The 72,089-nt window shown below is 41.9% G+C and overlaps 2 protein-coding genes and 1 pseudogene across 2 annotated transcripts; all 3 read right to left on the bottom strand.

Annotated features, from left to right (window-relative positions):
- Window positions 1-15,588: 15,588 nt before the first annotated feature.
- Window positions 15,589-23,701, bottom strand: LOC150012993 (spermatogenesis-associated protein 31D1-like). The gene is made up of 5 exons (XM_090275204.1): window positions 23,409-23,701; window positions 21,190-21,211; window positions 19,169-19,214; window positions 18,547-18,607; window positions 15,589-18,265 (listed from the first exon to the last, which is right to left on the bottom strand). Exons 1-5 carry the CDS (start codon window positions 23,699-23,701, stop codon window positions 15,589-15,591), a joined length of 3,099 nt encoding a protein of 1,032 aa, XP_090131330.1.
- A 6,302-nt stretch (window positions 23,702-30,003) lies between these two features.
- On the bottom strand, window positions 30,004-31,598 carry LOC150012992 (uncharacterized; annotated as a pseudogene).
- Window positions 31,599-35,813: 4,215 nt separating this feature from the next.
- Window positions 35,814-46,704, bottom strand: LOC150012991 (spermatogenesis-associated protein 31D1-like). Its single transcript, XM_090275203.1, has 6 exons — window positions 46,556-46,704; window positions 45,318-45,570; window positions 44,503-44,548; window positions 43,875-43,938; window positions 40,052-43,592; window positions 35,814-35,921 (listed from the first exon to the last, which is right to left on the bottom strand). Exons 1-6 carry the CDS (start codon window positions 46,702-46,704, stop codon window positions 35,814-35,816), a joined length of 4,161 nt encoding a protein of 1,386 aa, XP_090131329.1.
- Between the last annotated feature and the right edge of the window lie 25,385 nt (window positions 46,705-72,089).

Genomic DNA, 72,089 nt, shown 5'->3' with positions numbered 1-72,089 from the left:
CCTGTTGGGGTTCATCTTCATTGGGACCCTCTGTGCTTCCTGGACTTGCATGATTCTTTCTCTCTTCATGTTAGGGAAGTTTTCTGTCATTAGTTTTTCAAAGAGGTTTTCTATTCCTTGCTCTTCTTCTTCTCCTTCTGGAATTCCTATGATACGGATATTATTACGTCTTATGTTGTCCTGCAGTTGTCTTAGAGCCTCTTCAGTCTTGTTCAGTTTTTTTTCATTTCGTTGCACTGTCTGTGAGTTTTTGTCTACATTGTCCTCCAGCTCGCTGATCCGATCTTCTGCTTCCTCTAGTCTGTTTTTAATTCCTTCTACTGTGTTCTTCAATTCAGAGATCATATTCTTCATTTCCTCCTGGCTCTTATTGATAGCTTCCATGTCCTTTTTGATGCTGGTATGATTCTCAGTAAGTTCCTTATAGTTCTTCTTGAGTTCACTGTAGTTTTTCTGGAGTTCTTTGTAGTTTCTGCTGAGCTCATTGAGCTTCTCCATAATCCATGCTTTCAATTCCATATCTGATAGTTTGCTGCCCTCTATTTCATTTAGCACTCTTTCTGGGGGCTCTACCTTTCCTTTCGATGGGGGGTTGTTTCTCTGTCTCCCCATTTTTGTGACTCCTATTTTTTGTTGGTGTTTCTTAGAATGATCTGCACTTCTTGGATCTGCCTCTGGTGGCATCAGATCCTGTACCAATCTGGGCCTAGGCAGCCTGTTGGAGACTTCCAGGGATCTACTGCCTTTGTCTGACTCCTTTAGCTGTTAATCTATTCAATCTGTGATTAGCCGTCAGGCTTAAGGACCGTGGGTGTGGCAGCTTAATTCCTGTAGCTGGGCTTTTGCTTCCCCTCCGGCTGATGCCACTTGGTCAGGAATGGTCTGCCTGCAGTGTGGGGATGAGTCAGCACTGGGACCCGGCAGTCCGCTTCCCCAGCTCTCCCCTCAAAGCCACCACACCAAACTCTCCCCAAGCGTCTCCAGTCCTCTCTGTCTTCCCTCTGCTTGTGCCCAGGGTAAGTGGGGGTAGAATATTTTCGTATGTGATCTGCTTAAGAGCTCTTTTTCTCCAGCTGTTTCTCTCTGGCTAGCAAGAAACCCTGTGGCTTTTCGCTTTTCTCAGCTGGATACTATTTTACTTTCCACTCTATTGCTGTAGGCTGGGAAGCTCAGCTGGGGGTATAGACCCTGCCCTTCTCAGGGGGAATCCCTGGCTGCTGAGCTGTTTCTCAGTCCCTTCAGCTGCCACCTGTGTGAGCCCAGCCAGCCCTTCCGCGTCTCCGCACTCCCTACCGGTCACGTTGTGATGTAGCGGCCTTTTCTGTTTCTCCGTGGTTATAAGACTTCTCTCCAGCTGGTGTTCGGTTGGTTATTCCTGAATTTTGACTTTTTGACACTCAGGATTATCTAGCATATGTGCAACTCTTGCCCTTAACCATAAAGTCAGAAGAATCAAATAATCTGTAATCAGAACTAGGAGTTAATAAATTTTAACTTTTATTTGTTTACAGAAGTTAAGGTGATAGTATCGTACTAAGAAACCATTAGATATGATTCAGATGACAATACATAGATTTAAATGGGAATGCAAATCCATGTTCTTTCTGTTTTCTTTCATGTCTACAATATATTTATGTCCAGTGCTTGAGATTATTCCACAAATAAATATATATTTCACTGTCTTCAATATGCAATCACATTTCAATTTCTAGTCAATAGCGGAAATGAAAATTGAGTATAAACTCATGAGTTTCCTAAATTACATTAAAATTATTTTTAATAAATGAAAATAAAATAAAGACAAAAATATGAACAGTAATTACAAATATAATATGACCACAATTGTATTAATTTTAAATATTTCAAGTATCTAAACACAGCTTAATTGATAATTGTTCTTGAGCAATAATAGAATATTTATGCATAAACATAGGCACTTGTATCTGAAATGTGAAGATTTCAAATTCCATGAAGAGATGAGGCTGATATTGGGCACCAATTAATGGAGATGATGTCTTTCCAGACTAAATTGGTTAGACATGATGCATTATCCAGGCATAAATTTCAATAAAGACTAATAATGGACAAACAGCAATCATTAAAGTGATGAGTAACTAATTTCTATGTTTTACATAATCCTGTGAAGCAAAAGTATGTATGGTTGGAAGTCTTATGTAGTTCAATTTTATTTACTTTAAATATTGCAGTCAAAGGGGAGAGAGAGAGTAATTTATTTTAAAATACAATTATCTACTTCAAAAACAGTTATAAAACTTGTGAGGATGATGCAATGTTAGAATAGAATGGGTAAATGTAAACATTTTATGCTTATAGTAAACTATTAGTCAAAAGGATGGCTACAAAAGCAATATTCAAGTTTAATGTATAGGACAGATTTCCCCAGGCTTCAGCCAGTCTAACAGAATAAAGCATTCTCCATTAAGACCTATATATATAGAAAAAGTCTTACCCCAAATTTGAGTCCAGTCATTTAACTTACGCTACATAAGGTAGTTAGAGATACAATCAGCAAACACTGGCTAAAAAGTAAATAAATTTATCTTAGAAAAGTTGCTTCAACTAAGGAATTCTTTGATCCATGGCTTAACACCCTTCTCCTTCCTCTCTGTAGTCAGAGCACCTGGCTATTGTAAATTAAAAAATTGGGAAACCAGATGTGAATGCACTGAGATCATGTTAACTCACAATCTCAGGATTTTAAACCCCAAACCAGTGATTAATTGAAGTCATATTTATCCATGATGAATTAGGAATCAAGAACCTGCTCCTATTTTAAACTAACAATATTTTCAAAATAGAGATGAAAGCTTTAGAACAATTTGTTTCTTATACCACTACTTATAGTAGAAAAACTCAGAAATAACTGAATGGAAAATAATAAAGGAATCAGTAGTTATACAGTGTTATATCCACTCATGGTAGTGTCCTTCCAGAAGTGATGTCAAGCACCCAGCCTTGGACATGCAGGTAAAAGTTACTTAGATATAATCGTCAACATTACCTTTTCCCACACTAAACACTCATGCGGGTGTCAGGGTTGTTTGGCATGAGATAGTTGCCATATCTGAAAAGGCAGTGTTGCATAGTCTCCACTTTAATCAGGAATGAATGGGAGCCCAGACACACCCCTATAAGAGCACAAAAGGAGTACCACGTGCCCAGCAGACTCTCTGCCCTAACTACCATCATACACAGTTTACAAGTTCATGGGGTATCCTGGGTGAATTTGGAAGATCTTGCATTTTCTGGCAATACTGTGTTTTAGCTCCTGCATTATGAAGCCAAATACTCAACTTCTCTACCTTTGGTTATTATAGAAGCTTTGTCTGTGTCTGGAGTCTGACAACCTTTTTACAATCCTATTTGACATAATACAAATACAATGTCATTAAAATTTGTATTTATAAATACAAAAACATTACTTATTCCATAAGGCTACACAGAAAATGGTATAATGCAAACATGAATGTATACTATTAAAAAAAGAACAATTAACTTAAAAAAAAAAAAAGAAGATAGGAATTTCCAGCCAAGATGGAGGTGTAGACAGACACGCTGCATCTTCCTCCACAACTAAGAAGGAATACAACTACCTCAAACCTAGAAATAATCAGAAGTTCCAGACAACCAAACTACATGGAAGTCCAGCAAATAAAGATACAAAGAAGAAATACTCATTCAGACAGGTAGGAGGTGCAGAGCTGGGGCAGAGAGGATGCAGTGTGGTGGCGGCAGCAGCAGCAGCAGTGGTGGCAGGCTGGCACATTTTAAAAAGTCAGGAGTGACACCTGGGGAGCATTTCTAGCGTCTCACCAGACCTCGCAGCTCACGGTCCCAGCACCGGGGAAAATCAAGCCTCATTGTCTCTGACTGTACAGACCAGTGGGGGTTGGGGTGGAGGCAGAAACGGCTGGTCTCTTAGCAGAGTCCTTTGTTTAAAGGGCCCCCATGGTCCTAGAACATCCATAGACCCACCCACTCTGGGAACGATGGCCAGGGCAACAGCTAGAGAGGCGCCAGTCTGGTGCGGAAGTCGGAGAGGTGCCTGGAAAAGGGGAGCATGCTGGGCAGGTGGCATTGTTCCCTCTCGGACCCTTCCCCCACATACAGTGCCACAACATGGTGAAACAGGTCCCCTTGTACTGTCAAATCCCTAAGGCTCCGCCCCTTACAATGTAACATGAGCGACAGCTCTACCTGGGATGTGGAGGCAAACAAACACAGGAGCCTGTCAGAATGAGGAGACAGAGAAGTATGGCACAAAAGAGGAAACGGATCAAGGTTCCAGTGGGAGAACTAAGCGAGGAGGAGAGAGCCAACCTCACAGAGGAAGAGATAGACAACCTAACAGATGCAAAATTCAAAACACTGGTGATAAAGATGCTCACAGGCTTGACAGATATGCTTGAGTATGGCAAACGCATAAGAGAAGAAGTGAAGGCTATGCTAAGTGAAACAAAGGAAAATCCACACAAAACCAATGGTGAAGGGAAGGAAACCGGGGTTCAAATCAATGATTTGGAACATAAGGAAGGAAAAAACATTCAACCAGTGCAGAATGAGGAAGCAAGAATTGAAAAAAAATGAGGAAAACTTCCCAAATTTTGCAAAGGAGATGGACCTACAGGTCTGGGAAGCACAGCGGGTCCTGGGCGAGCTGGACCCAGAGGGGACCACACCAGGACGCATCATGATTGAGATGCCAAAGGTGAAAGATAAAGAGAAAGTCCTGGAAACAGCAAGAGAGAGGCAGAGAGTTACCTACAGGGGGCTGCCTATAGTACTATCAGCTGATTTCTCAGAGGACACTTTGCAGGCAGGAAGGGACTGGCAAGCAGTATTCAATGTGATGAAAGACAACCTGCAACCAGGATTACTCTATCCAGCAAGGCTATCATTTAGAATGGAAGGGCAAATGAAGTGCTTCCCAGAGAAGGTAAAGCTAAAGGAATTCATTATCACCAAGCTATTATTATATGAAATGTCAAAGAGACTTACTAAAGAAAAAGAAGATCAAAACTATGAACACTAAAATGACAACAAACTCACAACTATCAACAACTGAATCTAAAGAATAAAAACAAAGTCCATCTAAGCAAACCAGAATAAGAACAGAATCATAGGAATGGGGATCATTTGGAGGGTTATCAGCTGGGAGGGGGGAGGGGGAGAAATGGTGATATGGAGCAGGGACTAAGAAGCATGATTAGTTGGTACAAAATATACAGGGAAAGTTAAGAATCATATATGAAAGGGTGAAGCCAAAGAACTTATATGCATGATCCATGGACATGAACTAAGGGGGATGAAATTGCTGGAGGGAAGGGGTTACTGAGCAGAGGGGAGCAAAGGGGGAAAAAATTGGAACTACTGTTAACAACATAATCAATAAAATATACTTAAAAAAAAAAAGAAGAAGAAGACAGAGATCCCTAGACCCCAATATGCCAAGGTAGCGGGTTTGCTCTCCTGTCTAGGCACATACAAGGAGCAACCAATGAATGCATAAATAAATGGAAAAACAAATCTCTCTCTCTCCCCCCACCCCTGCCTCAAAGAAATAAATAAATAAGAGATGGAACATTATTTCCATATAATGTTTGTGTAAAAATAAGGGCACTTTTTCTTCCTCTTATTTAACATCTATAATGAACATCAACAACTTTATATAGAAATATAACAATTATTTATTTTTAATTATCTTGTCACAACTATCTCCTCCAATTAAAATTTAAAGGATGTAGTTTGCAGTATGTTAAATGCTTATGGATTTAAGAGTGAGATTGAGGGTGAAAATAACACCATAGCTGCAATAAACAGTTAGCTTTATTAAGCACATAATTATAAACTAATTATAACTTCAAAAATAATTGGTCATTTTTATAAAGTCATAAGTTATAAAATTTTCCAAAGTATGTGCTACTTTAATATCACTGACTTAGAGTAAACTTGTTGGAATAGTAGCAGAGGCAAAATTACAGCCCGCTGAGACATTATATCATTGGGTAGTTTCATTTTTCTGGAAAGATGGGTCATGTGGAAATGAGATAAGGCTTATTAATGGAGAAGGTATTCATTCAAAAGTAACATTTTATTTACTCAACAAATGTCCTAGGAAAATTGGGTGCCTATGTGTTAAAAACAAGAAACCTAGATAGAGACTTTAGACCATTTCACAAACTCAATGTGAATCTTAAGTCTAAATATAATTGCTAAAATATAAACATTCTAGAAGAAAATATCAGAAAAAAAACTCAGATTTTATGACAAGATTTTAGATACAACATTAAAAGCATGGCCTAGGGGGAGAACTTGTTATGTTGATGTATATTAGAATAAATAAATTATAACCTGCAATAGTTATTAGAGAGAAGAAGATGAACAGACAAGTCATAAAGTGGAAGAAAATGCTTGCAAAATACATATCTAATAAATAGCTAATATTCAAAATATGTAAATAACTCCTATAACTAAATAATTAAAATATACAGTCAAGCATAATAATGGGCAAAATATCTAAACAAACACCCCATCAAATGATGTTTGATGAGTAAACTTGTGAAAATATTGTCAACATCATTTGTCATTAAAAATTGCAAATTAAAATGATATATCCCTACACTTATGCTAAATTGGTTAAGGTTCAACCTGACAGTAGCAATCATGTACAAGAATGTACAACCCCAAGAACTCTCATTAAATGCTGGTGGAAATATTAATATAATATGATAAACAGTTGAAAACAGTCTCGCAGTTTCTTACAAAATTAAACAAAATATTATATAATTCAGCAATTGTGCTATTAGATGTTTACGCAACCAATCTGAAAACTTGTGCTCACACAAAAACCATTATGAAAATGTTTAAAGTAGCTTTTTAATCACTAATAACTTAAAGCAAATAAGATGGTTTTGATAGGTGAATGGTACAACCATTCAATGGAATATTATTTTGCAGAAAAAATAAATGTGCTACTACACAACACACAGGACCAAACTCATCTTGATTTTAGAGTGGGCTTTTCTTTAGCATAACTTCTCATTCATGAGCACAATTGTGATTATATTTAACAATTGATTTTTGGATTCTTTTTTTTATCACACTGATGGTTACTTCTTCTATGAGATGTTAATGGTTGTTTTCCTCATTTTACTCTCTAACTTCTCACCAAAATTCCTATTGGCATTTCTATACCTTTTGAAATAATGTAGTTTGTGTTGCTATTGTATACATATGTATTTCATGCCCCCATGCCAGCTAATTTTTTAACAGTTACCCACTACAGCTTCATTATGTAGGTTATAAACTGCTGAGATGAAGCCCCGTGTCATTTTCTTACCTTCCTTGCCTGCATTCCCTCGCTGCGTCTGATGAATAAGTCTTGGTCCCAGACCCCCTTCCTCTCCCTCCCATATGAAGATGTTTTACCTGTAATGAAGCTCCATTTTTTGCATTGTCTCCAACCAAAGCAAGGTGCACTTTCAGCCTGCCCCTCTCCCTCATCATCTCTTGATTGCCAGAGGTGTCTTTGTTCAGAAAAATCCCTCCACTTAGTTTGTACCTGTGGTTTGTTTTCTTATAGCAAGACTGCTCCTGACTGTTCCTAGGACTCACAGCTATAAAAACACCCTTTAAGATCCAAGCAAGATAAGCAAGCTACACCAAAAACTTTTCCAGGTGAGAAAGCATTATAAAAATGGCAAATTAAATATATTCTTCAAAAACTAGCCTTGTCATAAAAAGGAAAGGCTAAAAACCTGATACAGATTAAAGGAGACTAAAGGCACATGACAACTCAATGCAGTATGTGCTTCTACACTGAATGTTCTAATGGATTTTTTTTAAAGCCACAAAGAACATTACTTTGGTAGATTGACAAAAATAGAATATGAATGAGAGATTAAAAGTAATATGCCAAATGAAGGGAATAACTGTACTGTAAGAAAATATTTTTCTTAAAAATATACAATAAAATATTGTAGGGAAAGTGCATGATATATGAACTCAAGTATGCAGGCATGTGTGCACATTTTTCACATATGTGTGTGCATTCATACATAAGAAGAGGGAAGGAAGGAAAGAGACAAAAAAGAGACACAAAGGGACAGAGAGGAGAGAAATCACAAATGTAGCAAAATGTTAGCAGGTAAATCTGAATAAAGTGTTTATGGTTTTACCCTTCAGGCACCTTTCCCACAACTTTAATTATTTTCAAATAAATCCATTTTAAAAATGGATTTTTTCCTGAATTTTACCTGACCTTTGAGACTTCTAGCTTTGAGTCCTGCAGCTACTACCACCGCCATGTCCAGACCCCAGCAGTGTGCAATTCAACTCTAAATACTGTCTGATTCTGCCCCAGGCAAGAAAGCTGGCATCCAGTGCACACCTGAAGCCTGCTCACTGTCCAAAAGGATCTTATCAACTACTGGAGAAGGTCTCAGCCCCCCAAAAAGAATAAAAGGTTTTAAAAATTATACATAATATAAAACAAAAACAATAAAAGAACAAAAACTCAAGATGTTGAGTGCATGGAACCCCTCATTTCTCATCTGGTGTCATTTGCCTTGTCGGGTTTTGTGGTGTGATTGGGTTTGCCAACACCTCCTCTGCTCTGTTGGTCACCTACCTCTCCTCACCTGCATTCCCACCTTCCTGAAATGCGAAATGAGTTGACATCTTTTGTCTTATCCTCTTCCCTATTTGTCCTTCTCAAGGACTTACTTTTAAAATCCTTTACTTATCCTAACTTTATTTCAATATAATTCACATGCCATACAATTCACCCATGTAAAGTGTGCAATTTTATGATTTTAGTATATTCACAGATATGTGCATTCCCAATCAATCTTAAAACATTTTCATGACCTCAAAAAGGAACCTTATAACTTTTAGTTATCATCTCTCTCTTCCCCTCCTGTCTCCCCCTCCAGCCCTAAACAACCACTGATGTATTTTCTGTTTTCCTAGTTTTCTCTGTTTTGGAATGGAATCATATATCATCATTTGTGACTGGCTTTATTCACTTAGCATAATGCTTTCAAGGTTCATCCATGTTGTAGCAGGTATTAATACTTTTCATTGCCAAATATATTATATTGTATGGATATACCATACTTTATTTACCCATTCATCAGTCGATGGACCTTTGGGTTGTTTGCACCTTTTGACTACTAAAAATACTGAATATTGCTGTGAACATTTGTTTACAAGTTTTGGTGTGGACAAGGAATTGCTGAATCATATGGTAACTCCATATTTGACATTTTGAGGAAGTGCTGGACTATTTGTCAAAGTGGCTGTACCCTTTCTCATTCCCACCAGCAACCCATGAGGGTTCCACTTGCTCCACATTCTCAGTGACACTTACCTGACTTTTTCATTCTAGCCATTTCTTTGTGTGTCTGTTGCTATATCATAGTGTTTTTGATTTGTATTTTTTCTGATGGCTAGTGATGCTGAGCATCTTTTCATCTCACCTTTTACTATTAATGGCATTTTGGGAAGAAACAGATCAGTGTGTCTGATCTACTGTGTTTAAGTCATTTCCATGTTTAACGGGAAAAAAATTTCTTCTTGACATTTGAAAACACATATAGTGATGCCAATTCTGTAGATTTCTACTTCTGTACATTTAGCATGTAGGCCTAGTTACTGTGTGACTAAGGGACAGCAATATTGTGCACTGGATTTACTCTATAAGATTACTTCTTGCATGAAATTGAGGGAAGAATTCACTCAAATGGCTCTTCGGGGCTGGCTAGAAGGCAGAGCAGAACTGATTGCCAAAGCCTTTAGAAGCTTAATGCTATTTATATCTGTGGTACATAAGTGTGTTCTACATGTGATAAATATGAAAGAAAAATGAAAATTCTGACATGGACACCTAGCATGTGTCTGAGAGCTGGATGGCAAGATGTTTCTATGGGCTTTTTCACTTTATCGTACTGTAAAAGTGGAATGTACTACACAGATGAAAGGTAATTGTGGAAGTTGGGTGAGAGTACATGGGAAGATACATTGTTCTAGCTGCTCTTAGGTTGTTTAAACATTTCTGTGTTAACAGGCTTAAAATAGAAGATGTTGGGTATCTCATAAGAAGAGGGAGGGGGCAAAAGTACACCTGGCAAGGGTGCATTAGTCCATCAAGATGGGCATTTAGCTGTCTCTCCACAAGATTATTTCAGGAAGTGTCATTCCTTTGATATTGAGAAGGAAACCTCTTCTCATATAACACGAAGGAACAAGGAAAGGAAGAATGTGAAAGTGGCTTTTTAAAGTGTATTGTCGGAAAGTTCCCATCTCATAGCATAGAGCTTCTCTATGAGCAGTGGCACAGCTCACCTGCTGGGCACATGGAGATGCCTCAGTGAGACCAGTGAGATTTGAAACAGATTTGAGTAGCTTTGGGGAGAGAATGGACTGAAGAAACAGGGAACTAAACTCCATTTGCGTTGTTCACAAGTTAGTAAGCATAGGATCATTATTTGTGGAATGAAAAAACAATTTCCAGTAGTTCAGGGGCACCAGTAAAATCGATTGTGAGATTTTATCCAATAGTAAGTCATTACCTATAGAAAGATATTTCTGGAAAAACACAGAGTTGAAATTCTGCCAGACAGGAAGGGTTAAAGGGAACTGGGGTGGGGGCCATTGTACAGGAGCTTTTTAAATGTTAGTTACCAGATAGACCATCAAGTCCACCTTGGTGAGGGATGAAGACAAGGGCTTTGTGGATTGACAGGGAGTAAGTGGAAAAATGTATGTCTTGGCATTGAAAAATTAACAAGGGGCACCTATGATGGGAGGATAGGGAACGAGGTCACAGGGTGGAAGGTCGGATTGCATTATTCCTGATAGCTGAGGTGTTCCTGGGAATAAGCCCTACAGTGCGGCATAACTGCACTGGAGGGGAGGCAAAGGGCCCTAAGATGACATGACATAGGAGCTGGGAGGCTGGGTCATTGGCTGCTTGATGCTCATGGATGTTAGAGCCCTCCCCTGCCTGCTCACCTCTTCAAGTTCCCTGCCCCGTGAGCCCTATTCCGCAATTTTTCCCCACTAGGACTTTCACAAAATCTGCATATTTTTTCTGTGACACCAAGTTTCCAACATTGTACAGTTAATGTCATAACTCTGGACAAGAAGCTACAAATGTGGTAGTGAGAGAGGCTATGCTGGACATCTGGTTTTTGTATTTTATTTTTCTTTACCCTCTGGATTCACAAGGCTTGCTAGGAAAACTACCTAAAGTGCTCACTAGGACATTCATTCCACTTTTGTGTTTCAGTGTGTGAAAGTGGAGATGGCCTTCCCTCCAGACTGCTATACTAAGGGTATGTTGTAGGTTTGGCAAAAAAAATAAAAAAGCATTCCATGCAGGTCTGTGTTGAGCCCTGAAATATCTGTAACCCCGGTGCATAGTCTAGAGCTCACTTCTGGTTTGTGAGCTGCTGGTGTTCTGGGATATTAAAGCACCACCAAAGTCATGAATAACCGAGGTGGCATCTCCACCCGGACAGGAGAGCTGTACACACTAAGGGCAAGCTCCTGTATATTTCCTTCAAGCACGGATGGAAGGCAGCACCAGCTCCCCTTTCCCAAAGGCAGGGATGCCGTGCAAATACTGCTTTACTTCTCAAGGACAGCCCACGTACTCTGGGTGAGAGGCATCAGTATGCTGTGCGGCGCTCTGCTCAGCCATGGCAGAAGGAGCTTGGGTCGGTGTGAGGAAGCCAGGAGCAAGACAGGGTCCCTGTGTGGGGCTGATGAAGCTTATAGACCTTTGTCCACCCACGAGGTCACTCTCCCCCTCTTCATTTGTTCTTACTTCCTCATTCGCTCTAGGTTATCTTGTCCTTACTCTCAGCTTTATTTTACCTTGGGAGGTAGGTGGCTGCCTGGTTAACATTCCTACCACTGATAGTTGAGTGGTGCTTTTGCTCAGGAAAAGAAATGTCATCAATCCTGCAGCCTGAAGAAATGTCCAGAGATGGGAACCACTTCCCCAAGGTGACCTCCAGTAGATATATATCAGTGTCAAGGTTAAAATATGCTTCCCCAACACATGAACATGACCCACCAGAAAGATATGGAAGCAACGTTTGTGCTGTTCCTAGACCCTACCCCAACCAGCCCAAGATCCACTGCAGCAATATCGCCCCAAACACTCCCATTCAGGGTTCACCCACTTGTGGCATTTTCTGATCATGGACTTCTGAATAATGATTAAGCCACTGTCTCGTCTTCACTAATATTTTCTAAAATATTCTGTCCTCGACCTTTTTCAGATACAGAAGGCCTGTTTTCCCTGCTCTTCTCAAGGATAGAAAACCTTCCCTGAGGGGAAGGTGTGGGCTTCTGCCCATGTTCATTAAGGCTAAGCTACGAGGTAGGAGACAGAGCCCATCTCCTCAAACTTCATCAGGGAGGAAGTGGGCTTTCGGGGAGGGTATGTGATATCTACTTCTCTACAAGTGCTTCAGGGACTGGTCACTTTGGAAGCCAAAGGAAGCAATCAGTAGGAGCCGAACAAACTCCTTTTCTCTAAGCACAAGCCCAGAGATATCCAAAACCCATGCCCCCAACACAGTATACAGGAAAGACAGCACTATTAGTAGGGAAACTTTATTAGGCAAATCAGTATTCTCTATAAGGAAGGAATTGCCTGGAAATTCTAGAAAAGCATTTTTTGTCTAAATCATAGGCACAGATCTCTACACACAGTGCCTTCCACAATTGGGAGAGCAGCAGGAGGCTCTGTGAGGCCTGCAGGTAGGGCTCGGATAGGTCACATCCCCCTGGAGGTCACAGATTGGGGCTGCTTCTGATATAATTGATGGTTTTAATGCCCCAACTTTCTGGGGGTGTCTGTCCTCATTTCTGCTCATAGAGCTCTGGCCAAGAAAGATGGCTGTTTGGCGGGAGGACTTATAGGAGGGGGTCCTGGAGTGGACAGGCTGCTCCTGGGCCCGCACTGCTGCCTTCTGCTGATCTGTCCCCAGCTTCACTGCCGAGGGAAGGGGCTCTGGAGGGCAGGCGGTAGCTCCTGTGGGCTGAGGTCCCACTTTCTCCTCGGGGAACTTCCCGATGTCTGACATGGTTCTCTTCGCTTCTGTCATCCAAGTGAAGATTGCTCTCCTAACTGGGCTTCTGCTCTGCACAAATGCTATGTGGCTGCCCTTTACCTGGGTGGTCTTCTTGTTTTGTGCTTTCTATCTCAGAATGAAGCCATTGAAAAAATCTTTTCATTTTATTTATGAAATGACTATCAGGAGGAGACTGTCTCTTCTGTGATAGGGTCTGGGGAGACTTGCTCCCAACCGTCTTCTGAGTAGAATATCTTATTCTTCCAGGTTTGGATGCTACCAAACCTGCATCCCCTGCACCAAGCTCTTCTGATTTGGGGCTTGTGGGACTCACTTTCTTTGTAGCTGGTGAGAAATTCTTTTCTGGCACAACCTTAAGCGCTGCTTAGGGACCCAAACGAACCTCCCCCCGCCTTCGCTGCCGCAGTGAGCACTGCCTGCACAAAATTTTATTTATTTTAAATACTGTAGTCAAAGGGGAGAGAGAGAGTAGTTTATATTAAAATACAGTAGTCTCCTTTAAAAACATTAGAAAAAATTTAAGGATAATGTAATATTAGAACAAAATGGGTAAATGTAAATATTTTTTGTTTATAGTAAATTGTGAGTCCAAAGGATGCTTAGATAAGTAATATTCAAGTTTAACAAATGTATTGGACAGATTTCCCCAACATTCAGCCAGTCTAAAACAATTAAGTATTCCCCATTAAGACTTATGTAAGAAAAAATTCTTAACCCAATATCGAATCCAGTCATTTACCTATGATACATAAGGTAGTTAGTCAGGCTCACAATCAGCAAACACTGGCTAAAAAAAAAACAAATTTATAGGAGAAAAGTCATTTCAACTAAGGAATTCTTTAGCACATGGCTTAACACCCCTGTCCTTCCCCTCTGTAGTCAGAGCGCCTGGCTACAGTAGATTTAAAAATTGGGAAACTGGATGTGAACTCACTAAGTAAGAGCATGTTAACTCACAATCTCATGATCTTTTAGCCATGATCAATTAAGAGTCAAGAACATGCTTCCTATTTTAAACTAAAGATGTTTTCAAAATAGAGATGAAGGCTTTAGCACAACTTATTTCTGATACTACTACTTGTTTCTACCCATGACATAAAGGGATTTCTTTTACTCAGAAAAAAGCACATGCTAGACAAGCAACGTGTCCTGCAAAGTGACCGGGAAGATGGAGAGTGTTGCCTTATCTGAGCAAAACCTTTTCTTTTGTTCATGAGGGTCCTAGTAGTTCTCGTCTGCAAGTGAAGATGGCCTCAGTTTGAAAAGTGAAATTGAGAAAGCACGAGAGAGCAGAGCAGCTGGTCCCAAAGAACAGAAAGCATCACAGAGGAGAGCGAGAAGAGGGCATGCCACCCCCATGCACCAATGGCAAACATCTCTAAAATCTTTAGTGACCCTTTTTCTGCCAAGATTCCTTTCGGCCCTAATAGCCCAAAGAGCCCCTAATTCTCAAATGTAGCCCCTTATACCCACACAGTGTCTAGGCCTGCTGCTCACTCTTCCTTCTCTCTGTCAAATCCCTTCTCTCCCCACAACATTTTAAATTATTTTACTTGGCCATTGTGCTAGTCCACAGCACAGGGGACCAAGCTCATCCTGATTATGGAGTGGCCTTCTCTTTTGCATAACTTCTAACGGGCGCAGCTATAATTATATTTAGCAATCCATTTTGGATTGTTCTGTTTTTTTTTAATCACACCGATGGTTACTTCTTCTATGAAACGTTAATGATTGTTTTCCTCATTTACTCTGTAACTTTTCACCAAAATTCCTATTGGTATCTCTATACCTTTTGAAAGAATGTAGTTTGTGTTGCTATTGTATATGTACGTATTTCATGTCCCCATGCCAGCTGATCCTCTAACAGTTACAATGTCTACAGCTTCATTATGTGGGTTATAAACTGCTGAGATGAAGCCCCGTGTCATTTTCTTACCTTCCTTGCCTGCATTCCCTCCCTGTGTCTGATGAATAAGTCTTGGTCCCAGACCCCTTCCTCTCCCTCCCATATGAAGATGTTTTACCTGTAATGAAGCTCCGTTCTTTGCATGTCTTCTGCTGTGTCACCGTAGTCTCCAACCAAAGCAAGCAGCACTTTCAGCCTCCCCATCTCCCTCACCCTCCCTTCATTGCCAGAAGTGTATCAGTTAAGAAAAACCATTTGATTTTATTAAGGAAATTAATATAAGGATGAGACTGTTTCTTCTCTGCTAGTCTCTGGGGAGACTTGCTCCCAACCATCTTTTGACAAGAATTACTCATTGTTCCAGGTTGGGATGCTACCAACCCTGCATCCCCTGCACCAAGCTCTTCTGGTTTGGGGTTTGTTGGACTCATTTTTTTTTGTACCTGGTGGATAGTTCTTTTTCAGGCACAACCTTTACATGTGCTTATGGAATTAAGGCTCCTGCTGCTGCTCCATACTGGCTCTTCTCTTCACCAAATGGACACGCAGCACCTAGGAAAGTCCCATGTCCACCCTGGGGACACTCTGAGCATGAGGCAGGGAGGCTTTGTTAGTCTCATGGGACATGTCAGTGGATTTGCCTTGGGCCTGTCTATTCTTTCTCTTCTTCAGCTTAAACTTTATCTCATCAATTACTTTCTTGTTTAAGTCTGAAGACGTAGGATCTTGGGGAGCTGGTATTTTTGGTGGAGGCACTTTAGTAGTCACCGCGGTTGTTTCTTTGCTCTCATTAACATTTATTCCTCGGGAGATTCCCGGCTTGTTGGTTGTGAAGGTGTCTCTGGTTTTGTATTGAACACCATTCAGCTCCTCAGCCTTGACTATCTCCCCGGACACGGTGGGCATGGAAGCAGGTTCTGCTGTCCCCTCCGTGCTTTTGCCCAGTTGCATTTCTGCTCTGCCACTGGAATTCACACTCTTACGCTCTGGCTCGTGGCTGGCCCCGGCTTGCCCTGCAGGCAGCTTTGGCGGGTGAGTGTTGTCTATTGGAAAATGTCTCTGCCTTGCTTTGCCAGTGATGTTGTTTGTGACAGGCAGAACATTTTGTCTGGTTCCGCAAATTTTCTGAACCTCCTGTACAACCTCATGTTTGATATCAGAGGGTGATTGTTTCAGGGTCCCCTGTCCTTCCTCGCCCACAAGTGAGGGGGCAGGGAGAGGAGTATTCAGGACAGTGGCTGACTTTTCTGTTCTCTTTCCTACTCCATGAAGGATTCTAGGGCTTCCTCTCATGGGCGTGAAGCCCCGAGGTTTGGAGTTCACCTTCGAAATCCAGTTGGTTAAGGAGGAGGAGTGGGAATCAAATGAGGAATGAGATGAAGTATCTCTCAGTTTAAAGATTTCCATGGATTCAAGGACCTTGGCAGGAAGGCCCTGTAATGTCTCTTCATGAAACTTAGTAATATGAGCTTCCAGCAACTGCTGTGCTCTGGACACCAGGAAGGAAAGCTCTTGGGATGTGTCCACACAGTAGTCCCTGCCCACTGGTGGTGGCAGACTCCTCTGTTCTATTTTGATGTGGGACGTTACAGAAGGAGTCTCCTCCATAGTGTGCCAGGAACCATGCACAGGCCCAGGGAGCTGACCCTCACTGATCTCCTCAAGCTTCTTCCTGAGATGTAGTTTCAGGTTATTTTCCAGTTGTTTCTGACTTTCACTCTGCCATGACATCACTGCATTTTCTTCTGATGGACTCATCATGGCTAGGCCTTTCTCAGAGCCATACCCCACGTCCTTACCTGAGGAGCTGTCTGAGTCACTCAACAAAACTTCTCGATCATTCTCTTGGCTCTGCTCCTCATCTGTCCCCGGCTCCTCTGGCCGAAGCATTTCTGAGCCACTCTCATGGAAGCTTTCTAGCTGGCTACTCTGGCCCTTATACTCAGAGATCCATGAGAGGCCATAACTGTTCTTTGACTCACATCTGTCTGAACACTTCTTTGGTCTCATCAGTGACAGAGACTCGTGGATCCTGCGGGGCAGGCCCCACCTGTGGTGGATGGTCCTCCTTTTAAGGTGTTTCTCAAGTTTCTGTTGAAGTTCACTGTTGAGTGGAATCTCTCCAGGATCAATGGAGGTTGAAATATAGTCCTTAGAGGACTGGTGGGAAAAATAGGTGGGAGCTGAAGGACAGAAGGCTTCCATAGACTTTTGGACCACAGGGGGTAAGCCCCACAAACTTTCCTGTGTCTTCTGTAATACATTCCATTCTAGGTGTTGAATTTCAGATGAGCTGATGTGTTGTAATGCATCCTGGGGTCCATGGAATTGCACTCCACAGACCTTGTTCTGGGGTACGGGACTGGTTGGAAGGATTGGGAGTGGGGGTTGAAAGTGGGCCTGTGGTTGGATCTGAGTGACAGGTTGGCGTTGGGATTGGGGCAGGGTTTGAGAAAAGGGTTGAGGTTGGGCCTTAAGCAAGGATGGAGGTAGGAAATAAGGAAGTACTGGAGATTCCTGGCCTGTAGGGGCATTGGAGATGCTATTAAAAATAAAGATTGAGGAACAGTCATGGGCAGCAGAGAGCAAGGACTCACTGTGCAGAGACGGAAGACCCCAGAAAAGCTTTTGCTTTAAATGGTCCTCCCCGATCTTAAGATATGAGTACTGCTGTGCCAAGTCATGCTCATCGGGGCTGAGAAACAGGTGGTGTCTAGGACCTATAAGTTTGGCAGCAGCGTCTCCTCCAGGAGAAGTCTTTGTAGAATAGATGTCAGGAGACTCTTTATGGAAATCCCGTTGTGCCAGGTTTGAAGAGAAAGAGTCTTTGGGTTGAGGTACGGAACTGTGCACTGGGAATCTGGGTTCCAGAGGAGGAAAAGGCTCTGGAGGCAGAGCTTGGCCTGGTGGTGAGGGTGACAAAACTTTACCCAAGGGAACCCTTTGGTCAGGAGAGAGAAGAGAGGGGGGTGGTGAGAAAGGCTCAGGCAGAGGAGGTGAGATTAGGTCTCCTGGAGGGACTGCTGAGAAGGCAGGGGACTGAGTGGATGATGACTCAGTCACTGGAGCTGTAGAAGCCAGAGGGGACACAGAGGGAGGAGGATCTTCCAGGGCCTCTGAGATTGGCAGCCGATCGAGCTCAGCAGCTGTGTGATTATACACCTCACAGGAGGGGTCTGGACATACATGTTGATGAACACTGATGGTATCATGATGCTGGCCCAGGGGGCTGCAGGAGACAGGAGGTACAAAGCTGCAGCCAGGACCAGCACAAGGAAAGAAGGACCTATTGGCCTGGTGGGGTGGGGCCACCTGAAACCTGCTGCCCCTTCACATTGCTCCACATCCATGATGTCACAATGTACTCAGCAGCACTCACCCCAAGGCATTCACTCACATTCCCGTTCCCATGGCAACCCCCTCCCATCACTATGGAAGGTTGCACTGAATCCCTGGAACTGCAAGAACATGCTAAAGAGAGACCAAGAAAAAGAGGGAAAGACTAGTCACCTTTTCAGGACAGAATTTAGCCTCTTATTCTTCTCTTTACCCCTGTGGTAATATCTTGAACCTGGGAAACCAAGAGAGTGGGTTACACATAATAAAGGTAGACACATAGGTATTACACAGGGGTCCCTTAATGGGAGACCATTGGGAGAGTAGACTCTGAAAGCCCCAAGAATTAGTATGAAGTCAAATGCTCAATGATACTACTAAAGTCCCCATGTCCACGTTGCTTCATTTATAAAGTACTTTTTATACACATCTCATTGGATGCTCAAAATCACTCTGTGAAGCAGAGAGGTCAATGGTTACAACAAAGAGGAATCTGATCAGCCCGAAGCCAAGATACCTTCACCGAGTCAGGAGACAGGAGTTCTGACTCTGGACATTTTCTGGGCAGCACCCATTGCCCCGGTCCATGATGCTTCCTACCCAAGGACAGCAGAGCAGAGAATCTGAGAAGTCTCAGGTTCTGACTGTCTTTGCATGAGCCTCCCCTCTGAGGGCTCTTTGTTCTGAGAGAGACTGTATCTACCAACTGCCAGAGATCATGGCCCTGGTACTTCATGGAAAAGAGAGAGAGAGAGAGTCACCCTTGGGAGCTTGGGCGGGACAGGCATAGCCTTACCTCTCAATGTCCCACCTTTCCTTCTCCTCTCTGCTCTGGTCTGATGCTGAGAACAGAAAGAAAAGAATGAGAGGTTGGGACTCACTTCTCTCAATCCTCTCCCTAAGAAACGCAGATATTTATTATTCAAGAATAATGTCTCTCTGAGCCAACAAGCTCATTTTAATTAATAGAACTTTTTTGGTTTTTTGTTTGTTTCTTTGGTTTTTGTTTTTGTTTTTACCAATATTTAAAGCTTTAAAATGTTTTTAATTTTTCCTTCTTTGAAAAGCTCAAGAAAGGCTTTTGTCTGTGAGGGCCACACTGGATAGTCTCAGAGGGCCTCTGCTCAATGCAGGCGTATAATCTGAGGCCTACAGTTGCCCATGTTCCCTCACATAGGACCGTGTAACCTGGGATGGAGCCCAGCCTCTCTTCTCAGGGGCTCTGAGAGGCTCAGCACTGCTCTCCTGATCAGCCCAACACAAAGGCTGGGGGCTCAGTGAAAGATGTGACTCGTGCTAAAGTGCTGATTAACTCTGATGTTCTGCAGGGATCCCAAAGTCTCTAAATAACTCGATCGAGAACTAGGGACTCACTGTGTTTGGAATCTTAGCCAGAAACCTGCCACCACACCCACATGGTGTGTGAGCTTCATGTGGCAACCTGAGTCCTCCCTGGACCCTAACCCTGCCCTGTCCCTTCCTCAGACATCTCATCTTTGGTGTCTCTCTGACTCAACCAAACTCACATAAAAGGGGGAACAACAGCAAAGAATCTCTGTTGGGGCTTGCTCAAGGTTCCTTACCTTTTCAGTGTGTTCACTTTCCCAGTCGGTGGGGGTTGATGGAATTCCCACCAGGCAGCAGAATATGAGGAGGAGCACCCACAGCACACAGATGTACACTAGGCTGTGGGTGCTTTCTCTGGTTTCTGAAAGCAGATATTTATAAAATTCTTTAATGATATTCAGAAATAAATTGAATCCCATTTTCTGAATGGCAAAGCTGCTCGATGTAACTGAGCTCTGAGAGGGCAGGCTCTTGTCTTTATTGCCAGGCCTGCATCACACAGCATTGAGGAGTCATAAAGGGTTTCTGGGGGTGAGGAGGGTGCACCTTCAAGAAGGTGTGTCCATAGCCCCTCCCCCCACCAGCCCAGCAGATTCCCTTCATCCCTCTTAGGCCTCCAGCTCCTTCTGCCCTACTCTGCTATCCTATTCTCCAATTTGCTTTTTAACATATTACCCATTTACCTTAATGAACGCTCTTCTTGTTTCATTGTAACCCAGATATTACCTGGGTCCCCTTTAATGTCTGGAGACCTTGACTTCGGTCTTTCCAGGTCCACTACCTTGCAAGTCTGAAATAGTGCCTGGAAATTTTGCTGGTACCTGGACATTTGCTGTCAGGGTCTTATCTGTCCTCAAATCCAACTTACATCAACCCAGGTACAGAACTTAAAGTTCTTTTAGACTTAGTTTTGTGAATGTTAAAGAGCAAACTTTAGTTTTTTCAGTAAGTTATAAATGAACAATGAAGTTTAAAATATCATCCATCCCAGGAATGCATCTCACATAGCTCACATGTATCTCACCCGCAAGTGTTGTAATAAAACCCTCCCCCGAGTGTCTCAGGCAGCCATGGAGGTGACCGAGGTGGTGGCTGGTAGAGTGAGGTCCCCATACAACCAACTGAGATGCATCACCGCTCAGAAGTCTGGTCCCAGAGTTCAGACTGCACTGCGCTGTATTGGCTCCAAGGAGGAGTATTTTCCAAAAGCTCTACTAGAACAATGTGCTGCTATTTGAGGAAGCTCATTGGAGAAACATCATTGGCTTAGGATTCTCATATATTTTCAGTTTTCTAGGGACATTCCCCAGTGCTCTCTCTCACTCCCACCCTGTTCACTGTCCGCGGGCTGGGCCACATGGGTGCAGCTGTTTTCAGGATCCCCAAAGCTGTCTGGTTTGAATGAAAATGATGTAGCCTCTCAGGGCTGCCAGACCCTCATTTACTTAGTTGCGGACATAACATGCATACCTTGTATTCATGTTGAGTCTCCCTGGGCTCTCACCATCATGGGTCCACTGGAATTCTGTGCCATGGGGCTCCCCAAATGCTGTATGTGAACAGGTCGGCAAGGATGGGCAGGTTCTCACATCGTGCGCATCCCCTCGGCTGATGCACATGCTCCATTGTCTCCTCGGACTTCTCTTACAAACCCTAGTTCAAGATAAAATTATAAGAGTCTCAAAATGGTGACAGTAGAGCATTAAACCCAGCGCCGAGGGCTCCTGAGTGTGTCCCCTGTGTGACAGCACAGGTGGTATTCCTGTGACCTGCTCTGCAGCTCGGTTCCCCACCTGGGTTCACATCCTGGTCTTACCACACTTTGTGTGAACTTGAGGGTGATAGCTAATCTCTTGGAAGCTTGGTTTTCTCGTTGGTCAAATAGAAATGCACATACTGCTTATTTTCAGAACCGTTATAAAGCATTTTTATCAGTGTCTATCATAGTACTGGGCAATAGAAATATGAGTCAAAAAGCCAGCCCCACATGTACTTTTACACTTTCTACAAGTCACCTTTATAGAGCTCAGGCTCTGATGTTTTTTTTCCAGGTCTTAGCTCAGACGTAACCAATATGTAAAGCCCTTTCCTGACCATTCTCTCTGTAGGAGATAAAATTCTAAGGTTGTCCCATGACGTCCTCCCCCCTGCTGTACTGTCCTTGTGCAGGTGGAACCTGTGATTCAGTCGGATCTAACTCCCATGACCAGGTCACCGTCCTTGACTCTGAGTGGCGATTACCCTGGGTGGGCAGTTGCAGACACTCGCTCTGCTTCCATGAGTCCTGCAGATGCAGGAACTGAATTCTGCCAACAGCACATGAGTTTGAGAGAGGACCCCAAGCCTCAGATTCAACCCAATCCTGGCTGACTCTTTGACTACAACCTTGTGAGACTTAAGGCTTAAGGTTCACTGGGTTCTCTGCTTGATTCCTGGCCATGGATGACGTGAGAGAATGCACTTGTGCTGCTTTAGGCCACGAAGTTTGCGGTGATTTGTTATGCATCAATAGAAACCTAATGTAATGTCTAAAACACACCCTCTACCAGCATTCTCTGTTCCTCTCTCCTGTATTATTTTTCTTCAGAGCACTTCTGCTACCTGAAATCATACCATGCAATTATTTACTATTTTAGTCTGGCTGTCCCACTGCATCATGATCTCCACAAGGGAAGGGACTCCGGCTTGTTTACTACTGAATCCCCAGCTCTTTCACGTAGTGTTTGCCACACAACACATATCAATAAATATTTGTTGAATGAATGCATAAACAATTATACATGTGTTCAGTGTTTACATAATTTTAAAAATTCTTATAGGTATACCTCATTTCAAGCAAACTTGGCATGGGGAGTCTCAATTCATGTATAAAAAGGATTTTAGTGTTGATTTTTATTTTCTAAAAGAATATAAAATACGAAACAATTTACCAAAAATGCTACTTAAGTGCAACTTTTTAGGAGTGTATGTATTTCACGAAGCAAGGTAAACCTGGTTGTTTAACAGCCTCATTATAGTTTCTTTTAACAAATGTTATTGTATTTTAACTTCATATCGGAAGAGAACAGGGGACAGATATCCTTGACTATATGCAGTTACTTGTTGAAAGACAACTCAGTTAGAAAAGCCTATTGAATGGATGGAATGATCAAAGTGCTACCAATGCCATTTAATGGCTCTCACTAATGAAATTACTTTAAAAAATATTTCAGTGATGGCAGTGCCCAGAACAACTTAATGGATTATTTAAAGTAGTGATAATGGTGAACTTTTATGAGTTAAAAATTCATATCAAATGAAAATGAACAAAATAAACTTGCTAACGCCCAATGTGGTCCTCTATTTGTTCATTTGTGATGCTTGATGACATACTGCGACGCTCATTTTCACTTACTTTTTGAGGGGAGAATGCCACAGGTAAAACCACAAACAGGAGAAAGCAGAGACGTTTACTGCACTAAGAAGATGAGCCCATTGCAGTGGAGCCCAAGAGTGCTTGTCTGTGCAGGAGATGCTTCTTGGCATCATGGCCACTGTTCTGGGGTGCAGAATTCATGGAGGTGGAGCGCCTTCTACCAGCCACCCAACTATGTCCCCTTGTTCTCCTGCAGTGACCAGCAGCAATGCTGTGACCCCGTAGATTTGTCCTGGAATCCTGAGACATTTCTCACACCACAGATGGAGTTTACGGAAGCACGGAATTGGAGGTGTTGGCTTCACGTCTGGCTTCCTGAGCTGCCTTGGTTAGCCGGCAGCCAGAAGGTGTTTGTCTCACATCCAGGAGGGGCAGCATGAGGTCCGGCGGTGTGAGGCAGCCCTGGGGTGGAGAAGAGCATTCGGGGGCCGGGGAGGGGCCTGACTGTGAACATTCATTCCTATTCCCATACATGAAATAAAATGATTTCTTTTCCTCCAGAAAAACACATGATGGAGGAACAAAGCGTCCTGCAACATCACTGGATGATGGAGGGTGCTGCCTCATCGGAGCAAAAGCTTTTCCTCATGAGCGTCCCAGTAGTTCCCACCGGGGTGTCCCCTGGAAGTCTGGGACACCAAGGCAGGCCTCCCTGGGCAGTTTGCACCTCCAATGTACTGCCAGGGTCACGCTAGCCAGCGCCCCCAGTCCTCCTCACCGGCCTGCTTTAGTTTGGGTCCCCATGAGGCCGCCCTTGGGTTACCGCAGGGCTCGCTAACCGGTGCCCTGTCTCCTTGTTCACGCCCCACCCCAGCCCCAGTCAGCGGCCGCTGGGCTGCCCTGTGGTCGGCCACACTGCAGTTGGAGCACCCGGACCGCGCAGGCTGCCTCACGCTGAGGCACGTTTGCTCGTGGTTGCTCTCCCCTCTCCTCCCCCTTGCAAAACCCTGCAAGCACAAAGGCAGCCCATGGAGCGCTAGGGCAGGGTGGCTCTTCCTCACGCCTCCCTTGTCAGGGACTGATCCCCTGCTTCAGGCCCAGCACCTAGCCCAGGGGCAGTGTCCTACTAAATTGAAACTCAGCAGCTGAGCTTGAAGAAGAGCTTTAGAGAGAGAGGAGTTGGAACGACTTCTGACATTTCCCGTTTTGAGCATCCAATGATGTTATGTGACCCCTGAGGTTAGATCACAAAATCACCATGTGCTTCCTTGTTCTTTTGGAATGTTCAAGCTATACTGTGAGGAAACCCAACCAACCAGTTGGCATGACCTCACAGAAAGCCTGTGTTTAACAGCCAGCCAATAGTCAGCATTTTTCATCGGACAAATAAGTGGTGCCATTTCAAAATGATTCAAACCTCTCGCTGTTGATTCACTTCAAGCTTTCAAGTCCTCGCAGCAGAGGCCCCAGGTATTGTGAAGAGGAGAGAGGCAGTTTCCACTGTGCCCTGTCTAACCTCCTGACCTGCAGAATCTGTGCTGGGTTTTGGGTTGGTTTATTACATAGCAACAATAACTGAAACACTCTTTTAAATTTCAAGCAGCTGATCCACATTTCTATCTAGGTGCATTCAAGGGGAGGAAATTCTTGTAAGGATACAAGTGCATCTCATCATAAGGGCCTGAAAACAGAAACTGAAAATTTATCCTCAAGATCAAAGGTAAACATTAATTCCATTTGTCTGTGAGTCAGCCTGTCTGTCTGATGTCTCACGGTTCCTGACCCGTTGTTCTCGCTTAGCAGCCCAACTGCCTTTGCTTTTCCTTGTCCATGGTTATCTGCATCACCTCAGTTTTGGCTGCAGGGAGACAGAGATTAATGTTTATTAGCCCAGCGGGACAGTGGTATTCTCTTTGGATCCATCCAATAGGTCAAATGTCTTATAAACACACTACAGTCCACCTCTGTGAAGGGGACAGTTAAGGAATGTTCTTACTCAACCTTCTCTGGGAAGTAGGGCCTGTGGCAAGGATTAAAGGTCTAATATTTTATTTAAGAGATGCAAGCCCAGTGTGGAGAGTATTTAAAAAAGTGGGGGAAAAGAATAGGAAGCTAATAAAGATGTGAAGCAATGTGATGTGATGCTGTACTGTTACCACTTCACAGGGGGCTTGACAGAGACCAAGGGATCACTTAGTGGGGAGATCAGTCTACACTGGGGACTTCCCTAGAATCAGTCACCCTATGGGAAACATAGTTCCTCACATTTCAGGGACCTTACATATGGAATTAAGGCTATGAACCTTAAAATAGGGAGAATATCCTGGATTATCTGGGCCCACCCAATGTAATCATGTGAGCTCTTAAAAGTAGAGGAAAGTGGCAGAAGGGGGAGTCAGATATTTGAAGTGTGAGAAGGCCTGTTGCCATTGCTGGAGGAGCCACATGGAAGGCATGGCATATTCTAGAAGCAAAGACAGGCTCCTGTCTGATAGCCAGCAAGGAATGGGGACCTCAGTTCTGCAACTGCAAGGAATGCATTCAGTCAATGACCTGAATGAGCTTGTAAACAGATATATCCCCAGACTCTCTGAAAAAAGAACACAGTCTTCAAACGCTTTGATTTCAGCCTTTGAGTCCCTAAGCCAGGGACAGAGTAGATCCACACTATATGGACTTCTGACCTACAAAAGCATGAGATAATAAATGGCTGTTGTTCTAGGCCACTGAATTTGTGGCCATTTACTACCACAATAGTGACAAACTGATACTTTGCATGAGGTTTAAATCCCCATCCAGAAGCCAGACATACTAAAAGTCTTCTCAGATCTACCTAAGGTAACTTCCCTCCACTGTCTTGCCTGAATCAATACATTTTTTTTTTTTTTTTGCTCATTGCTCACCAGATACAGAATCCGCTGTTATACCCCGTTCTTACTCCCTTGCCCACATTAATCTCCTTTTTATTTTTGTATCATGTTGATAAAAGAGCAGCCTATAGAAAAATTTTATAAGAGTTTACTTGAGCCAAAATGTTGAGGACATACCCAGAAGCAAAGTCTTTATCGGTCGGGAACCTGAAATCCATTGGTGGTAGATTAAAGGGGCAGGAGAAAGCAGAGTGGGGAAGTCTCTAGGATTGTATAGAAAGCAAAATGGAAAAACACATGCTTCCTTTACAGGGGTTGGGATGAGACAGAGAACACTTAACATTCACAGCGCAGAGTGATGGTGTCCGGACACAGCAGCGAGGGGTTTCGTGGCCTCAGGAATGCCTTGTGCTCTGGTGCCCAAGGCTATGACTTCAAAGGTTTGGGCAAAAAAATGACTCTGACATTTCAAAAGGATGTTATCTTAGATGCTTAGGAACAACAAGTAGGGCTCATGTAAGGTAAAAACTGACCTTTGCTGAAGGATGCTCTAGGCGAGGGACATGACTGCCTGCTATGGCCTAACCAGTTAGGAACTTCTGATTAGACTATCCTGGGTGGTTACTTTGGGTCACTGCCATGCAGCCCCAGGAGCTTGTTGGGTTTATTACATAGACCCTGTTTCTTTTCATTATTTTCTCTCTTACCTTCCCTTTCTCTAAAAAAATAAACTCATGGAAGTATGATATTAACTATCACGAGTTAATATGCCAACTCACCATGAAAATTTTTGACTAATGAAACTACCAAGATACCACATTTCTCCCTTTATAGATATTTTCTTAGTGTACAGTTGAATAAATGCATAATAAATTGATAAGATTAAAATAGTTTAGTTGACACCAATCATAACTGGAGCATAAGAAACTCAGCTAGGTTCTTTCAAATGGCACTTGCCCAGTGCCTTCTCTACTTCCTCTTGTCAGAACATCCCTGAGGTAAATCACCTGCAAAGTATAATGAAGAGAACATCATACAAGCCCATGCGCTTCTGTTAATTCTTAACTGTTAGTCCCATGGTTATTCTGGTCTAGAGTGGCTTATACTTGGAAATGTTTTGAGCCTTCTGACTACAGGTGTTAATGTAATTTTAGGGCAGAGTCAATATTAAGTGATTCATCCAAATTGTACTCCAGCACATCTGAATATTGTCAAGCATCAAATTACTATCTTTGAGGAGTTAAAAAGTCACTATCAATTAGTTACCTGTCATTGTAATTGTTCAGTTCTTGTCCTTGGACAGGGTTTGGCTCTGCATTTTTTCAAAAGTTTGTAACAATCCAGTTGCTCTGTGGTATGTGTGCTTGGTGCCATGAACAGCAAGGTCAATGTGGCTGGAGTTGAGCAAGGGAGGTCAAAAGTAATGGGAGATAAGATTAGGGTAGTCATGAGATGCTAGGGCTTATGGGGCCTTGTAAGCCAGCCGTTCTCAGCCTATGGGTCACAACCCCTTTCGGAGTAGAATGACCCTTTCACAGGGGCTGCCTAAGACCATCAGAAAACACATATATAATTACATATTGTTTTTGTGATTAATCACTATGCTTTAGTTATGGTTGGGGGGGGGGGTCACCACAACATGAGGAACTGTATTAAAGGGTCGCGGCATTCGGACAGTTGAGAACCACTGTTGTAGGCCATAATAAAATCTCTGTCTTTTAGCTGAGTACAGTTTTGAGTAGAGGAGTGACATGTTCTGAAGTATCTTTTAAAATAATCTTTATTACTTGATCTTTTTGTTGAGAATAGACTGTCAGGGAGACTAGTAAAATCAGAAAAACCAGTAAGAAGGCTCTATATTACTAGTTAATCCTGCGGTGGAAATTTCTCTGTGTTTGGTAACAGTGAATTTCTCCATCTCATTTATCAATACATTGTTGGTCTCCTACTTTAAATTACAGAATAAGGCTAATCAACAGTATGTGTTAATGTAAAACTTTTTGAAACAATGTGTAGTAATAGGTGAAAACAGTTGTTTTATAATAACATCTGTTCTTCTTAAGGCAGAAAAGTGTACTTCCTTAGATGACATGGTAAAAATTAGGTATGTCTAGATTAAAAGGGTTGATAGTTGAGAAATAAGATATTGTAATGAGAGGAAAACATTACCCTTGAGATAAATTCAGGACCTGAAACTACAATAATAATTAGCAGAAAAAAATGATCTTTTATATCACTTCCTGTTCTGCTCAGGCCAATCTTGTATTACTAGGATACATATGTAAACTCCATTATGAACATTGAGGCTTATCTATGGGACTGAAGAACAGATCGATTGAATTTATTTGCAGAAATATTTGATCAAGTGGAAGAAATATGAGTTTTTACTTTCTTGACACCTTGAATTACCTAGCATATGTGCAACTCTTGTCCCTAAACACAAAGTCAGAAGAAAAAAACCACCTGTAATCAGAACTAAAAATTAATTAATTTTAACTTTTATTTGTTTACAGAAGTCAGGGTGATAGCATCAAGTACTAAGAAATCATTAGATACAATTCAAATGACAGTACATAGATTTCATAGGAATACCAGTCCATGTTCTTCTATTTTTTTTCTTTCATATCTACAATATATTTATATCCAGTATTTGAGATCATACCACTGATAAGTATGGGTACCCACCAACTTCAATATACAATCACATTTTAATTTCTACTCAACAGCATATAACCAACAAAAGTGAATATTGAATACAAATGCATAATTATGAGTTTCTGAATTGTATTAAAATTATTTTCACTTTAAAAATTAAAATAAAGGCAAAATATGAATATTAATTATAAATATAATCATATTGGTATTGTTTCAATTATCTAAACACAGCTCATTTGATAATTTTTATTGAGCAGTAATAGAATATTTATGCTTAATGATAAAGCAATTGTATCTGAAAGGTGAAGAAAGATTTCAAATTCCATGAAGAGATGAGGCTGATATTCATCACCGATTAACTGAGATGATGTCTTCCCAGACTGAGTTGTTCAGACCTGATGCATTATCCAGGCATAAATTCTAGTAAGACTAATAATTGACAGGCATCATAATTAAAGTAACAAGCAACTAATTTCTATGTTCTAAATAATCTTATGAAGAAATACTAAAAAATAAAATATTTATGATTACCAATCTAATGTAGTTCAATTTTACTTATTTTATTTTATTTTTTTGCCCTCTCATCCCATTTATTAAAGAAACAGTAAGAAAAGATACAATGCAAGAAAAACAACCATCCTTTCACATCAGTTTGAACAAAGCACAGTGATTTCTCCCCTTCACCCCACAACCCCCAACCCCATGTGCCATCCACATCAGTTTAAATTTTGAGGTTCTTTGATTGGGCGTACCAGTGGAGAGGGAGTTGGATGAGCAGGGAAGCCTTGATTCTGGCCTCCTCTAAGTCCCAGAGAAGGAAGCTGCAGGACCAGTCATCAAGTGGAAATTGTATTTGGTGGGTCTTTAAAGTGGTTGCACACCTCCCTGTAATGTGTTCAAGCCCCCAGGAAAAGGTATGGCAGTAGAGGATGACCAGGTCCAAGGTGCCCAGGTCACAGCTGCTGAAGCATGGTCTGTTCACCAATGCAACATTTCTAGAGAGCAGTGAGCCAATTCCCCAGTGGTGAGCAGGGGACTACATATGAATTGGGACCTGCAGGTCAATGTACCCCTGAGAGAAGTCCACAAGAACAATTCAAGAAACTAGTAAGAAACAAAGGGCAGAAAGCTGTGGGATAAAAGTACAGCAGGCTTCCGGAAGGCTGGAGATGCTTTCTCTCGAGGCTAGGATCGTTCCCGCCTGCCATAGTCCATGTCCCACAAATAACGTTTCGCCTTCAATCAAGAAGAAAGCAGAGTTTGAAAAAGATGGCTCATTTGAACTTGAGCCCCAGCTATGTAATTCAGACTGTAGCTCCATATCTACCTTTTTGCCTAAAACACAGCCTCTGCCCAGAACCACGATGTCTGGAAACCAAGGTGGTCCTGGAGAGAAAATGCTATTTAAGGGGGTAACTTTCCATTTGGGTACATTGCAGCCATTGGACCCCCTAGTCTGGGGAAAGCAGCTGGGTTTGTGCCAGGGAGACTACCCACTCTAGGAAATGGGACCAAAATCTTGGCTACAGGGCCATTCATCCTCGGAAAGGAAGTTGGGTTTACACCCAGGGTCCCAGTTGGCCTTGCAAAAGGAGCTGGGTTGATATCCACAGGGCCCACTGCAGAAGAGCCCAGAGGCCCAGGAGCTGACCTGGGAAAGTAACCTGACCAGGGCCTAGTGGGCCAGTAGACCTTGGCAATGTAGTTGAACTAGGACCTTGTAAGCCAGTGGCCGTTGGGAAGTTAGCTGGGTTGGGCCCTAAAGGTTCAGAGGCTCTTGGACAAATTGCTGCATTTGAGCCCCGAAGGTCGGCAGACCTTTGAAAGGTAGTTGGGTTTGAAGCCAATGTGCCAGAAGACTGAGAAAAGGCATCAGGGTTCAGTGCCCCTGAATGTGTGCCCCTTGGAAAGGGGTTAGCATTTAGCCCCATGGGGCCAGCTGGTCTTGAAAAATGAGCTTCATTAGGGCCTATGGGGCCAGCAGTACTTGACATGGGAGATGGATTTGGCCCTGGAAGGCCAATTCCCAAGATCCAGGACCCGAGTTTGAGCCCATGGGGCCAGATATTCTTGCCATGGAAGATGGGCTTGTGCCCATGTTTCCAGAAGCCTGTGAGAAAGAAACTGAATTTGCTCCTAAAAGACCCGCTGCTCTTAGAATGAGGGCAAGATCTAGGCCTTGAGGTCCAGCCATTCTTAAGTTAAGACCAGATCCTGTGCCCAAGAGGCCACCTGCTCTGGTATCCAGATTAGGGCCTGGGCCCAGGCCACCTGCCCTTGGGGTGGGCCCGAGGCTTGGGCCCAAGGCCACTTGCTCTTTGGGTGGACCCAAGGCTGGGGCCTGGAAACACACCTGACCTTGGGGCAGGGTTTGTACCTACAAAGCCTGATCTCAAATTGGGACTTGGTCCAGGGCCCAGGCCAATGGGCCTATTATTGGGAGGACCATTTCCAGAAGGCAAGAGGACACTCATTCTCAGATTGGGTCCAGATCCAGGGCCCATGGGGTCGCCACTTCTGAAGTCAGGACCTGTTCCCAAGAGACCACCTGCCCTTGAGTTGGGCATAGGACCTGGCCCTGGGAAACCCCCTAACCTTGGTTAGACAGAGGCCCTGGGCCTGAAAGAGCCCCTGCTCTAGGGTTCAGAGCTGGGCCTGGCCGTGGGAAAGAAACTGCACATGTGCCAGTGGCATTCATATCCCTCGGAAACGAAGCCATGCCTGGGTCACGAGCACCAGCAGGGAAAGGTGCTGGGTTTGCAGCCAATGAACCTGATGAAGATGGAAAAGTAGAAGGGTTCCTTGCAAATGGGGCCAGATTTCCACCAAGAGAACCAGTTGGCATAGGAGGGAATCTGAGATCATGCCCGGTGGGTGGCCTGTGTTTAGAACAGGAACCCCTGTGGTCCCAGGGAACCATCGGGCTGTCCTCAAGGTGGCAGTGGGGCACGAATCCAAGGGTTTGGCCACTTTCTAGGGAAAATCCGGGGTTCTTTCATACTTTCTTGGGAACATTGGTGATAATGGGCTTGGGGGAAGTTTTGAAAAGAATCTTGTTGTTTTTTTTTTAAATTATTTGTTTGTTTATTTATTTTTAGAGATAGGGGAAAAGAGAGAGACAGGGAAAGAAACATCACTGTGTGGTTGCCTCTCACTCGCGCCCCCAACTGGGGACCTCATGTGCAACCTAGTCATGCGCCCTGACTGGGAATCGAACCAGCGACACTTGGCTCGCAGGCCGACACAAAAATCTTGTTTTTGATGAGTGCTGTCACCAAGGACTAGGTGCCAGTCTCATAGCCACGCTCATTACAGTCCTGCTCCCCAGGAGTGTGTTTGACAAGGACAGCTAAAGCTTTCTCCAGGTGGATGGTTTCCCATACAGAATATGAGGTCCCACGATCAGCACAGGGATTCCCTCAGTGGTGTAACGTAGGTCTCCCAGGAGGTTTCCAGCTAATCCAGTGCTGTAGCGAGCCTCGATCTCCCCCTGTAGCTCCATCAGCACCCATTCTGCCAGGCCTCCAGCCCCAGCACTGGAAACAATAATTTACACCATGAGCCTCTGTCTTTAAAAAAAGCAACTGAAAATGAGCTGCAATGGCGGCCTCCGAGCTCGGCGCCGTGCTGCCAACGGGCGACAGACGAACCCTCGTGTCACCGCTGCCGCCTCGAGCACTGCCTGCGCCCAATTTTATTTTAAATACTGTAGTCAAAGGAGAGAAAGAGAGAGTAGCTTATCTTGTGAGAGTATTTTATTTGTGAAATGACTATCAAGAGGAGACTGTCTCTTCTGTGATAGGGTCTGGGGAGACTTGCTCACAACCATCTTCTGAGTAGAATCTCTCACTCTTCCAGGTTGGGATGCTACCAACCCTGCATGCCCTGCACCAAGCTCTTCTGATTTGGGGCTTGTGGGACTCCCTTTCTCTGTAGGTGGTGGGAAATTCTTTTCTGGCACATCCTTAAGCCCTGCTTAGGGACCCAAACGAACCTCCCCCGCCTTCGCTGCCGCAGCGAGCACTGCCTGCACAAAATTTTATTTATTTTAAATACTGTAGTCAGGGGGTTTGGCTCAGTGGATTGAGCGTCGGCCTGCGAGCTAAGTGTCGCTGGTTCGATCTTCCAGTCAGGGCACATCAGAGAAGGAAAACTCTGACTCCAAAAAACCTCTGCTGCCTTGCGGCATACCTCTTCAGGGGAAAGGCTAAGGGAGTAAACCCCGACAGAAAATCCGGAGCCGGAGTCCCTAAGGCGGTTTGACGTTGTAGTCAACACCGGCAACTCCTGCGGCGCACCTGAAGCCAAGCTGTATTGACTCCGTCTTCCCCTTGGATCCTTCAGCTGCGAAGAGAGGGGGGGTCTGCTGCATGGGCAACAGCAGACCCTCCATATCACCCTGCCCAGGCTCTGTAGCTTCAGCTTCACTGGAGAGGACACTCCAGCGTCATCGCAAGATGTCGATTCAACACGGGAGGGGACGGATGCCGTGTCACTCCCGAGTCGGACTGCACAGCCATTCTCGGCGGTGCAGATAGACTCTTAAGAAGCTACACCATCGTCTCTCGAGACGGACAGCTGCCGACGACGAGTCAGAGGGGAGAGAGAGAGTAGTTTATCTTAAAATACAGTAGTCTCCTTTAAAAACATTAGAAAAAATTTAAGGATAATGTAATGTTAGAACAAAATGGGTAAATGTAAACAGTTTTTGTTCATAGTAAATTGTGAGTCCAAAGGATGCCTAGATAAGTAATATTCAAGTTTAACAAATGTACTGGACAGATTTCCCCGACATTCAGCCAGTCTAAAACAATTAAGTACTCCCCATTAAGACTATGTAAGAAAAAATCCTTACCCCAATATCGAATCCAGTCATTTACCTATGATACATAAGGTAGTTAGTCAGACTCACAAACAGCAAACACTGGCTAAAGAAAACAAATTTACAGGAGAAAAGTATTTCAACTAAGGAATTCTTTGGCCCATGGCTTAACACCCCTGTCCTTCCCCTCTGTAGTCAGAGCGCCTGGCTACAGTAGATTTAAAAATTGGGAAACTGGATGTGAACTCACTAAGTAAGGTCATGGTTTTTTAGCCATGATCGATTAAGAGTCAAAAACCTGCTTCCTATTTTAAACTAAAGATGTTTTCAAAGTAGAGATGAAGGCTTTAGCACAACTTATTTCTGATACTACTACTTGTTTCTACCCATGACATAAAGGGATTTCTTTTACTCAGAAAAAAACACATGCTAGACAAGCATCGTGTCCTGCGAAGTGACCGGGAAGATGGAGAGTGTTGCCTTTTCTGAGCAAAACCTTTTCTTTTGTTCATGAGGGTCCTAGTAGTTCTCGTCTGCAAGTGAAGATGGCCTCGGTTTGAAAGTGAAATTGAGAAAGCACGAGAGAGCAGAGCAGCTGGTCCCAAAGAACAGAAAGCATCACAGAGGAGAGCGAGAAGAGGGCATGCCACCCCCATGCACCAATGGCAAACATCTCTAAAATCTTTAGTGACCCTTTTTCTGCCAAGATTCCTTTCGGCCCTAATAGCCCAAAGAGCCCCTAATTCTCAAATGTAGCCCCTTATACCCACACAGTGTCTAGGCCTGCTGCTCGCTCTTCCTTCTCTCTGTCAAATCCCTCCTCTCCCCACAACATTTTAAATTATTTTACTTGGCCATTGTGCTAGTGCACAGCACAGGGGACCAAGCTCATCCTGATTATGGAGTGGCCTTCTCTTTCGCATAACTTCTAATGGGCGCAGCTATAATTATATTTAGCAATCCATTTATGGTTTTTGTTTTTTTTTAATCACACCGATGGTTACTTCTTCTATGAAACATTAAACATTGTTTTTCCCATTTACTCTGTAACTTTTCACCAAAATTCCTATTGGTATCTCTATAGCTTTTGAAAGAATGTAGTTTGTGTTGCTATTGTATACGTACATATTTCATGTCCCCATGCCAGCTGATCCTCTAACAGTTACCCACTACAGCTGCATTATGTGGGTTATAAACTGCTGAGATGAAGTCCCGTGTCATTTTCTTACTTTCCTTGCCTGCATTCCCTCTCTGTGTCTAAGGAATCGATTTTGGCCCCAGACCCCTTCCTCTCCCTCCCATATGAAGATGTTTTACCTGTAATGAAGCTCCGTTCTTTGCATGTCTTCTGCTGCGTCACCATAGTCTCCAACCAAAGCAAGCAGCACTTTCAGCCTCCCCATCTCCCTCACCCTCCCTTCATTGCCAGAGGTGTCTCTGTTCAGAAAAATCCCTCCACTTAGCTTGTACCTGTGGTATTGTTTTCTTTTCTTTTCTTTTTTCTTTTTGAATTTATTTAGTTTTTTCTATTACAGTTGTCCCACTTTTTCCCCTATTGCTCCCCACACCCTGCCCACCCCTTCTCCCACAGCCAATCCTCACCCTGTTGTCCATGTGGTATTTTTTTCTTATAGCTAGTCTGCTCCTGACTGTCCTGAAGGTCCCTAAGACTCAGAGCCATAAAAACACCCTTTAAAATATAAGACAAACTACACCAAAAAATTTTCCACGTGAGAAATCATTATAAAAATGGCACATTGAATACGTTCTTCAAAAAATAATCTTGTCGTAAGAAGGCTAAGAACCTGATATAGATTAAAGGAGAATAAGGACATGTGACAACTGAGTGCAGTATGTGCCTCTACACTGAGTCCTGGAGTGGAGATTTTTAAAAAGCCATGAAAGATATTACTCAATAAATTAACAAAAAATGTGACTGGGAGATTAATTAAAAGTTTTATGCCAAATATTAAAGTACTGAAGGCAATAATTGTACTATATGTAAAAGAATCTTTTTTCTTAAAAAATATACAGTAAATATAAAGTACATGATGTGTGAACTCAAGTATGCAGGCATGCATGCATATTTTTCATATATGTGTGTGCATTCATATATAGGGAGAAGGAGGAGGGAGGGAAGAAGACAAACAGATATAAAAAGAGACAGGTGAGAAATAACAAATGTGTCAAAATGTTAGCAAATAAATCTGGATAAAGAGTTTATGGTTTTACCAAGCATGCACCTTTTCTACAACATTAATTATTTTCAAATAAATACATTTTTAAAACGGATTGTTTTTCTGAATTTTACCTGACCTTTGAGATTTCTAGCTTTGGCTCCCACAGCTACTACCACCGCCATGTCCAGACCCCAGCAGTGTGCAATCCGACTCTAAATACTCTCTGATTCTGCCCCAGGCAAGAAAGCTGGCATCCACCGTGCACTTGAAGCCTGCTCACTGTCCAAAAGGATCTTATCAACTACTGGAGAAGGTCTCAGCTCCCAAAAAAGAATTAAAGGTTTTAAAAATTATACATAATATAAAACAAAAACAATAAAAACAAAAATTCAAGATGTTTAATGTATGGAACTCCTCATTTCTTGTCTGGTGTCGCTCACCTCTCCTCACCTGCACTCCTGTCTTCCCGAATTGCATTGACATCTGATGTCTTATCCTCTCCTCTATTTGTCCTTCTCAAGTAGTTACTTTTAAAATCCTTTCCTTATCCTAATTTTATTTAAGTACAGTTCATATACTATACAATTCACCTATTTAAAGTATATAATTTCATGGGTTTAGTATATTCACAGATATGTTCACCCCCAGTCAATTTTAAAACATTTTCATGACTTCAAAAAAAAAAAAAAATCTTATAACCTTTAGTTATAATCCTTCTCCTCTCCTTCCTTCCCTAACCTCCAGCCCTAAGCAACCACTAATGTATTTTCTGTTTCTTTAGTTTTCTCTGTTTTGGACATTTCATGTGAATAGAATCATACGTGATCATTCGTGACCATCTTTATTCACTTAGCATAATGCTTTCAAGGTTCGTCCATGTTGTAGCAGGTATTAATACTTTTTATTGCCAAATATATTATATTGCATGGATATGCCATGTTTTATTTATCCATTCATCAATAGATGGACCTTTGGGTTGTTTGCACCTTTTGACTATTATAAATACTGAATACTGCTATGAACATTTGTTTACAAGTTTTGGTGTGGACAAGGAATTGCTGCATCATATGGTAACTCCATATTTGATATTTTGAGGAAGTGCTGGACTATTTGTCAAAGTGGCTGTACCCTTTCTCATTCCCACCAGCAACCCATGAGGGCTCCACTTGCTCCACATTCTCAGTGACACTTACCTGACTTTGTCATTCTAGCCATTTCTTTGTGTGTCTGTTGCTATATCACAGTGTTTTTGATTTGTATTTTTTCTGATGGCTAGTGATGCTGAGCATCTTTTCATCCCACCTTTTACTATTAATGGCATTTTGGGAAGAAACAGATCAGTGTGTCTGATCTACTGTGTTTAAGTCATTTCCATGTTTAACAGGAAAAAAATTTCTTCTTAACATTTGAAAACACATATAGTGATGCCAATTCTGTAGATTTCTACTTCTGTACATTTAGCATGTAGGCCTAGTTACTGCGTGATTAAGGGACAGCAATATTGTGCACTGGATTTACTCTATAAGATTACTGCTTGCATGAAATTGAGGGAAGAATTCACTCAAATGGCTCTTCGGGGCTGGCTAGAAGGCAGAGCAGAACTGATTGCCAAAATCTTTAAAAGCTTGCTACTGTTTACATCTGTGGTGCATAAGTGTGTTCTACATGTGATAAATATGAAATAAAAATGAGAACTCTGACATGGACACCTAGCATGTGTCCGAAAGATGGATGGCAAGATGTTTCAATGGGCTTTTCCACTTTATTGTATTGTAAAAAGGGATGTATTACACAGACGAGAGGTAATTGTGGAAGTTGGGTGAGGGTACATTGGAAGATACATTGTTCTAGCTGCTCTTAGGCATGTTTAAACATTTCTGTTTTAACAGGCTTAAAAAAATTAAAGATTGTGGTTATCTCATAAGCAAGGGTGCATCAGTCTATCCTCGCCCAACAAGATGGGCATTTAGGTGTCTGTCCACGAGATGATTTCAAGAAGTGTCATTCCTTTGATATTGGGAAGGAACAAGTAAAGGAAGAATGTGAAAAGTGTTGTTGGAAAGTTCCCATCTCATGGCGTATAGCCCAGTTCACCTGCTGGGCATGTGGAGATGCCTCAATGTGAGGCCAGTGAGATTTGAAACAGATTTGAGTAGCTTTGGGGAGAGAATGGACTGAAGAAACAGGGACCTAAACTCCATTTTTTTTTTTTTTTTTGTTCTTATGTTAGTCAGCATGGGATCATTATTTGTGGAATGAAAGAATAATTTCCAGTAGTTCAGGGGCATCAGTAGAATCGATTGTGAGATTTTATCCAAGAGTAAGCCATTACCTATAGAAAGATATTTCTGGAAAATCACAGACTTGAAATTTTGCCAGACAGGAAGAGTGAAAGGGAACTGGGGTGGGGGCCATTGTACAGGAGCTTTTTTAAATGTTAGTAACCAGAAAGACCATCAAGTCCACCTTGGTGAGGAAAGAAGACAAGGGCTTTGTGGATTGACAGCGAGTAAGTGGAAAAATGTATGTCTTGGCATTGAAAAATTAACAAGGGGCACCTATGATGGGAGGATAGGGGAACAAGGCCACAGGGTGGAAGGTCGGATTGCATTATTCCTGATGGCTGAGGTGTTCCTGGGAATAAGCCCTACAGTGTGGCAGTAACTGCACTGGAGGGGAGGCAAAGGGCCCTAAGATGACATGACGTAAGAGCTGGGAGGCTGGGTCATTGGCTGCTTGATGCACATGGATGTTAGAGTCCTCCCCTGCCTGCTCACCTCCTCAAGTTCCCTGCCCCGTGAGCCCTATTCCGCAATTTTTCCCCAGTAGGACTTTCACAAAATCTGCATATTTTTTTCTGTGACACCAAGCTTCCAACATTGTACGGTCAATGTCATCAGTCTGGACAAGAAGATACAAATGTGGTAGTGAGAGAGGCTGTGCTGGACATCTGGTTTTTGTATTTAATTATTCTTTACCCTCTGGATTCACAAGGCTTGCTAGGAAAACTACCTAAAGTGCTCACTAGGACATTCATTCCATTTTTGTGTTTCAGTGTATGAAAGTGGAGATGGCTTCCCTCCAGACTGCTATAGTAAGGGTATGTTGCAGGTTTGGCAAAAAAAAAAAAAAAAAAAGCATTCCATGCAGGTCTGTGGTGAGCCCTCAAATATCCGTAACCCCAGTGCATAGCCTAGAGCTCACTTCTGGTTTGTGAGCTGCTGGTGTTCTGGGAGATTATAGCACCACCAAAGTCATGAATATCCGAGGTGGCATCTCCACCCGGACAGGAGGGCTGTACACACTAAGGGCAAGCTCCTGTATATTTCCTTCAAGCACGGATGGAAGGCAGCACCAGCTCCCCTTTCCCAAAGGCAGGGATGCCGTGCAAATACTGCTTTACTTCTCAAGGACAGCCCACGAACTCTGGGTGTGAGGCATCAGTATGCTGTGCGGTGCTCTGCTCAGCCACGGCAGATGGAGCTGGGGTCGGTGTGAGGAAGCCGGGAGCAAGACAGGGTCCCTGTGTGGGGCTGATGAAGCTTATAGACCTTTGTCCACCCACGAGGTCACTCTCCCCCTCTTCATTTGTTCTTACTTCCTCATTCACTCTAGGGTATCTTGTCCTTACTCTCAGCTTTATTTTACCTTGGGAGGTAGGTGTCTGTCTGGTTAACATTCCTACCACTGATAGCTGAGTGGTGCTTTTGCTCAGGAAAAGAAATGTCATCAATCCTGCAGCCTGAAGAAATGTCCAGAGATGGGAACCACTTCCCCAAGGTGACCTTTGGTAGATATATGTCAGTGTCAAGGTTAAAATATGCTTCCCTAACACATGAACATGACCCACCAGAAACATATGGAAGCAGCGTTTGTGCTGTTCCTAGACCCTACCCCAACCAGCCCAAGATCCACTGCAGCAATATCGCCCCAAACACTCCCATTCAGGGTTCACCCACTTGTGGCATTTTCTGATCATGGACTTCTAAATAATGATTAAGCCACTGTCTCCTCTTCACTAATATTTTCTAAAATATTCTGTCCTTGACCTTTTCCAGATACAGAAGGCCTGTCTTCCCTGCTCTTCTCAAGGATACAAAACCTTCCCTGAGGGGAAGGTGTGGGCTTCTGTCCACATTCATTAAGGCTAAGCTACGAGGAAGGAGACAGAGCTCATCTCCTCAAACTTCGTCAGGGAGGGAGGGGGTTTTCGGGGAGGGTATGTGATATCTACTTCTCTACAAGTGCTCCAGGGACTGGTCACTTTGGAAGCCAAAGGAAGCAATCAGTAGGAGCTGAACGAACTCCTTCTTTTCTTTAAGCACAAGCCTGGAGATACCCAAAACCCATGCCCCCAACACAGTACAGAGGAAAGACAGCACTATTAGCAGGGAAACATTTATTAGGCAAATCAATATTCTCCATAAGGAAGGAATTGCCTGGAAATTACAGAATAGGATTTACTGTCTAAATCACAGGCACAGATCTCTACACACAAGTGCCTTCTGCAGTGGTGAGAGCAGCAGGAGGTAGTGTGAGGCCTGCAGGTGGGGCTCGGATGGGTCACAATCCCCCTGGAGGGCACAGATTGGGGCTGCTTCTGATGAAATTGATGGTCTTTTAATGCCCCAACTTTCTGGGGGTGTCTGTCCTCATTTCTGCTCATAGAGCTCTGGCCAGGAAAGATGGCTGTTTGGCGGGAGGACTTACAGGAGGGGGCCCTGGAGTGGACAGGCTGCGCCTGGGCCCGCACTGCTGCCTTCTGCTGATCTGTCCCCAGCTTCACTGCCGAGGGAAGGGGCTCTTGAAGGCAGGCGGTAGCTCCTGTGGGCTGAGGTCCCACTTTCTCCTCAGGGAACTTCCCGAGTTCTAAAATGGCTCTCTTTGCGTCCATCATCCCAGTAAAGGTTGCTCTCCTTCTAATTGGGCCTCTGCTCTGCACAGATGCTATGCAGCTGCCCTTTACCTGGGGGTCTTCTTGCTTTGTGCTTTTCACCTCAGGATTATGCCATTTAAAAAATGATTTGATTTTATTTATGAAATTAGTATCAGGAAGAGATTGTCTCTTCTGTGATAGGGTCTGGGAAGACTTGCTCACAACCATCTTCTGAGTAGAATCTCTCACTCTTCCAGGTTGGGATGCTACCAACCCTGCATCCCCTGCACCAAGCTCTTCTGATCTGGGGCTTGTGGGACTCCCTTTCTCTGTAGCTGGTGGCAAATTCTTATTCTGGCACAACTGGACCCAAGGCTCCTGCTGCTGCTCCATACTGGCTCTTCTCTTCTCCAAATGGACACGCAGCACCTGGGAAAGTCCCATGTCCAGCCTGGGGACACTCTGAGCATGAGGCAGGGAGGCTTTGTTAGTCTCATGGGACACGTCAGTGGGTTTGCCTTGGGCCTGTCTATTCTTTCTCGTCTCCAGCTTAAACTCGAACTCATCAGTGAGTTGCTTGTTTAAGTCTGAAGACGTAGGATCTTGGGGAGCTGGTGTTTTTGGTGGGGGCACTTTAGTAGTCACCGTGGTTGTTTCTTTGCTCTCATTAACATTTATTCTTCGGGAGATTCCCGGCTCGTTGGTTGTGAAGGTGTCACTGGTTTTGTTTTGAACACCATTCAGCTCCTCAGCCTTGACTGTCTCCCCGGACACGGTGGGCATGGAAGCAGGTTCTGCTGTCCCCTCCGTGCTTTTGCCCAGTTGCATTTCTGCTCTGTCACTGGAATTCACACTCTTGCCCTCTGGCTCATGGCTGGCCCCGGCTTGCCCTGTAGGCAGCTTTGGCGGGTGAGTGTTGTCTATTGGAAAATGTCTCTGCCTTGCTTTGCCAGTGATGTTGTTTGTGACAGGCAGAACATTTTGTCTGGCTCCGAAAATTTTCTGAGCCTCCTCTACAACCTCGTGTTTGTTATCAGAGGGTGATTGTTTCAGGGTCCCCTGTTCTTCCTCGCCCACAAGTGAGGGGGCAGGGGGAGGAGTATTCAGGACAGTGGCTGTTTCTGTTCTCTTTCCTAATCCATAAAGGATTCTAGGGCTTCCTCTCACGGGCGTGAAGCCCCGAGGTTTGGAGTTCACCTTCGAAATCCAGTTGGTTGAGGAGGAGGAGTGGGAATCATATGAGGAATGGGATGAAGTATCTCTCAGTTTAAAGATTTCCATGGATTCAAGGACCTTGGCAGGAAGGCCCTGTAATGTCTCTTCATGAAACTTGGTAATATGAGCTTCCAGCAACTGCTGTGCTCTGGACACCAGGAAGGAAAGCTCTTGGGATGTGTCCACACAGTAGTCCCTGCCCACTGGTGGTGGCAGACTCCTCTGTTCTATTTTGATGTGGGACTTTACAGAAGGAGTCTCCTCCATAGTGTGCCAGGAACCATGCACAGTCCCAGGGAGCTGACCCTCACTGATATCATCAAGCTTCTTGCTGAGATGTAGTTTCAAGTCATTTTCCAGTTGTCTTGGACTTTCACTCTCCCCTGACACCATTGAATTTACTTCTGATGGACTCATCATGGCTAGGCCTTTCTCAGAGCCATACCCTACGTCCTTACCTGAGGAGCTGTCTGAGTCACTCAACAGATCTTCTGGATCATTCTTTTGGCTCTGCTCCTCATCTGTCCCCGGCTCCTCTGGCCGAAGCATTTCTGAGCCACTCTCATGGAAGCTTCCTGGCTGGCTACTCTGGCCCTTATACTCAGACATCCACGAGAGGCCATAACTGTTCTTTGACTCACATCTGTCTGAGCAATTGTTTGGTCTCATCAGTGACAGAGACTCGTGGATCCTGAGGGGCAGGCCCCTGCTCTGGTGGATGATCTTCCTTTTGAGGTAATTCTCAAATTTCGGTCGAAGTTCACTTCTGAGTAGAAACTCTCCAGGATTGATGGAAACTGAAATATAGTCCTCAGAGGGCTGGCAAGAAGGACAGGTGGGAGCTGGAGCATGGAAGGCTTCTGTAGACTTTTGAACCACAGAGGGTAAGCCCAACAAACTTTCCTGTGTCTTCTGCAATACCTTGCATTCTAGGTGTTGAATTTCAGATGAGCTGATGTGTTCTAATTCATTCTGGGGTCCATGAAATTGCACTCCACAGGCACTATCCTGGGTTATGGGACTGGATGGAGGGATTGGGAGTGGGGGTTGAAGGTGGACCTGTGGTTGGGTCTGAGTGAGAGGTAGGGGCTGGGACTGGGGCAGGGTTTGAGACAAGGGTTGAGGTTGGGCCTTAAGCAAGGACGGAGGTAGGAAATCAGGAAGTACTGGAGGTTCTTGGCCTGTAGGGGCATTGGAGACGCTATTAAAAATAAAGATTGAGGGACAGTCACCGAAGGCATGGCCAGCAGAGGGCAAGGACTCGCTGTGCAGAGATGGAAGACCCCAGAAAAGCTTGTGCTTTAAATGGTCCTCCCCGGTCTTAAGATATGAGTACTGCTGTGCCAAATCATGCTCATCAGGGCTGAGAAACAGGTGGTATCTAGGACCTATAAGTTTGACAGCAGCGTCTCCTCCAGGAGAAGTCTTTGTAGAATAGATGTCAGGAGACTCTTTATGGAAATCCCGTTGTGCCAGGTTTGAAGAGAAAGAGTCTTTGGGTTGAGGTACGGAACTGTGCACTAGGAATCTGGGTTCCAGAGGAGGAAAAGGCTCTGGAGGCAGAGCTTGGCCTGGTGGTGAGGGTGACAAAACTTTACCCAAGGGAGCCCTTTGGTCAGGAGAGAGAAGAGAGGGGGGTGGTGAGAAAGACTCAGGCAGAGGAGGTGGGATTAGGTCTCCCGGAGGGACTGCTGAGAAGGCAGAGGACTGAGTGGATGATGATGACTCAGTCACGGGAGCTGTAGAAGCCAGAGGGGACACAGAGGGAGGAGGATCTTCCAGGGCCTCTGAGACCGGCAGCCGATCGAGCTCAGCAGTTGTGTGATTATACACCTCACAGGAGGGGTCTGGACATACATGTTGATGAACACTGATGGTATCATGATGCTGGCCCAGGGGGCTGCAGGAGACAGGAGGTACAAAGCTGCAGCCAGGACCAGCACAAGGAAAGAAGGACCTATTGGCCTGGTGGGGTGGGGCCACCTGAAGCCTGCTGCCCCTTCATATTGCTCCACATCCATGATGCCACAATGTACTCAGCAGCACTCACCCCAAGGCATTCACTCACATTCTCGTTCCCATGGCAACCTCCTCCCATCACTATGGAAGGTTACACCGAATCCCTGGAATTGTATAGAACATGCTAAAGAGAGACCAAGAAAAGGGGGGAAAGACTAGTCACCTTTTTAGGACAGAACTTAGCCCCGTGTTCTTCTTCTCTTTTCCCCTGTGGTAATATCTTGAACCTGGGAAACCAGGAGAGTGGGTTACACATAATTAAGGTAGACACATAGGTATTGCACAGGGGTCCCTTAATGGGAGACCATTGGGAGAGTAGACTCTGAAAGCCCCAAGAATTAGTATGAAGTCAAATGCTCAATGATACTACTAAGGTCCCCATGTCCACGTTGCTTCATTTATAAAGTACTTTTTATACACATTATCTCATTGGATGCTCAAAACCACTCTGTGAAGCAGAGAGGTCAATGGTTACAACAAAGAGGAATCTGATCAGCCCAAAGCCAAGGTACCTTCACAGAGTCAGGAGACAGGAGTTCTGACTCTGGACATCTACTGGGCAACACCCATTGCCCCGGTCCATGATGCTTCCTACCCAAGGACAGCAGAGCAGAGAATCTGAGAAGTCTCAGGTTCTGACTGTCTTTGCATGAGCCTCCCCTCCGAGGGCTCTTTGTTCTGAGAGGGACTGTATCTACCAACTGCCAGAGAACAGGCACCTGGTACCTCATGGAAAAGAGAGAGAGAGGGGGTCACCCTTGGGAGTTCGGGCGGGACAGGCATAGCCTTACCTCTCAATGTCCCACCTTTCCTTCTCCTCTTGGCTCTGGTCCGACGCTGAGAACAGAAAGAAAAGAATGAGAGGTTGGGACTCACTTCTCTCAATCCTCTCCCTAAGAAACGCAGATATTTATTATTCAAGAATAATGTCTCTCTGAGCCAACAAGCTCATTTTAATTAATAGAACTTTTTTGGTTTTTTGTTTGTTTCTTTGGTTTTTGTTTTTGTTTTTACCAATATTTAAAGCTTTAAAATGTTTTTAATTTTTCCTTCTTTGAAAAGCTCAAGAAAGGCTTTTGTCTGTGAGGGCCACACTGGATATTCTCAGAGGGCCTCTGCTCAATGCAGGCGTATAATCTGAGGCCTACAGTTGCCCATGTTCCCTCACATAGGACCGTGTAACCTGGGATGGAGCCCTGCCTCTCTTCTCAGGGGCTCTGAGAGGCTCAGCACTGCTCTCCTGACCAGCCCAACACAAAGGCTGGGGGCTCAGTGAACGACGTGACTCGTGCTAAAGTGCTGATTAACTCTGGTGTCCTGCAGGGATCCCAAAGTCTCTAAATAACTCGATCGAGAACTAGGGACTCACTGTGTTTGCAATCTTAGCCAGAAACCTGCCACCCCACCCACATGGTGTGTGAGCTTCATGTGGCAACCTGAGTCCTCCCTGGACCCTAACCCTGCCCGGTCCCGTCCCCTGGAACAGTGACGTTCTAGTCTCCCCTCAGACATCCCATCTTTGGTGTCTCTCTGACTCAACCAAACTCACATAAAAGGGGGAACAACAGTAAAGAAACTCTGTTGGGGCTTGCTCAGGGTTCCTTACCTTTTCATTGTGTTCACTTTCCCAGTAGGTTGGGGTAGATGGAATTCCCACCACGCAAATGAAGATTAGGAGGAGCACCCACAGCACACAGATGCAAGTTAGGCTGCGGGTGTCATCTCTAGGTTCTGCGAAGACGTACAGATAAATCTCTTGAAGCACATTCAGAAATAGGTCGAGTCCCATTTTCTGAAAGGCAAAGCTGCTCAACGCAACTGAGCTCTGAGAGGGCAGGCTCTTGGCTTTATTGCCACGCCTGCATCACACGGCATTGAGGAGTCATAAAGGGCTTCAGAGGTGGGGAGGGTGTACCTTCAAGAGGGTGTGTCCACAGCCCCCCCCCCCCCGCCCCCAGCCCAGCAGATTCCCTTCCTCCCTCTTAGGCCTCCAGCTTCTTCTGCCCTACTCTGCTATCCTATTCTCCAATTTGCCTTTTAACATATCACCCATTTACCTTAATGAATGCTCTTCTTGTTTCATTGTAACCAAGATATTACCTGGGTCCCCTTTAATGTTTGGAGACCTTGACTTCAGTCTTTCCATGTCCACTACTTTGCAAGTCTGAAATAGTGCCTGGAAATTTTGCTGGTACCTGGACATTTGCTCTCAGGGTCACATCTGTCCTCAAATCCAAATTACATCAACCCAGGTACAGAACTTAAAGTTCTTTTAGACTTAGTTTTGTGAATGTTAAATAGCAAACTTTAGTTTTTTCAGTAAGTTATAAATGAACAATGAAGTTTAAAATATCAGCCATCCCAGGAATGCATCTCACATAGCTCACATGTATCTCACCCGCAAGTGTTGTAATAAAACCCTCCCTCGAGTGTCTCAGGCAGCCATGGAGGTGGCCGAGGTGGTGGCTGGTAGAGTGAGGTCCCCATACAACCAACTGAGATGCATCACCGCTCAGAAGTCTGGTCCCAGAGTTCAGACTACACTGCGCTGTATTGTCTCCAAGGAGGAGTATTTTCCAAAAGCTCTACTAGAACAATGTGCTGCTATTTGAGGAAGCTCATTGGAGACACATCTTTGGCTTAGGATTCTCATACATTTTCAGTTTTCTAGGGACATTCCCCAGTGCTCTCTCTCACTCCCACCCTGTTCACTGTCCGCGGGCTGGGCCACAGGGGTGCAGCTGTTTTCAGGATCCCCAAAGCTGTCTGGTTTGAATGAAAATGATGTACCCTCTCAGGGCAGCTAGCTCCTCGTTTACTTAGTCATAGATATAACATGCGTACCTTGTATTCATGTTGAGTCTCCCTGGGCTCTCACCGTCATGGGTCCACTGGAATTCTGTGCCATGGGGCTCCCCAAATGCTGTATGTGAACAGGTCGGCCAGGATGGGCAGGTTCTCACGTTGTGCGCATCCCCTCTGCTCATGCACATGCTCCATTGTCTCCTCGGATTTCTCTTACAAACTCTAGTTCAAGATAAAATTATAAGAATCTCAAAATGGTGACGGTGGAGCATTAAACCCAGCGCCGAGGGCTCCTGAGTGTGTCCCCTGTGTGACAGCACAGGTGGTATTCCTGTGACCTGCTCTGCGGCTCGGTTCCCCACCTGGGTTCACATCCTGGTCTTACCACACTTTGTGTGAACTTGAGGGTGATAGCTAATCTCTTGGAAGCTTGGTTTTCTCGTTGGTCAAATAGAAACGCAGATACTGCTTATTTCAGAACCGTTATAAAGCATTTTTACCAGTGTCTATCATAGTACTGGCCAATAGAAATATGTGAGTCTAGAAGCCAGCCCCACATGTACTTTTACACTTTCTACAAGTCACCTTTATAGAGCTCAGGCTCTGATGTTTCTTTTACAGGTCTTAGCTCAGAAGTAACCAATACGGAAAGCCCTTTCCTGACCATTCTGTCTGTAACAGGTAAAATTCTAAGGTGGCCCCATGACCTCCACCCCCCACCCCCACCCCCCGGTTTACTGTCCTTGTGCAGGTGGAACCTGTGATTCAGTGGGATCTAACTCTCATGACCAGGTCACCGTCCTTGACTCTGAGTGGCAATTACCCTGGGTGGGCAGTTGCAGACACTGTCGCTCTGCTTTCATGAGTCCTGCAGCTGCAGGAACTGAATTCTGCCAACAGCACATGAGTTTGAAAAGGACCCTAAGCCTCAGATTCAACCCAATCCTGGCTGACTCTTTGACTACAACCTTGTGAGACTTAAGCAGAGAACTCAGGCAACCATAGGCTTTGATTCCTGGCCACGGATGACGTGAGAGAATGCATTTGTGCTGCTTTAGGCCACGAAGTTTGCGGTGATTTGTTGTGCATCAATAGAAACCTAATGTAATGTCTAAAACACACCCTCTACCAGCATTCTCCATTCCTCTCTCCTGTATTATTTTTCCTCAGAGCACTTCTCCTACCTGAAATCATGTCATGCAATTATTTACTAGTTTAGTCTGGCTGTCCGACTGCATCATAATCTCCACTAGAGAAGGGACTCTGGCTTGTTTACTATTGAATCCCCAGCTCTTTCATGTAGTGCTTGCCACACAACACATATCAATAAATATTTGTTGAGTGAACGCATAAGCAATTATAAATGTGTTCAGTGTTTACATCATTTAAAAAATTCTTATAGGTATACTTCATTTCAAGCAAACTTGGCATGGGGAATCTCAATTTATGTATAAAAGGGATTTTAGTGTTGTTTTTTTTATTTTCTAAAAGAATATAAAATACAAAACAATTTGCCAAAAATGCTACCTAGGTGCAACTTTTTAGAAGTATACGTATTGCTCGAAGCAAGGTAAACCTGGCTGTTTAACAGCTTCATTATAGTTTCTTTTAATAAATGTTATTGTATTTTAACATTGAACATATAGGAAGAGAACAGGGGACAGATAACCTTGACTATGTGCACTTACTTGTTGAAGGACAACTCAGTTAGGAAAGCATATTTATTGAATGGATGGAATGATCAAAGTGCTACCAATGCGATTTGATGGCTCTCACTAATGAAATTACTTTAAAAAATATTTCAGTGATGGCAGTGCCCAGAACAACTTAATGGATTATTTAAAGTAGTGATAATGGTGAATTTTTATGAGTTAAAAATCCATATCCGAATGAAAATGAACAAAATAAACTTGCTAACGCCCAATGTGGTCCTCTATTTGTTCATTTGTGATGCTCGATGACATACTGCGACGCTCATTTTCACTTACTTTTTGAGGGGAGAATGCCACAGGTAAAACCACAAACAGGAGAAAGCAGAGACGTTTGCTGCACTAAGAAGATGAGCCCATTGCAGTGGAGCCCAAGAGTGCTTGTCTGCGCGGGAGATGCCTCTTGGCATCATGGCCACTGTTCTGGGGTGCAGAATTCATGGAGGTGGAGCGCCTTCTACCAGCCACCCAACTATGTCCCCTTGTTCTCCTGCAGTGACCAGCAGCAATGCTGTGACCCCGTAGATTTGTCCTGGAATCCTGAGACATTTCTCACACCACAGAGTTTACGGAAGCACGGAATTGGAGGTGTTGGCTTCACGTCTGGCTTCCTGAGCTGCCTTGGTTAGCCGGCAGCCAGAAGGTGTTTGTCTCACATCCAGGAGGGGCAGCATGAGGTCCGGCGGTGTGAGGCAGCCCTGGGGTGGAGAAGAGCATTCGGGGGCCGGGGAGGGGCCTGACTGTGAACATTCATTCCTATTCCCATACATGAAATAAAATGATTTCTTTTCCTCCAGAAAAACACATGATGGAGGAACAAAGCGTCCTGCAACATCACTGGATGATGGAGGGTGCTGCCTCATCGGAGCAAAAGCTTTTCCTCATGAGGGTCCCAGTAGTTCCCACCGGGGTGTCCCCTGGAAGTCTGGGACACCAAGGCAGGCCTCCCTGGGCAGTTTGCACCTCCAATGTACTGCCAGGGTCACGCTAGCCAGCGCCCCCAGTCCTCCTCACCGGCCTGCTTTAGTTTGGGTCCCCATGAGGCCGCCCTTGGGTTACCGCAGGGCTCGCTAACCGGTGCCCTGTCTCCTTGTTCACGCCCCACCCCAGCCCCAGTCAGCGGCCGCTGGGCTGCCCTGTGGTCGGCCACACTGCAGTTGGAGCACCTGAGCGCTGCAGGCTGCCTCACGCTGAGGCACGTTTGCTCGTGGTTGCTCTCCCCTCTCCTCCCCCTTGCCCTGCGGGAAATGTCAGAAGTCGTTCCAACTCCTCTCTCTATAAAGCTCTTCTTCAAGCTCAGCTGCTGAGTTTCAATTTAGTAGGACACTGCCCCTGGGCTAGGTGCTGGGCCTGAAGCAGGGGATCAGTCCCTGACAAGGGAGGAGTGAGGAAGAGCCACCCTGCCCTAGCGCTCCATGGGCTTCCTTTGTGCTTGCAGTGCTTTGCCTTCACTACCAGTCACTCCTCTGCCTCCCCGCTTAGACTGCACTTCTTGAGGGTGAGGACAGTTGCTAATTCATCTTGAATAATAATAAACGAATTACAATAATAACATAAATTACAATATTAAAGACTCACAAAGGCTTACCATATGCTAGACTTTGTTCTGAGTGCTTTGTGTATAATAACTCATGATAATTTGTTGCTCTACTCGCTCAGTCATTTTGGATGCCATGGCCACACAGCATCCATGCCCACTCAGTGGCATCTACCACCCCCACTGACTAGTACAGTGAATGGCCATTGATCACGCATGCGCATTCCAGTCCACCCTCCTTGGCTGCCAGGTTACATTGATGTTGTGCAGACAATTCTCATTATATTAACAATGGTTGGACTTTTTCAGGAGAGACCTCATATGTATAATTAACCTAGATCTTTTTTGGTGGTTGTGATATGAGAATATGGATAAACTATTTGGGGGCTAAATTTTTAAATATATTTTATGATATCTGATATAATCAGTTTTGTAGACAAAGTATGAATATTTCCAAAGAAGGGGTATTTGTACAAGTTAGCGATTTAATATGCTCCATTATTCAGATAGCCTGAGATTCTGTATATTTTCCTACATGACTTCCCATGAGCTGATATTATTTTAAAATTTCACTGTTTTATTTTATTAATAAATAGAAATAAAGTTTCAATACTGCCATACCTATGCTATTAATTCTGATTTATTCAATATAAAACATTACTGCTATCCTGGTTTAAGCTTTTTTGCTTTAATTTTACCTTGGTAACAATATAAGCATGTTTCCTTGAGTATCCCTTTTCAGCTGTTAATGAAAAACCGCCCTGTACCATCTTAGGTGCCCCTCTCTGTTCAATGGATTGCCGAATGTTGTTTTAAAGCCATTTTGACTTATCCAGACAATGCCTGATGTTTCTCAACCTAGTTATAACTTATTTCATTTCAGTTCTTTAAAAATTATTTAATACTATCTTGCTAGAAAATACTTTGCTTGCTTTTATTATAGTGGTTTGGAAGATAAAGATTTGGTCTAAATAATCATAAATCTAGTAATCTAATAATTAACATATTAGTTTTCACTCTAACAAAATATTAGAAATGCAGTGCTTTTGTTATTTTGATTTCAGATTACTTTTTAATTTTAGGTTATAAATCTCATCAATTTTTATGTAGTTACTTTTTAATAGTTTTTATTTTTATGTATTTAATTATAGGAATAATATTTATGAACTTTAAGTTTTTATCTATAATTTTATTTTTTTAATTAAAAAAATTTTAATACAGCTCAAATCAGCATGTCTGCTTCATTTCAGCTCCTTCACTGCCAATCTTGAGGGCAGGGACTGCTTTAGTTTCTCTGCCTTCTCTTTGTCCCTGATGACCAAGGTATAAAGATATCTGTGGCATTGAATTCTAAACTTCACATTGTCCATATTTTTCTTCATCTTGACAGACTTAGCATTCTTCCTCCCAGCTGTGTGCAGGAAGTTTTTTGAGACCTGGCTATGAGGGAAAAAAAGATCCTTTTCTCTTTTTCTTATGATTTATATATATTTATATTCAATTCTTACTACTAACCCTTTGCTACCACAATTTCCCAATTTTCAGTGATTGCTTCATTCAGTTTTCCTACTTGGATAAAAATGCCTAAGCCATTTTAAACAGAATAAATGCATGGGTAATACATCTGAAATTATCATCTTGGCGGGGTATATGATACTTGTGGCAAGGTCATTTTCTCTCAAATCCTGGTAGGAACATTTCTTTGGTATTTTATTATTGAAATGAAAATATGATATCTTTTCTATTAAAAATGAGTGATTTCATTATGTATTCTTAATCTTCAAAATGTAAATTTTCATTAAATCATGTGTTTGAGTTAATCTGTTTATTTATTTTTCTTATATATTCATGATTCCTCTCAATTCTCAATTTGAGGTATATGCTTCTCAAATTGGGAGTTTCTTTATTAGATCCTTAGTTTTGCTTACTTTCTAAGCAGAATACCTGTCACTTGTAGACTGGCTCTCATCTTTATCAATGGGCATTAATGTCTTCTGCCATTGAACATGCTCTTTCATCTCAGCCCCTTCCATCTTTATTTGTTGTTTCACTGTCCTAGGTTATTAATGCTTTGAACACCGATTTTATGTGTTACTGTAATTTAGTTTTATTAGCCTCTTATTACTTTGGTCTCCTCTTATTTAATACAATAACTATTTATAATCTTGTTTGTATCTAAAGCAGATCCTCGCTACCTTTCCTAAAAATCAGCATATTTTAGGGGTGGAGGTGAGGGGGCTTTCTTCTTAGCACTTTGGTCTCTTTCTTTTGCATGTTGATTTTTGAACACAAAGTATTCTATTCTAATTGTTTGAGGAAGACAGTTTTTGAGGATTTATATCAACTTCCTCATAATTACCTGACTATTGTTTCCCAGACCCAGAGCTGGAGCTGGGCTGTTATGGGGTGACCCTCACAGAGTTCCCGCACAGCCAAGTTTTAGCAAATTCAGAGGCTTCTTCTAGGTATATGCTGATTAAGTTCTCCAGACCATAGAAAGAGCATCCCATACCCTCAGTGGTCCAATGACTTATTTCAGTGGTTGTTGGATTCTAAGGCTCTCACAGTGCAAAACAAAGCTAACTGGAAGATAATTTTTTTCTTTAGTTTTTAAATAAGTTTTTACTTTACAAATGAAGAATTACATTCTGCTTAAAAATCCAAGAGGCATTTTTGCAAGATACAGACAAAAGAAAGTAATGAGACACGAATGAAAAAGACCAGCAGGAGGCTCATAGATAACTTAAAATTTCTTTAAAATTATGGCAATAGGCATGTCCACACATACAAAAACGCTAGGATAATAATGAAAAGAGCAAAATTCAGACAATTTCCTGTTTGCTCAGAGTTTTCTCTATAGTCCATATTCGTTATGTTCTAACTGTTCCAAGGAAAAATCTGATGCAAAAATTTCAAGGAGTTATAGATGTCACCTTTATATCAATTGTTCACAGAGTTTAAAGTATTGTTGGATTATCTGTTTTAGCGCTGAGAGCTAGAATAACAACTCATGGTTCTGGGCTCACATGTTCAAGCCCTACAGCATCTTCTCATGCTATGCACATCTACCTAACCTCAGGTTTCTCTCCTGAACTCCAAGAAAACAACCAAAGAAACATGTGAAGGAGTTCTCATGCTGTTCTCCCTACCTTGCTTTGTTTATATTTCTGAGGTCTCCCAGGAAGTAACAGTGGTGTTAGTAGCAGTGAAGAATTCATATTTGTCATTCGGATTTGGGAGGGCATCTACAGTTTGGCACTCTCCAGAGTCCCTGTGGGGTTTGGCAATGATCATTGAGGCAATCAAGTGCCACCCATAGGAGAGGAAAGGAAAAACCTCTTGTTGGGCTTCCATGTGATGGCTAATTCTTTCTTCTTTGGCCTTGTTCCAACACCTGATGAGTAGTCCAGGATGCTAATCCTTTTTTGTCACTGTGGATATGCATCTCAAGCAAAAAGGCCTGTGTTGGGATGGAAAAATAATGCCTTTCTCCTCCTAAAGCTCTAGTCCTGACAACTTCACAGCACGTCCAGTAGAGCCTAAAATTCTTCCTAACTGAGGGATGATTCTGGAAGTCCTGGAGGCTCATCTTCTGGAGGTTCCCATTCAGAAATGTTTGTTTCTGGTTCTGTAGAAGAGGAGTGGAGAGGTTTCTTTTGGGAGCCTTGCAGCTTCCGCAGAACATCCCAGAGTGGACAGGCAGTAGACCTGTCCCTTCCCCTGTCTTCACGTTGAAACTTGTAGGCCCTCATAGCACCACTGCATGTGCAGTCCTGCAAAGGCAGGGCAGCTGTGCCTGTGTGCTAGTTGTGAGAATTTTTTTTTTTACATTTGGCTTGCAAATGGTGTCAGTTCACAAAGGAGTCCACAGAAGTAAAAGTCCAAATAAAATGTTTTGCCATGGTCTAAATGCCCAGAGGGATTTAGCCAAATTAAAAGGACGGAGAAAGCCTCAGAAAATAGCTAATTGTAGGCAATATTAAATATATACATATATATATTCTTATGAAATTTGTTATTTTTTTAATATTTTTTCTCCATGGTTATTTAGGAAATTGGATCAATTTTTATTAAAACTTTTATTTTAATTATATTTTATTGATTATGCTATTTCAGTTGTCCTAATTTTGCCCCTTTGCCCCCCTCCACCTAGCACACTCCACTCCCTCAAGCAATCCCCCCACCATTGTTCATGTCCATGGGTCATGCGTATAAGTTGTTTTGCTACTCCACTTCCTATACTTGTACTTTACATCCCCATGGCTATTCTGTAACTACCTGTTTGTTGTATTTCTTAATCCCTTTGCCTCTTCACTCCACTCATTCCTCCACAACCCCCTCCCATCTAGCATCTGTCAAAAGGCTCTTTGTATTTATGATACTGTCTATGTCCTTCTTGTTTGCTTATTTTTTTTTATATTCAGTTGTTGATAGATTCGTATTGCCATTTTATTGTTCATAGTTTTGATCTTCTTTTAAATAAACTCCTTTAACATTTGATATAATAATGGTTAGGTAATAATAAACTCTTTTAATTTTGTCTAGGAAGCTCTTTATCTGCCCCTCAATTCTAAATGAGAGCTTTGCCAGGTAGAGCAATCTTGACTGTAGGTCCCTGCTTTTCATAACTTTGAACTTTCTTCCTGGTCCCTTCCAGCCTGCAAAGTTTCTTTTGAGAAACCAGTTGTCAATCTTATGGGAATTCCCCTGTAGGTAAGTAACTTCTTTTCTCTTGCTGCTTTTAAGGTTCTCTCTTCATGTTTAACCTTTGTCATTTTAATTATGATGTGCCTTGGTGTGGGCCCTCTTGTTTGGGACTCTCTGTCCTTTCTAGACTTGCATGTCTATTTCCTTCACCAAATTAGGGAAGTTTTCTATCATTACTTTTTCAAATAGATTTCCAATACCTCACCCTTTCTCTTCTCCTTCTGGTGCCCCTATGATGTGAATGTTGGTGTGCTTGAAGTTGTTCCAGAGGCTGCTTACATCGATGAGATTCAGGAAACTAATGGGGCAGCTGATGGCAACTGGGAAAACTGCGAAGTCCCAAGGTGCCTACTTTGAAGGGGACCGAGGTGTCATTGTCCTATGTACAGTTTTTCTTGTATCTTGTTTAATAAATATCTCTGTTTTTCATGTTACATGCTGGCTACCTTCTGGACAGATCTCATGTTTGCATACATATAAACTATATGTGTATGTATACACATATATATTCAATCAAATACTCATGAGTGTATATATACATATACATGCACATGTATAAATATGTACACAAACTTATATATGTAGTAAATAATTATGTAATTTTTTCTAGGCATTCTTTTTAATAAAATTTTAATTTTAGAATATTTTTAGAATAGCAAGAACATTGCAGAGATAGTTCTGAGTGTTTTCATATACCCTACACTCAGTTTCTCCTATTTTAGTTTATTTATTATTTTTTTAATCCTCACCCAAGGATATGGTTATTGATTTTAGAGAAAGAGGAAGTGGAGGGGGAAGAAAGAGAGAAATATTGATCGGTTGCCTCTCAAATGCACCCCTGTAAAGGGGTAGGTCAAAACAGAAATTATCTGAAAGCAAGAGACCCCAACTGGGATACAGGATCTCCAAATCCAGCACAGACACGTCTCCTCCTCTTGCCAGGAAAGGCATGGGCACTGGAAGGGTGCCAAAGTGGCAGATTAAAACAGCCTGCCTTCTGTGAAAGGTGGGCCTACCTGAAAAATGGGAATCACCTGAGGCAAGAGGCTAGTATAAACACAGTGCAGTTAGCTGGAGAAGGCCCAGAGAGCTGCTGGACTTGAAACCAGAGCTGGGGCTTAATAGCCCACAACCTTGGGGCTAAGAGCTCATGATACAGGCTGCAGAGCACTCCTTTGAGCTGTAGAGTCTGAATGCCCCACCCAGGGTGCCTGGAGACTTCTGCCCATGGCCAGAAAAATGGGGCAAAGACAAACATGGCCTTGGTTAAAAAACGAGACACTCCCACTGGCATTCCAGAAGAGAGGACTATTTAAATGGGAGGCGGGAAGAAGTTCTCTCTGGCTTTTGGCGCTGGGTGCAGGCTCTTGGCTTGCTCTTAGCTCTTGGCTCATGGAGCTCTGGCTTGGGACCTTTGGTCACAGGTGCTCTTGGAAACTCTAGGTCTCTGGCCTTTGCCCCCCACATGGATGGGAGCACACATGGGATCTGCATATTCTGGGCCCACCAGTGGCTTAGGCCCCACAGAATTAGAAGCCCTCTCCTGGAGGCAGGGTCCCATGCAGGGATGCGTGCCTCACTGGGCAGCAGCCTCTGGGACACTATGACCCAGTACAGCATGGCACATGGGTCCTGGACTGCTACATGGAGACTGAGAGCAATGCACCCCAGATCCTGAAAGAGCTGCTGCAAAAAGATGGCAAACCTGAACCCCCTGAGTGCTCATTCCAGAGAGGATGGAGATCTGTTTGCATGGTCAGTTTATGCTTCATAAAGGATAGATAAGAAATTCAGAACTTCTGGTCATGGTTTTAGCTTGTAATTTTGGGGGGAGCAAGAGAAGTTCTGGATCTTGTGGATGAGAGGGGCTTAGAGCAGGAGTGCCCTCTGTTGCCCCAAATTGGAACCCTGTTGATAAAAACCTGTTTTCTTCAACACAAATCTTTGGGTCATATATCAAGGTGACAAATGACCATACCCCATGCTACATGGTTTCAACCTGACCAGGGATCAATCTAAGTATGTCCCCTGACCAGGAATTAAAGCTGTAACCTTTTGGTATATGGGACAATGCTCCAACCAACTGAGCCACCAGGCCAGAACTCTATTACTGTAAACATCTTAAATGATATGGTACATTAGCCCCAATTTCTCAACCAATATTAGTACATCATTATTCACTAAAGTCCATCCTCTATTAAGATTTCCTTAACTTTTTCACTCATGTCCTTTTTCTGTGTCAGGATTCCATGCAGTATATGACATTGCATTTTGCAATCCTGTCTCCATAAGCTCCTATTTGCTATGACAGTTTCTAGGTACTGCTCTGTGGTTTAACTTGCACAATAACCCTACAGATTTAATGTCCTTTTTAAAGATGAGAAAATTGTGACTTTCGGGCATGTTAAATAAGAAGCCATGGCAGTTTAACTTGGTCTATCTAATTTTGATGTCAATTATTTTTATACTATACCTCAGTCACTTACTTATTTAATGTTACCCAAACTGGCTAAGAATCAGTGCAATGAAGGAATATTGGATTTTTTAAAAAGGCACAATGTAAAGATATATGCAAAAACAGTGTAGTGGGTTACTGCATTTTTTTATAATTTGAAAAAGTATTGTATATTTAACATAATATGTACATTGGAGTTAGCATCAAAGAATTGGGTGGGCAGTGGTGATGATTCCACAAAGTACTGAGGTTGTCTTGCCTTTCTTTCCTGGGAAACCAGATGCCCAGAGCTATGGCCATGGGTGCTGAAACTGGAGGCCCCTGTCTCTTCCTGGCCTTGGGTGAATGGGGCTGCCTATCTCAAGAGTACCCACAGGGTCTTGGGCAATGAGCACTTTAATAATGACCTTGAGACTGATGACTAGGGTCTTTCCTTGCCTTCTCATGGATTTTTGGATGCTATAGTCTGAATGTTGGTGTGTCCCCAAAATTCATATATTGAAATCCTATCTCCCAGATATGATGGTATTGATATGTGGTGCCTTCAGGATGTGCTTAAGTCATGTAGGATAAGCCCTAAGGATTAGTGCTTTATAAAAGGACCCACAGAAATCCCTTGTTCCTCACTGTCTGAGAGCACAGGGAGAAGGGGCTGGCCTTAAACCAAGAAGCATGCTCTCACTGGGATGAACCATGCTGGTGCCTTGATCTTAAACTTTCCAGCCTCTAGAACAATGAGTAATACATTTCTGTTGTTTACAAGCTACCTAAGCTGTGGTGTTTTATAATAGCAGCCTGAGGAGTCTAAGACACTGGCCCTCCAAAGATTTTGACATGATTGTACAAAGGATTGAGACTCCCACCATATGACTGAGAAAGGCTCTCTTGCCAGCCCGGTGAGTCAGTTATAAGTCAGATATAGCTTATTAAAGCACTAGAGATATGAAGGTTTTTTCTGTGTCATATTATGTAGTGATATTTTATTTTGGTAGAATCATAAGATTGACAGCTATTGAAGAGGATATTGATTTCACTATCTTTCAAAGAGTTATGAAACATTAGTCACATGAAAAAATCAGTTTTAAGGGTCATCACACTAATTTTTTATATATGATGAGTATGGAAAAATTAGAATACGTCATAGGTATTAACAATTAATATTGTTTTATGAAGCCTACATGCATTTATCAAGGACAGTGTTAAAGGTGTTTCATAACAGGAGGTATAGTTGAAACAAGACTGAAAACCACTGCTTTAATCCTATTTCTTTGCTTAAGTAACACTAGAGGTAGAAAATTTACTACCTCTCCAAGAGCCAACTCAATATTGAATGAATTATAAATAAGCATAAGAGCATTCTCCTTTTGTTGAACTGAAATATACCTTCCTATCATTTCTTTCTTATACTGCCCTTTTAACCATTATATAATATGCCTAATCTTTCTATTGCATTTTAGTTTAATTTATTTGAAAGGTTATTTTCAACCTTATGTTACCTTGGCTCTATGTTTGTATTTCATTTGACCACTTATAAGAACAAAATATTTCTCTCTCTCTCATAATCCTAAGTTGTCTTATTTTTCTATATTTAATAAATATATAATTGAAAAAAAAAGTCACTGTGATTTACAAACTAAAGTCCTTGTGATAGCCATCAAAATTGTGTATAATTGCAGAAATATGCACATGTGAGCTATTATTAAATTATTTATAGTTATTAATCAGTCCTGGCAATTGCAAGGGAAATACATTTTCTGTGGAAAGTAGTGTGAGCGCAGCTTCTTGTGGAAATCACATTTGTCAACATTTTCATTCACTCTCTGGGTCAGGCATTTGATCCTACAGAATTTGCAGCTTAGAATGCACTTAATGAATACACTGTATATACCTAAAAGCTGAATAAAAAGAGAAGCTAGAGCAAATAGAGAATTACCATATAAAACCTGACTGTCAGTTCCAATTTAGATCCTTCTACTCCTGTTGCCCAGGGTTAAGCAGGGTCACTTCAGAACTGCTGCTACAGCCAAGCAATTCCAAGGGTGGTAAGTAGCTTGGTCACTTAATTTCCCAAAGATCTTTCTTTTGCTACTGATGGAGCATGGCCCACTTCCACAGCCAAGCTTATCTCTGCAGTAAGACATCAATACAACTTAGTGTCACAGCAATTTGTATTGGATCAGTTACATGCTGGCTTAATAGAGCAGAAGATTTGACATTATGATGACACATTTACATCCTAAAAGTTACGAAAAACTCTGTTGGCCTGAAATAATTTGACATTTCATTCTGCTCGCTAGAAGAGGCCACATTATAGATTTTCTTTTTATGTTGAAGGGTTGATTTCCTTCTCATTAATTAAATCTCCAAAGTATTTGGAATTAAGTTGTCAGGTTTTATAAATGAAGCAAAAGGCATTCTAATTTCTCATTCTGAGTATCACAGAATTTACACCTCTAGGAGAAGAAGAGAGCGATGTGATTGTGCCTTGACTATTTGGACATGACTGCAGAAGGGAGAGAAGACGGTATTTCTATTACTCTGAGATAAATAATAATGAAGTGGCTATTCGCAGCAAAGCCTTCTTCAGCTCAAGCAGTGCAGTGAGTCTGTAGGCAGCACCAAGTGGTCAAAGGATGCTGCAGGGACAATCTGGGCATGTCCACCAGAGGATTTTATGTTGTAAATTTATGAAGTCACCAGAACACAGTACATCATAAATGACTCTTAAATCTGAGACGTCCTTGGTTGCTGAATCCTCATGTTAAACTACTGCAGATTACTAGAATTGCATCCTCAAATTTAATCAGGCTAGCAAGCATTTAGCAAGTGTGTATATACAATACTGAGCACAAAGCAGGAGACAGAAGAAATAGAAACGTGTCACTACTGAGAAGAAGTTTACAGTGATAGATGGAATGTGAGAGATGTCATGGCCAATTAAAGGCACCAAAAAACAAAAGAATTAGATGGTATGGCAGAATCTGTATTGTGGAAAACATACAATTTTAAATGGGCCTTGAGGAAAATGTGGAAATCAAATTGAAGAGAGAAGGACTTTGGAATAAGATTATTAAATATGAGTGGCAATTCCAAAATTCTTTAATCTTAGGAATTACTTGGGGAGTATCTTAATCTGTTCATGCTGCTATGACAGAATACCACAGACTGGGTAGTTTATTAAACAGAAATTTATTTCTCATAGATTTGCAGGGTGGGAAGTTCAAGATCATGGTGCCAGCAGATTCAGTGCCTGCTGGGAACCTAATTTCTTGCCCATAGGCCCCTTCTATTGGTGTGTTCTCATAATAAGGAAAGGTGTCTGGAGACTATTATGATTTAACATGAATTTTGGAGAAATACATTCAGTTTATAGCAGAAGGAATGTTAAAAGGTAGCATACACACTATACCTGATGAATTAAGAAAGTCATTGGATGGAGGAAGTGGAGTAGAGCTCTGTATTTTTAACACAACAAAGAAAACAAACTGAAAACCCTTGATTGACTTCCCCAATATCTGTTTCCTTTGGTAGAAAAATTCTGAAAGATTTGTGTATTCTTCATAAACCCAATTCTGGTACTTCTTGTGTTCTCTTGATTGCATAAGAAAATCACCCCCCCCCCCACTATTTTACTTATACTCTTATCAAGGTCAAGAAAGATTTCCATTTTGCCCATTGTAATGTCAGTTTTCAGTCTTCATTAGTCAGTGAGCAAATGTCCTGGTTTCTGTGGGAATGAGGCTTTCCCTGGATATGGGGTATCAGTGGTAAAACCAGGAGTGTTCTGAGCTAAATGGGACAACTAACTGGTCATCTCCTCCTTTTTGACTGCCTTCTTAACTTGACCAAGGAAGCCCAGGATCTTGTTCCTTTTCCTATATCATAGGCCACTGCTTTGCTGGACTCCACCTCTCTGACCTCATTTTCTTTCACACTCCAACTCCATCACTCATTTCCTACCACATTGGCTTCCATGCTGTTTCTGGACCACTGGAGCTAATGTGGTCAGGACATCCGTACTTTTTCTTTACTTTATCTGTATGTTTTAATGCTGTGCCTGTAGGTATCTGCTTGGCCTTCTCTGTCTTTTCTCTGCAGTCATGTCACTCTCACAAATGTACTGCTCATGACTCACACACTTGCATATGTCATACATTGTCTCTACTGCTTTAAGTTTTTATTTGTCTTCATGAACTTCATCACCCTCTAATTTAATTATATTTATGTATATATCATAAATAAGTAAAATATTGGGTTGACCAAAAAGTTCGTTTGGGTTTTTCTGTAAGATGGCTCTGGTAGCACTTAATTGTCTTTAATTGCATTGGAAACAATTTTGTTAGACTGTGTTGTGGCAGCTGTCATATCAGCGTGCATTAAAAAAAAATCAAAATTGATGAATTTTTGTGTAGCCATTTTAACATTGAAGATGGAAGAAAATACAAAACATTTTTGATATATTTATGCTTAATTATTTCAAAAAAGGTAAAAAAGAAACTGAAGCACAAAAAAAGATTTGCGCAGCATATAGAGAAGGTGCTGTGACCAGCAAACATGTCAAAGTGTTTGTGAAGTTTCATGCTAGAGAGTTCTTGCTGGATGATGCTCCACTGTCAGGTAGACCAGTTGAAGTTGATAACAATCAAATCAAGACAGTAATTCAGAACAGCCAATGTTATACCATGTGGGAGACAGCTGACATACTCAAAATAAACAAATCCAGAGTTATTGGTGAAAATGAAAAATGTGTCTTTTATTTTACAAAAAAAAAAACTAAATAAACTTTTGGGCCAACCCAATATTCTTAACATTTTTATTTGCTATAGTAAAAATATGATAACATAAAAACATATGTTTTCTCCAACAGAATGAAAATTCCATAGAATGGGGACACTTTCTTTGCGTATTTTCTCATCATTTTATCTCTAGCGCTTAGGATAGTGTGAGATACACAGCTGAAGTTCAAAAGTGTTTGTTGAATGGATAAATGAAATACTCGTCTCTTTCGGGCACTATTCTAGACAATTTATACAAATTAACCATTTAGTTCTCACAACAACCCAGTGAAGATGACAATATTATTGACGTTCTACTGATATCAAACCCAAACAAACTGGTGAAACAGAGTTTAAACCTAGACACTCCTGATTTGAGTCCTGGTATTAAATGCTATTACCATACTGCCTTCTGTAAGTCTATAGAATAACCATGAGTGAGAGAGTGGCTGGTTAATATGGTCAGATTGGCTTCCTGGAAACAAATAAAAGGCAAAAATGCTGGGTCATGTGGTAATTCGACATTTAACTTTTTGAGGAATCCCTTACCTTTTTTTCCAAATGGCTGCAGCATTTAACATTTCCACAAGCAACATGCAAGTGTTGAAAATTTTCTATATTCTGCTAACACGTTAAGAAGTCCAACATATCAAGTAATATATTGTTTCATTCCATTTAAATAAAATGTCTTGGAAGGGCTAATTCATAGAGACAGAATGTAGGTTAATGTCTACCAGAGACAGGGGAAAATAGGGTTGGGGATGTCTCCTAATAAATATGGATTCTTCTTTGGGGTAAGAAAAATGTTTTGGAATTACATAGGAGTGATAGTTGCACGACCTCATGGATATTACTAAAAACCATTGATGTGTACACTTTAAGGAGGTCATTGAATGGTGAGTTGTAGGATAATTATATCTTTAAAAAGGCAAAAATGACTAAAGGTTATCAAGTAATTGAAATAATTAAATGATTTATGTGTCATGTCTGTGAATTTCTAATTGTATGTTCTGATTTCTAATTTCCACAAGGGCTAATATTTTTGTTTTGTATTTCCACTGGTGTATCCTTATGTTGATTTGTATTTCCACTGATATACCCTTATGTTGATGAAGGCATAAATTACCTCAAAAAGTACTCTCCATCTTTTTATATAGATACTGTTATCTCACAATTTCCTGAAATTTATTAGTTCTGATATTGTCTTCATATATTTCAGTAATTTTTTTTAAGTTAATGGTCATACTTGCTGCCAGTATTTTTTCTCTTTATATTTCTTACAGGTACTACTTATTTTGTTGTTGTTGTTATTTTACTCTAGTGGATAGGTGCCCCAGTGAATATTGATTTTAAGTTCTGGTATCAGATAACCATATAATGTTATGGATTTTAGAGAGGTGCAATACTGTAATTTATGAGAAATATATATTTTGATCATTCAGATGACCAAAATATATCTCTCATATCTATTTGGTCTTCCTCTACAGTTCCTGGTTCAGGGCTCCCAAACCCTCGAATTTTCTAGGTGTCTTTTGTTATGTTAATGAAGTGACTTTTAGGCTGCACTTAAGAATGGGGACTGGTTGCCAGTGGACAAGCCATTTGATCAGAGGGTTGGAACTTGTAGTTTTATTCAGCAAGGTAGATAGAAAACCAAGGCAGGGAGGAGGAGGGACACATGTCCCACCCACTGACTCAGGAGTTCTTAAAATTCTGTATGTCTTTTCCATTATCTGGAAAAGGAAGTCTTTGAAACTGGGCCTTCATCCCAAAGCCTGAGAGGCCAGAAAAGGCCCATAGGGTCTAAAAAAAACCCATTAACACCTTTGGGTATTCACACCCTGTCCTGGAAAGTTAACACCACCTACTTGTCAATCAATATGTAACTTCTTCACCTTCCCCCATCCTGCCAACTATGTAAGCCCTCAGAACATAGGACTTGCTTTCTCTGGCCATCAGTTCTCGAGTCACCTGGCCTCAGGCCACCCTGACTCTTGCTTTTGCTACTCCTATCCTTGCTTCTCTTGTCCTTGCCACCCTTGCTCTTGCCCTTCTCCCTCACCTCAGCAAGTCCTGTTTTCTTCCAGGAGAACGTATCACCGATAAATGCTCCTTGCTTGCTTGCACACTAATAGACTCGCTGCTCTGTAATTCTTTACTGCATTGGTGAGAAGAAACGAGTTTCTGGGAGTCATTTTTTTCTCTCTTGAAATTAAAATGGACCTTGAAGTTTCAGTTTGTATTATCTGATGCATAAAATGGTTAAATTGAAAGATGGTTATAGAATCATATTCAATCAGGCATCTATCCTAAGACTTTTGGTGTTTGCAGATGATCAAATTAAGATGAGGTTATTAGAGTTGGCTTTAAGCCAATATGACTGTGTCTTTATAAAAAGGGGACAGCTGGACACAAAGAAACAGACAGAGGGGCAGTGCCATAGGATGGTGAAGGAAGAGACTGAGTGATACATGTACCCCAAAGATTGCCAGCAAACCACCCAGAAGCTGAGAAAGAGTCATGAACAGATTCTCCCTCACAACTCTCGGAAGGAACCAACTTTGTTGGCACCTCGATTCTGGATTTCTAGCCTCCAGAACTGTGAGGCAATAGATTTGTGTTGTTTTAAGCTACCTAGTTTATGGTACTTTGCTAAGCAAGCCTAGGAACCTAATATAGATGTTTTTGGCCAAAGGGCATCACACATACCTGAATTTTCTCCAAGTGTTACTTTTTTCTTACATATGTCTAAGAAGAATATATGAGGAAAGAACCATAATTTGCATAAGTACACATTTTTATTAATAAATTTTGACCTCAAAACCCAGTAAGATTTGGTGAAAGAAAACGGACTACGAGGACAGCTCTTTTAGCTTAAAAAACAAACAACAAAACAAAGTAGATAAAGGCACTTGCCTTTTTACTGAGCTCACAAATGATTACCCTATTTTACAAAGGATGACAAATGGAACTTGGCCCAGACAGTTCCAGCTCACCTCACACACTCTGTGGAATAAAAGGCATTTTGGTGGAGGGCACGGTATGGGAGATTTGCAATTTTGTTTATAAATCAAACTTCATGGAAGCAAAATGATATCCTCTGGAATAGATGATTTGAAATAGCAGGGGAGATGCTCGCTCTTCCCGCTTTGTGAAATGTCCTTGACTTGATGAACAATACCAGGACCCCTTCTTGGAACTGAAGAGAAACACATTTTTACTGATTTGTCACTGGAAGAAGAGTAAGGGAGACTCTATGTGTGAAGGAAAAGAAAGTAGCACTTTCTTTTATCTGACGGCCAATAGAACATAAAATAAAGTATTTTTTGTAGCTGTTTTTAGAATATTAGACTCAGTTATTCTCAACGAATGTATGTTATCTTTAGAAAGTTGTGACTTAGAAGAGAATTCATTTGCTGAAACTAAGTGGCCACCATAAGCCTATTACAGTTAAGATTTTATTTCTCAGAATAGGCAAACCTGGGTATTTGATGGGCATACGAGAACATATTTTAAGATATATCTATGTATAAGGCAGCATACTAAGGAGAGGAGGAGCTCTGTCCTGTGTGACATGACTAATAATAATCCAATCAGAGCTGGTATTATTTTCAACATCTTTATTTATAAACACATTATTATATTTCAGTACCACTGTCTTCCCTTCATAATCCTCCTTAACCAAGGTTTATATTTGTTAGGGGAAGTTTCAAGATATACTATTTATTTTTAAACCCACATTTAACTTATAGTTGGTGAAAAGAAAACTATTTAAGAAACCAGTAGACAAACAAATCATCATATGTGTCCAGATACTTTATTTCATACACAATTTCATTCCAAGATTCTTAATTTTTTTCTGTGTCAAAAAGTTTGAAAGATTGGAAATTACATTTCCAAGCTTATATGCCAGCAAGGTTTCAGTTAGAGTTGGCTGATGAGAAGAACTTGCATGAGATGGGAGGTAGAATTTTTTTTTAAAGTCATTATTCTCAACGAAAGCTTAGAGCAGGCGTGCGGCACGTGTATGTGATAGAGGCGGGGCTTTGCCAGGGCTGTTCAAGCACCTCCCAAGGAATCGGAAGCCCTTGGCTGCTTCAGAAGCTGCATCACCTGTGCTGCCTCCCTTAGGATTCTTGAACTTTTTACTAAAAATACATTATGTCCTTTCTAATCTTTGTAGTTGAGGCTTCAAATTTCTACTTGAAATATATAGAGTGACTTGGAGACAGAGGAAGATCAACGTAATATGAGTATTGAACTAAATGTAACTTGGCCTGTAAGGAAACATTGATGAAAACAATAAGCAAGGAAGAAAAGACCATAGAGGGTGATCTAAGGGAGCTGCGGATAATGAAGTTCCCTACTATAGCTTTTTAAAGAATACCGAAAGTAATAATACGTAAGAGAGATGAAAGACAAGATTGAGAATGTGGATCTGACCATTTATATCTCTAACAAGTTCTTAGATGTTGCTGACACTACTGGGCATCACATTTTGAGACCTGCTACTTTAGTGGTTGTCAACAGCTTGTGGATTTGTTGCCAAGGGTGCTGTCAGCCCTGAGACACAAGTTTAATTTAGTTCTATGTGCTCATTCCCCAGCTTCTCTGCACTTCAGTCCTCATAATTCATATTGCAACTTCTTCAGATAACTTGATTTTTCTCAGTTGTGGAGGAAGCCAGAAGTACTTGGTCATATTTGTTCCTCTAGACCATCCTGTATCCAGTGACTTCGTTTGCAAAGGAGTATACAAGCACAGCTCTTTCACTGAGGCAGGACCAACCTGCTGCAATTTACATGTCAGAGCTTCCTGTGACATCAGGCTGTGATGGGGATTCCATTTAATGTTCTAGCCCTTGCTCAACTCCTGTCCCTTTTCCATCCTGCTTCCTTTACCCTTCCTGTTTCTTTCTGGCTAACTTCCTTAATAAATCAAGCATACAGGTACCTGAAAGCTCCAGAAGCTGCGTCATCTGGTCAACTCTATTATACTGTTTTTTCACTTCTTAGTTATCATCATTTATTCCTATCATTATATCTGATAACTTTTGATTGAATTCTGGACAGTGGGGCAAAACAAACAAACAAACAAACAAAAACTATTCAGTAAAGTATCCATGGCTATTTAAGTTTAAAATAATTAAAATGAAATAGAATAAAAAATTAAGTCACAGGAGCCACCTTTCAAGGGTTCAGTAGCAATGTGTGTCTAGTGACTACACTTACGAATGGTGTAGCTTCCACAATAACAGACAGTGTTATTGGAAAGTGCTATTCTTTAGTTGATATTTATTTTTCTACAATGAGGGTTTATTCCAATCACATTATTTCAATCAGGGGTAGCAATAATTAGAGGTGCCATTTAATTTTTTAAGGTGTATTAGTTTTGGTTTTTCTATACTCCTAGGATGTGTCCCCTATGAGGTTTCTAATAATCTTCTAATCTCTAACTCTAATCTCTACCTTATCAGCAGAATAGAATTGTTGAAGGCTCGTAATTTGTTGCTTATTAGCTAGTATATTTGGCTTATGTTTTAAAAGCCTTAATGCACAGTCTAAGAAAACAGAAAAATGTTTCTGGATGGAAAAAAAAAAAACTAGTACAGATTTGGTGTCACTTCTGTACACTTCTTTTGTCTATGTTTCTTGTCCCCTCAAGTTTCCCTGCCTTAGTAACCCTGAACTTCAACTTTCTCTTCCTCTTTCCATGACTCTGCCAAAGACATGAAGCTTACAAGTTCCGCTGGGTTGCTTAGTCCACTCTTAAAGAGTTGATGCAAACTTGGGAGAAAGATGTTTCAGAGAAGGTTGAGCATGTTTCAGACGATTTTTATTCTCTCTGATATCTTGGCCTTTCACTTCCTGATTATGCTGTATGTTCTCCTGTGCTTTTATTTAGTAGCTTAACTATGATAACCTTTGTTTTTGTTTTTTGTTTTGCCCTTATTCTTGTTTGAATTCTTTAATTTGTATCTAGATACCTTTCATCAATTTTGAACGTTTCTCAGCATTGTTTCTTCAAATATTGCTTCTGGTTTATTTTACCTTTTCTGTCTTCCTGCATCTCCAATTATCCAGATTAGACAACCTTATTGTAACTCTATTATTATCTTCTTTTTCATATTTACTGTTTGTATCTCCTGTCTCTATTCTGGCTTTTCCTTTAAATATTCTCCCAGCACAATATAGTCAAGCACCCCATAACTCTATTTCAGTCAATGGTAGACCACATATACGACAGTGGACCCATGAGAGTATAATGGAGCTGAAAAATTCCTACCTTCTAGTGATGCCATAGTCATGGTGATGTTGGCTATGCATTACACACAGTGCAGTATTCATGTGTGTTGGTGATGCTACTGGTGTAAATGAACTTGCTGTCCTACAGCACTGTCAATCATATAAAAGTAGAACACATACAATTATGTTTAGTGCATAATACCTGATAATTTCAACGAATGATAATGTTACTAGTTTATGTATTTATAACACTGCACTTTGTATTTTAGAGTGTACTCTTCATTGTACTTATTTAAAAAGTTTGCTCTGACACAGCATACCGTACTTTACCAGCAGCAACCTTGTACATCAAATGTGTATCATATTTCTTGATTGCATTATTTTATCTTGTGCTTGGTTTAATCTTGTCTTATTTTGTGCATGTTTTACAGCCTTGTAGCCTAGGAGGAATAGGCTATACCATATAGTCCAGGTGTGTAGTAAGCTACACCGTCTATATTCGTGAAAGTACATTCTGTGATTACGCACGACAAAATCACCTAATGACTCATTTCTCAGAATGTATTCCTGTCCTTAAGTGGAGCATGACTGTCTTCTCTCTTCAATTTAGTCTATTCTCTCATTAAACTCATTTACTTTAATTGTTCCATACATACCAGTTCTCAGCCAAATTTTCTATTTGTATTTTATCTTCTTGAACATGTTAAGTATTGTCTGGATAATTACATCATATGGATATCTTCTGGGTTTGTTTTTATTGTTTATTGTGTTTTTGCTTTGTATTGATGCTGTATCCCTTTTTGTCATTTAATGGGTAAAGTAGTACTGACCTTCAAATATAAAAATTGTAGAAATAATTTAAGTACTAGAATTTATTTGTATCTTTCTAAAGAGGATTTTTGCTTACTCTTGTCAGTGTTAAGGATGGTAGCAACCCCAGAGAACCTTAATCTCTTCATAGGTGTTCAGATTACTTGAAGCAGGGCTGAACTTCTTGAAAGTTCCAGTGTGTTTCTGATTCCCTCTTACCTCTAGAGAGGCTGTTGTCCTAAGACAAAGCATTGGGGCTTAAAGGCTGCCTCTCCTTGCCTGCTCCTGGACTTCATTTCATTTGTTCCTCATCCCCATAGAGCTGTCAAAACTTCTGTCATTTTTCTATATTTCAACTGTCTCTTCAGAAATTACCAAACACTTGTAAGAGAAAAGCAGCTAAACATACTAGTATTTCTTCTTTTGGAATGCTAATTATCTAGAATTTTGGCCCCATAACTTCCCTGCCATGAGTGTTCTCAGTTGTCTTCTACTGGATTTTTAAACCTTTCCTGTCTTTCTAGGCATTCTTAGTGGGAAGGTTGGACCAAATTGTTTAGATTACTAATACTCTAATCTAAATTATGAGTATCTGCAAGTATTACTTTAACAAAGGAATGAGTAAACACTATTTTAACTTACACACTTACAAAATTACTAATTTAGTGCTTTAGTGTATACACATAGTTGTCAATGGTAAATGGCTTATGAAAAATGTCTTGCTCCTAATTGTGCTCATATTGTCAACATCTGGATTGTCACTTATCTTCTGGGTTTTATGCTTTCTGAAGGCTGGTAATATGGTCATGTTAGCAATAATCACAATGCTTATTTAACTGTATCTAGCCAGATATACTAAGGATGGTGTAGGCAATTTGTCTTCCACATTGGTTCAAGTATCAGACTTAAAATTATAATCTTTCTTAGATATTTATGGAGATAGATTTGCTCAATTCCGTGTGGTAAGTATATTGGGTTGCATATTGTAGTTATGTTAGTTAGGAGTATAGACTTCATTAACCAAAAGACCCCAAAATTTTAGTGGCTTAATACAATATAAATTCATGATTTTCTCAGCTAATAATCCTAGGTGGCAGTTTCTGTGAGTGCCCATTCAGGGACCTTGGCTCCTTACCTCTGAGGCTCCATCATCTCCTAGCGCCTTGCCATCACAGATTGTTTTCCGAAAAAGAAGAGGGTAGAGAAAGTTGGAGGCTGCATAGAGACATTTTATAGTCCAAGCAGGGGAGTGAAAAGCAAAAAGAAATTCACAGCCACTGACATGATAGCATTACTTTCATTATAATTCAGACTTCCATATCCACCAGGGATATGGGAAGTGCAGTCTAGATGCCTGCCCAAAGAAAAGGGGATACAGGGCTTTATTCACTATCTGACAATCTCTGCCCCAGTGGTAGAGACACTTTTATTTTTATAGTCCCTATAAATAAACATACTATGTAGGGTCCTATGAAGAAATTATGTTTTCTTGTCTGCTCCAGGAAGAAGATGAGTAAAGAGTAAAATATCAATGGTGACAAACTGAAATGTTATAGTTACCTTTATTTCGATTGAAAAGAATTTCTCAGTTGTCACTTTGCAATAGAAATATACCTACATGTTAACAATAACAAAATAAACAATATTGCCATATATATACATATATATTTTTTTCTTCTCTGCATTATACTATTACATGTTTTTACTGCTAGTACTATTACTCAAGTTCAGTGACTTTATGGTTTGCTCTTCCATTATTTAATGTATGAGTTACATGTATTGTAAACACATTTAATGCAAATGAAAGAACAATGCATGAGACATCTTTTAAAATGTAGAAAACACAGCATTGTAAGTTTTCAGTTAATTCTTCAACAAATAGTAGTAACATAAATGTGTAGAAAAACTATTTTAAAAATCTCTTTACTTATTTTAACAATGTTAGCCAACATTTTAGGTTTGCAACTATAATTCAGTAAAATGGCATATGCTTTGGGCCTAGTAATACCCTTCAAATATATGCTGCAAGTTGGTCAATTTTATCCTAATATGCCAGTTTCTTATATTGTTCAAATTTTTAAAAGAGATTGATTAAATCTGAAATCTATTAGAATTCATTATAAAAGTATATGAAGGATTTTTAGTTCTAGAGTTCTCCTCTTGGATCTTCAGCTCAGTAGTAAACACAATTATATATCTATATATATATATATATATACACACATATATATATGTATGTATTTCAAAAATGTCAGCTACATATGCATTCAGATTTTCTTACTAATATTAGTGGAAAATTAGCTTTAGTTAACACTAATAAAATGTGTTAAACTGGAATATGTGTGTAAAGACATTTCTTGGCATTTACAGTTATGAAGGCTTAATTATAAATAATATAACAAATACCTACCTCTGGTATTAAGTATATTTCAGAAGAAAAGAGCTTAAATATAGTCACAGACATTTAGAAATTTTACATAGGTATCTACCAGTACATTAAATTGCATATTTCAATATTTTTTATTTATTCCTCTGAAATAGGCCATTAACTGTCAAAAAGTTGTAATAGGTAGAGAGATATAATGCCCATGTTTAGGGTTCAATAGAGTATGAGGATAAATTACTTTGTTGAAAATATATTTTAAATTTGAGAGTATCGGCAGCCGTCCGTCTCGAGAGACGATGGTGTAGCTTCTTAAGAGTCTATCTGCACCGCCGAGAATGGCTGTGCAGTCCGACTCGGGAGTGACATGGTATCTGTCTCCTCCCGTGTTGAATCGACATCTTGCGATGACGCTGAAGCTACAGAGCCTGGGCAGGGTAATATGGAGGGTCTGCTGTTGCCCATGCAGCAGACCCCCCCTCTCTTCGCAGCTGAAGGATCCAAGGGAAAGACGGAGTCAATACAGCTTGGCTTCAGGTGCGCCGCAGGAGTTGCCGGTGTTGACTACAACGTCAAACCGCCTTAGGGACTCCGGCTCCGGATTTTCTGTCGGGGTTTACTCCCTTAGCCTTTCCCCTGAAGAGGTATGCCGCAAGGCAGCGGAGGTTTTTTGGAGTCAGAGTTTTCCTTCTCTGATGTACCCTGACTGGAAGATCGAACCAGCGACACTTAGCTCGCAGGCCGACGCTCAATCTACTGAGCTAAACCAGCCAGGGCTGAAATTTGAGAGTATATATAGCTAAATGTGCACTATTGTGACAATTCTCCATGGTCCTTTATATTTCAAATATACTTAGAGTTTTTATATAAGTATATATTAATAGAATCATTGTTATTTTTCTATTGCTTACTGTGGAGCCTGGCATTTAGAGAAATACTAGTGAATACCTCT

Source organism: Furipterus horrens, unplaced genomic scaffold, assembly GCF_987537825.1.
Source record: "Furipterus horrens unplaced genomic scaffold, mFurHor1.1.pri manual_scaffold_4, whole genome shotgun sequence".
Classification (NCBI taxonomy): Eukaryota; Metazoa; Chordata; class Mammalia; order Chiroptera; family Furipteridae; genus Furipterus; species Furipterus horrens.
The sequence above is the reverse complement of the archived record's forward strand: the minus strand, read 5'-3'. Positions and strand labels throughout refer to the sequence as shown.

Bases quoted from the DNA above. Each gene is read 5' to 3' on its own strand.
- LOC150012991 (XM_090275203.1), bottom strand. From the start codon at position 46,704: ATGTGCATGAGCAGAGGGGATGCGCACAACGTGAGAACCTGCCCATCC. The intron at 45,571-46,555 runs GTACGCATGTTA...CGTGTGATGCAG, and splicing joins AGACTCAACATGAATACAAG to GCGTGGCAATAAAGCCAAGA. The intron at 35,922-40,051 runs GTAATTTCCAGG...CTTTTTTGGGAG, and splicing joins TAGACAGTAAATCCTATTCT to CTGAGACCTTCTCCAGTAGT.
- LOC150012993 (XM_090275204.1), bottom strand. From the start codon at position 23,701: ATGAGGCAGCACCCTCCATCATCCAGTGATGTTGCAGGACGCTTTGTT. The intron at 19,215-21,189 runs GTATGCATGTTA...TTCTGTTCTCAG, and splicing joins AGACTCAACATGAATACAAG to CATCAGACCAGAGCAGAGAG. The intron at 18,608-19,168 runs GTAAGGCTATGC...TTGGTTTCCCAG, and splicing joins GAAAGGTGGGACATTGAGAG to GTTCAAGATATTACCACAGG.